Source organism: Misgurnus anguillicaudatus, chromosome 15, assembly GCF_027580225.2.
Source record: "Misgurnus anguillicaudatus chromosome 15, ASM2758022v2, whole genome shotgun sequence".
Lineage (NCBI taxonomy): Eukaryota > Metazoa > Chordata > Actinopteri > Cypriniformes > Cobitidae > Misgurnus > Misgurnus anguillicaudatus.
The window spans coordinates 12,985,746-13,057,834 of NC_073351.2; positions in this window are offsets into that span (position 1 = coordinate 12,985,746).

A 72,089-nucleotide genomic window follows, 5' to 3' on the forward strand; every position below is an offset into this window, starting at 1 on the left:
CCAATGTTTGAATTTCAACAGCTCATACGTATGCATTTTAAAGGACACACCCAAAACTTCACATTTATGCTTGCACCTACAAAGTGGCAATTTTAACGTGCTATAATAAATTATATGTGGGGTATTTTGAGCTAAAACATATATTTTACATCTTAAAAAATTTCATAATATGACCGCTTTAACTCATGTGGATTTGGGGTTCAGATAAGGACACCGAACATTAGAAATAAGGATAATATGCAGCCACAGAAAACAAGTTCATAAAAGTTCATAAAAATTAAAATCATACCATTAAAAATTGGTGTAAATAATTTGGTTTTAACTACCATTCAATCTACATGACACATGGAAAATGGTGGGCGACCAGCCCAAACGGAAGACTACAATGTGTGGGTGGAGTGTAATTACATCTCTAAGAAGTTGGGTTAACACTGACATGATTAACTCTGTCAATTTACTCCAACTCTGAACAACAATTTACTCTAAATATGTTACATTTACTCTGTATGTGTTGAATTCAACTCAGAAATGTTTGACACTGACATTTTTTCAATTTTTGCTGTGTAGAAAGAATCCCAAGATTATAAAAGTGGGGCTAATTTTTTTTTTTTAACAAGATGCCTACTCATTTTAGTTTGACTTTAACCATTTATGCTGAATTTCAGCATGGGCTGTTTATAAACATTCAAAATATAATGCAGTCTTTGCAAACTGGCTGTTATTGAAAGATGGGGTGGTTAAAAACTACATTGAATCTGACAGCCTATACAGACTATGGGCCTTATTTTAACGATCTAAGCGCATTGTCTAAAGTGTACAGCGCACGGTCTAAACGGCCGTGTCCGATTCCACTTTTGCTAATTTAACGACGGGAAAAATGGTTTATGTGCCAAGCGCACTGCCTAACAGGGTTGTTCCTATTCTCCTAATGAGTAATGGGTGTTTTTTGGGTGTTTTTTAAAATAGATGTATTTGTTTAAAGCAAAGATAAGGATAAGAGTTAGGGTGAAAACAGATGTGAAAACTTAAATTATGACTCTAGATGAGCAAAAACACATATTGGACGTTGTGCTATCTACTTTGCAGGTAAACAGTGCAATCTAGATATAAAATATCTCCAAATGATGCATTTTACTTTATGTTTTAATGTCAGGTAATGTTTCTTTAACTTTGAGACTGTAAACCAAAATATAACACTGCTTTTTTCTGTGGATCAAATGTCTAAAACTAACCGATTAAGACCAATTATAATTACTGATATGGTTTAACCACATCTGATTGGTCATTGCATTAATTGGTGACATTAAAACATGTATGTTTACTTGTCTCTGAAACATTAAAGATAAATACACAGTAATAGCACATAAATCTATAAATTAAATCATAACCTTATAGTCACCAGCGGCACATTTTTCCAAGGTCTGGAATCTCCAATATAGTCCTAGAGCTGTCAAACAGAGATGAGTGTGATATTAGCTTTATTATTGGGTATGGCTCACCTCAACCTGGATGTAGATATGAGACTGCACAAGCCGAATGTGGTGGCGAACATAAAGATCCTTTACACTGGCAATTTCAACATTGCCTATCAGCGACGTGCAGAAAATGAAAAATGCATTATTCAGTATTTATGTTGTGCTATAAGACATAATGCATGTCACAGCTACTCGTATCCTCCACAGGGACTTGTCCTCAAATAAAGCTACAGGACTTATAACTATTAATGTCATGTTTTGATAAGCAGAGCCAGCCACTGTAAATCTTATTTTCTTTAGAACAGTTCCATTAGTTTTCCTTTTTTAAAGAGAGAGTTAAGACGTAAAAGCTAGCATGTACTAATGTATTGCTTACATTTTTCCATTATTTAGAGTCGTTAATAATTATTTATTAATTTATTGGCTAAAATAACAGTTTTGACTTTTTAAGCAGACATGTTCATTTAACACTCTTTTTGAACGCAAGATACTCTTGTTATTGTCAAAGCTGGATGAAGTTTCATATTTCATTTTATGTAAAAGGAGTGCCCTAAGAAAACATGTTTACTTGAAGGAAATGTGGTAGGCCTTGGAGGCATGGCTTGTAATGAAGTGATTATTCAAAAATGATCAGCATACACGCATATGAAAACCTTTGCCTGGGGCTACAAATCAAAAATTCACATCTCAACATATTTTCAGATGTGTTTGTACATATTCCAGAAAGCTTTGCACCTACATTGCGAAAGCGAAACATCATGTGTGAGGTTTACAATGGTGCACATATATGTATGTATGTATGTATGCATAGTGTTTCTTTGCCTCGGTTGGTAGGACTTTGGGCAAAGGTCATACTGTAGGTTCAAACCTAGGGTACATACATACTTTATCAGTGCCTGTCAAAGGCATAAATGTAAATGAATCTACAGTAAAGTATTATACTGCATATATGTGTGTGTGTCCATGCATGCGTGTGTGTGTTTATGTTGCAATATTTTTGGAGCAAATCTGCTGAAATATATTTCATATGAAGGATAATTTTCTTCACTTCAAGATTTTAAGCTGTTAGCAGGTTTTGGTGAATTGCACTGAATATTTTGGAGTTGTTTCTTGCTCAGTAAAAATCATATAAATAACCAAAAAAACAAAAAACAAAACAATACCTGTTACCATAGTTTTAGTCAGGTTTTGAAAATTTGTGGTCCAGGATTAAGGTTTTTTTTTTTTTTTACTTTGGGTACACATTCTTTCTGTCTGTTCTGGGTATGAACATTGTTATATTTGACTCAATTTATTGGATCTGGTTTTATTAAAAAGTACTTATTTTAATGCAACAATGCTTATTATTGTAATAATTTAAATTAATAAGCATTATTATATAAACAAGAACTTCACAAGATACTAAACAGGAACTTTGTTTAGAGCTTTTATAAATGTTTTCAACATGACTTATGTTAACTACTGCACTGAATGAAATAACATGAAGTTCTTCATGGCAAGTGTTTGTATTTTTAGCTAATTTAATTTAACCCAATTGGTCTACAAAACAAGTTGCAAGCGATAAATGATGTGCCTAATCTGATTACATATTAGATGGCCAAAAAGATGGAAAAAAAAGTTGAAACCTTGTCTTTCAGAAATAATTCAGAGACATTCCTAATTGCTGAAAAACGAAACATTATGTTTAAAGGGGCTGTGAATTTGTCATACTTTTATACTGTTATCTGAGGTCTACTTATGACGTTCACGTGGTTTTTACATTTAAAATCATTAAAAGCAATAAGTAATAGGCTATTTTGTAACATGGATTAATGGCTCTCTGGAGAAATGGTTTGTTTGAAGGGCAGGCCCCATTGAAGACCTGGACGTAAACGCCCACTGCTATGATTGGATAGCTTAATTCCCCGTCATTACATGTGGGGAAATGTTTTAAAAACATTCATGTGTAAAAATAGCAGCCGAACACAAATATGTTTGAGCCACAAAAGATTCTGGGTGCTAAAGATGATACACATAAATGACAATACGTATAGTAAAGTAGAAACAAAACTTTAAACTCGACGTGACTAAAGTACCGTAAACAACACAGTAAGCGCGCATCAGAATCTAAACCGCGGCTGATAAGTCCTTATGAATAACTTTGTATATTTCCATTGTGCTTGTGAGGTTGCTCTTGCATACACATAACCTTACTTACCACAGTTATATGATAAAAAAGCTTTGTTAAGTGTTGGACCTTTCAAACGCAATTTGCCTAAATTACCGAATACAACACAATAAGCGCACATCTGAATCTGAATTGCGGCTGATAAATCCTTCCTTATCACTAACTTTGTATATTTCTACTGTTAAATTACAGTCGTATTGTTAAAGGAATAGTCTACTCATTTTCAATATTAAAATATGTTATCACCTCAACCAAGAATTGTTGACACATCCCTCCACCATCCGTGTGCGTGCACGCAAGCGCTGGAGCGCGCTGCGACGCTTCGATAGCATTTAGCTTAGCCCCATTCATTCAATTGTACCATTTAGAGATAAAGTTTGAAGTGACCAAACACATCAACGTTTTTCCTATTTAAGACGAGTAGTTATACGAGCAAGTTAAGTGGTACAAAATAAAACGTAGCGCTTTTCTGAGCGGATTTAAAAGGGTAACTATATTGTATGACGTAATAGCACTTTTGGGAGTAACACTCTCCCTCTCCCATTATGAGAGGGAGAAAGGGGAGCGGATTTTTCAGGCGAGTCGAAGTGCTCCCAAAGGTGCTATTCTGCCATAAAATATAGATTTCTCTTTTAAATCCGCTTAGAAAAGCGCTACGTTTTATTTTGTGCCACCAAACTTGCTCGTATAACTACTCGTCTTAAATAGGAAAAACGTTGATGTGTTTGGTCACTTCTAACTTTATCTCTAAATGGTACCATTGAATGAATGGGGCTAAGCTAAATGCTATTTTGGTTACATTTGGCAGTCAAGACATTTTTACTGATTGTTGAGACACTGCATGGTTTGCTTTGCCATGGACCACACGTGTGTCACGCGAAGCTGTGGGCGGAGCTACAAAAGTGGTCGTTGTATTTTGGTTTGGGGAGATGTTTCAATTCTACTCTGACGACATATTTCAGCACATTCCTGACTCGACTATCTTCCTGGCTTGGTGCCAAAAACTGTTATATTTCAGTAGCATGGACGTTTTCAGTTTTGAAACTTGCAGGATGTTTATTTAAGTATGATAACCTCTTATATAACAAATTATCAAGTTAAAATTGATTGTTTGTTTCACTCCCTTTAAAGAGAATTTTAATAGTGGGATCTGGCAACACTGTGAATGCTGCACCTGCACCCTCACGCCTGTTTCACACAAACTCCATATGCAGTGCGTTTGCGGTGCGTATTGCGGTGATTATTGCAGTACGTATGCGGTCGAATCCGTGAAGCACCTGTTTTGTTTTCACACATACTCTGTTTGCAGTGCGTTGCTGACCTGCTGCTTCTGCGTATCAAATGATCATGTGATTGACACTTTCTGTAGAAAAAGCGCATCACCAATAAACAATATAACATAGCCTCCTGTGGTTATTTTTACATAACATACTTTAGACATTATTGAATAGACTAGATAAGAAGTGTAGATTAGGGATGTGTAAAATCTCTACCGTGTCTCTAACCTTATGGACAGGACACTTGAATGGAAGTCTTCACATAGATTGATATCTTCAAATGTTTTAAATGGACTGCATTTATATAGCGCCTTTATAGACCCGTGGCCATCAAAAGCGCTTTGCATATTACCTCACATTCACCCATTCACTTACTCATTCATACACTGACGGTGGTGTCAGCCATGCAAGGCGCCATCCAGCTCGTCGGGAGCAGCAGGGGTTAGCTGTCTTGCTCAAGGACACCTCGACATTTGGTCAGGTGGAGCCGGGGATTGACACCAACCTTCCTGTTTGTAGACAACCTACATGAACCACTGAGCCACTGCCACCCTCATTTTACCGGAGGACCACCTCCCTTGATATGCAACTGGACATGTTTTGGGCTGGTTTTGTGTAGCAATTGGGCAGGTGAACCTGGCAACCCTGGTCTCATGCCCCAGTAACTCCACTAGCATCTCACAGCCGCTTGAGTCAATCTCCATCATTTTACACTAAACATGATAAATTGTTCCAACTCAAGTTATATGCAGTTGCCAATATTAGTCATTTCACAAAGTTTGTTTATCATTTAGAACTTTTTTCAAATTTTATTTTTTAATTTGAAAAATGTATCTATGTCTGGACCTCAGTGACCTCATCGCTGGCTGTGGCCATGCCTGGTACAGTACCATGGTATCTGCAAATGTAAATGTAAAATGAATATCACCAAACATCCATACTCTACACCATACTCTTATCTCATTTATACATTTTGTTTAATTTTTTAAGTTTTAGAATGTTTTATGTCTTGAATGTATGTCTTTGGGGGGCCATGAAGGGATGCACCATATATGCCAAATCATGCCAAAAAACTATAACCACTGCTCTATTCCTTTTATCCTTATTAGCTTCTAGCAATCTCAGGCCAAGGCAGCTAGTACATCACTTGCTTATGACTAACACCATGTGCTGTAAATCACAATGTTATATCTGCCTATATACAGCAATATAATACTATAGAAAAAGCTAAAATTTTAATACACTTCCAAAAAATCCATTAGAAGGCAACAGAGAGGTTTGTTTGTTGTCTCAAAGCCTGATTTTGTCCACAGATAAATATACAGTATATAGATGAACGCAACTCTATTATCCACAAGAGGATTTGACCCTAACCCTGATTCCCATCGAACACAGTTACATCCACTTAGACCATAATACGGTAAAGTTTCGTTGCATCGCAAAAGCTCTCAGCGCACTCACCCTGCAGCCATTTTACCTCAGTCTTTCAGTTTGCTGTATTTTTAGGGGTTCGCTGTGCCCGAAACACAACACAACATACATCACGACTAATTACACAGAACAGATGAAGTGCCCCGTGCAGCCCGCTAGCAATGGCAGCCTGTCGCCTGTAAATACAGTACTCAACACAAACCTCCCACTCACATCATTACAGAGCAGAGACGAGTTTAGGGAGGGAAGAGGTGACGTGGACTGAGCCTATTGTTGAAAAGAAATTGGAGATTCGTGAGGAAGAGGAAAGATGAGAGTTAAAACAGATGAAGAGGCCAGATGGGAGGAGGAAGAGAAGGGTAGACAGATGATCTCTTCTGGCGGTCAGAGAGATCTCTCTTGTGAATGCTTTTCCAACTTGGAGAGATCATGGAAGGATGGTATCAGAAATATAAATATAGGAGTGAAATGTTTATGTTTGAAGAACATAAATGTGTACAGTATTGTTGTTATGGATCGTGCCAACCAAAGTCAACTGACATTCTTGCATTCTTCTCAGTGGTAGTAGAATTTCATCATGTTATCAATTATAGAGTAGTCACTGAATAACCTGTATTACACACCAAAGTGTCATTTGGGGAAATTTTGTAAAAACAATGTAAATGTTTGCCTGAGCTGAATACATTCAAACAGCATTAAATCTCTGTTAGGAAATTTTTGTTCAGTCTTACAATAAAAAGTCCCGTCGGCTTATGCCACATACTGTACTTTATACACATACATGCTCACAGACACAAGCTGTTGTCAACATCCCTTTAGTGCTATGAAACACTACTATAGTCTTCTAAGGCACATGGGCCCTGTTTGTGCTCAAACACAGAGAAAATGGAAAAACCACAAGCTGTCTTAGTCCCAAGATGGCTTTTACATTCAGTCTACCCTGACTGTCCAGCATCATTTCATTAGTATTGGTTGGTCTTCCTTCTACTGAGTATTTGTTGTAGCACATGTTTTTATGTTTGGATAGACACTGAAACAGCCATATCAATATGTAAAAAAACTTTTAAACTATAAATCCAATTACAGATGCGGCTCAAAGATGAAAAAATTTGTAATGGAAAGTGCAATATTTCAACAGTCACCCGAGTCTATTGTTGTTGCCTTAATAAAATGTGAAAAAATCTATATTGATAATTTCAATTGGCGTAACCATTAATAAAATATCAATAATTGTTCTTTTTTGTATACATGTATGATCACATACATATCAGTCACCATCCAAATGTAAATACATGTTTCTGTGCACATTAGATATAAATATTCAGTAGATACAAACAAGATCATGTTTGGCTCTCAGCCAGAGGCGCGAGAAGATCAAAACAGCGGCTCTAATGATCATCGTTTTGTCTCCCTCACTCACTCACGCTCTCACATGCACTAATATAAAGGAGAATCCACATCATCGTCTCCCTGGCTCATGTTTACACTCACAATTGGAGTCAGAAGCCAAAAGGGGAATCCCGAATGAAACAAGCACTGCTGTCATTGGGTAATAAGGCAATCACAGTGCTTTTTGTGTCATGGTCTCACTCATGTCCTGGTATCTTTAGTGCAGATCCAGAAAACAGTAAACATATCTCGAACATCTGGCCCTGTGCCTCCAGACCCACTGTTATAAAGGGATTATGATGTCATACAATATGCACATGTTGAACTTTGGTAATGCTTCACTTTTTGGATATTATTTTAGTTAGATTCAAATGACAACCCCACACTATGGCCATCTTGTGTTGCTTACATGAGTAATTATTCTGCATTCAATGGGACTGAAACCTCAATCTTTGTAGTAGATAACCCATTAGGCTCCCATTGGGCTTATTTCCCTTAGTTATGCATGCATGTACTGTATCTCATTGACAGGTGCATTGGAACAACCAGCTTTAAACAGTGACACCGAGTCTTTTCATTTCACATTTACATTTTGGAGTGTTAGCATGTATATCATTATCATCAATCTATAAAAATGCCTCTAAAGTTCATTTATTTACTATATAATAAATAGTCACATAGTTTCCAGTCTGAACAAAGTCTCTGATCAATAGAGGAGAAATCTTTCTCTTGTTCTTTTGTTCTCTTTCTCTCTCTCATACACCGAGGCAGAGCATGCTCCATGTGTTTTGACAGACTGTGGCCGAAAGCACAGACAGCCGTGTGATCAAGGCCCCGGCAAATAATTGGCTCGTCTGTTTCCATGAAAGCGCTATTAGACTTTTGCTCTCATTTTATCCGGACTCCAGTATCGCCTGCCTTCCCTTACATCTCCAAGTCAAACACTGACCCCTGAGGGCCCTGATCACCACAATCATTAACCTCGTGATGCCCTCTGGGAATATCCAGGCGTTTAAGCCTGTGGGCGACGGCACCCGCGTAGGCCCCGCTGACAGCCAACAGACATGGGCATAGAGGAAGCATGAAGCCCTGTCTGAGTGTGCCATTGATCTGTCTGGATTACTAGGCCCTTGTCTATGGGGGCACCTCTTTCAACTGACAGATTATTACCGGCTTTACTGGGATTTTGACCACACCAAAGACTTCTTGCGATTGTCATTCTCTTTATATGATGTGACATTGTATTTGTAAGTATTTGTACACTCACTGTCTAAAAAAACAAAGGTCAAATTTATACACATTTGCATCTAAAGAGTTCATAATAGTACCTCGGAAGTACATATTGGTACCATAGAGTGCATATTAGTACATCAAATGTATATATTGGTACCAAATTTATACATATCTGCACCTAAATGGTACATATTAGGACCTTTTTAAAAGGGTACTGCCCCAGTGACAGCTTGGGATAATTTTTGACCATTATTTTTCCAAAAGTAGTTCAAGGATATGCACATTTCCATATGTTTGGAATGTATTATCAAATATGTTTGATAACAAGACCTCTATAGGGGGTCAATGGCCGATCTGGCGATCAAAGTGCCACCTTCCACTGAGAACTCTAAACAATCACATGAGGGGCTTACCAACCTTGCCACACACACACACACACACACACACACACACAGTACTGTGCAAAAGTCTGGAGGTGTCGCGAATGAGGCATTTAGCGCACCGTGGTAGGCGTGATTCCGCCTTATTCGTGCGTCTAGTTCACGCAAATAGCATGAATTGAGCGTTGCCGTGGGAAACGCGCGAGTTGAAAAATGTTAACTTTTGCAGAAAAACGCACCGTGATAACCAATTAGGAGGTTGCTCTAGTAGTGACGTGATTACAGAAAGCGAGCGAAATCGCAGAAGCCCCTCTCATGACGCAAATTTCTGCGTTAATGTCTCGATAACTAAAATTTCACGCGCGGCTTTAACGCAGGAATGAAGCGAGTAAACTCCAAATGTTCAAGTGGCAAACTAGACGCGGTAGACGCAAATTTGATGCCTCAAACTCGGCTGGTGTGAACCCACAGTTATGCTACGTACACACCAAATGCGTGGGCATCACTTTACTCGCTCTAGATTAACTTTGTGTCATGCAAATTTTTCACTCGAGTTGAATATTTTCAACTTGGGCGAAGACGCGTTTGAGGCGAATAGCGCGTGTTTTGGCGGCATTTGCGGACGGCGCCCATATCGCATCATTCGCATCGCCCCACGCGAGGATGTGTCTAATCACGTCTTTGCATTGACTTTGTATGTAATCTATTTGCGCAAATCCTTGAACTCGCATCTGGTGTGAACCCACAGTCAGGCCACCATGCCAGAATTAGATTTGTTGTTTTTGTCATGTTATAGTGATCATATATAATTGTTTCTTAGTCTCTTTAATAGAATACATCCAGAAAATACAGGAAATGTGTATATAGTATTAAAAACTGTGTAAAAACGTAAACTGACGTGACAAGTTTTTAGAGTAAACTCCCCTTCCACTTGAGAAATAGCAGGAAACTGCAGGATCTCTCAAACCTAAATTAAATTTAATCCTAATTATGGTATTTTTACTTCATTCTGCTCAAAAACGCTGAAGATGTGTTTAGTGCCAAGAGAGATCACATTAAACACTGGCGATGCCTAAAGACATTTAGTCCTAAAAATGTTTTTGTACATATTTCCTGTATTTTCTGGTTTGTATCTTAATAAAATAGATTGAAAAAGAAATATGGATGGACGTTAAAACTTCTAAAACAACAAGTCACATAGTTCACATGACTTTTGCACAGTACTGTACATATATTCCTATACACACACACACACACACACACATATCTGTCCCTTGTTCATTCACACTTTCTATGTCTTTGGTGTCTTGCGCTGTTTTTCTTTCATTTTACAGCGGCTCAACGGGAGTTATGAAATGAATCATCTCTCTCTTTCTCATTTGTTCAGTTTGGCCCAATTCATTTATGAGTCTGAAACTCCGCCTGTTAAATCTTTCATATCACAGCACCGTGATGCTGCTCTTAACTACTGAGAATAAAACTGAAAGTCGATTGTGCTTATATCTACACAGGTGTGTAATAATGTCTCTTTGATTCGCCCTCTTTCCCTCTCTTTATTTCTTTAGCCCTCTCGCCCTCTGCTTCGGAGCAGAACGAGGGTGCCAGCCAACAGCGCCAGCCGAACGTGGCAGTTTGGTGCCAAAGATGACGTATAATGTAATTAAGGCTCAGTTCCACAGCGGCAACGCAGACACGTTGAGATGTGAGGAATTATGAGTCCGAACTGCGGCTGGCGGCTCTCGTTTTGCCGGTGCCTTTTTAATATATGTTCATATTGGACAACTGTGCAGTGAGGGGCGTCAGTAATAATATTGTTGAAGGAAATATGAGGCTGGGATGAGGGGAAGGTATGACGGATGATACATGCAGTCAGATAGACAATGGGAAGGTTGTCCGGCTCAACTCTTTTGTGCTTAAGACTGCGTGGGTGAGAACTGAACTGATCAAAGACTATATAAAACATTCCTGAAGAGGACATTACAAACACTGTTGATGACTCAGAGAACAACTGCTTCCTTTGAAAATAAATGAATAGTTTCTCAAAAACAAAAATGTACTCAGCCTTACGTCTTTCGAAGCTGCCTTGATTTGTTTCCAATGAAGACAAAATGTGTTATTTTTAGCAGAATGTCAAACTGTTTTTTGTAATGCAGTAATTATGGCTGTCATGCAAAAATTTTGGTGAACAGTGATTTGTTCCTCACATAAAGCGATTATATGAAGATTATAGCATATACTGTATATTGACATCTATACAGACTACCGTCAACTACTTTGGTTCCAGTCCTTGATTTTTATTGGTCAATAGCTGTGTTTTATTTCCAATAAATATTTAGTCATTTTATTTTAGGAAAGCTGCACTGATACATATTTTTTGCTTTTATATTTGTCTTGTCTGGTAACCAGTTTGTAAAACCAATAAGGAATTCAAGGATACCACTGTATTGTGAATAAGTCATGGCTGAAAGGGTTGCAATTCACTCCACTTTGCATCATCCCCAACAATGCCCTTTCCGCGATACAGACATATATACTTTACTGTGCCTACAGTATGTTATGTCAGTGACTCTTTCAATTTTAAACCTCCTCCACAGTACACAGTTCACTGCACATCTGCTCATCTCATAAGGTCACTGTCAGCCATCTGATCAAGTGAAAAAATGAATCAGCTGGCAAAATTTGCGAAGCAGTCCTTGCAAACATTTTTTTTTCTATGTTCTGGCGTATTTTATTATTCATGGCCTTGGTGTCAGCACTTTTGGTGATTCACTAACTTGAATCATTAGCAGATGAATGCTGAGCGGCACTGCCATGAATGACGCTTGTTATTCATTTCAGAGCCCCCAATGTTCAGTACATATGTGGGTTTTCTACAACCTCCGAGCTGCACAAGAGGTTGCCAGATATATCCGAAATGTAGCCTTCTCTTGGGCCATTTGTGCCTCCAAATGGGCACCTGTTCCCATGGGCACCCACACACACGGAGAAAAAAGGAGCCCTCAGCCAGCCCTCGATATGCTTTTCTCTCATCAAACAGTCCAAATGCCTCTCTTCTCTCATCTGTGAAAGAACCAAGCATGGGTACATCTGCTGATTATGGGTGGCTTACTCTCTACATCAAGAGAGCCCTGGCTGACAGACCCCCTATTTTATCATGGCATAAGTGGATAGGGTCCAAAGTTAACACCGAACATAATACTAAATTCATAACTGGCTTTGCTGGGTAAAAGTTGACCAACTTATATTGTGAATTATTAAATAAAACTTAATAAAATAACTTTTAGGAAAGGATTTTGGAAACAGTGGTCCATCCAGATCTCCATGTGACAACACATATGTAGAAATTACCTCAACATAAGCCACCAGACTGACAAAATAGGAACCAGAATCACTATTTGTCTTCACATTTTTGTGACAGTTCCCGTTTTACAGAGATGGAGATGCTGCGTGTAACACAATGCCGCACTGTTGCACAAATACATGAAAAAACAGCGAAACAATCCCATTGTCATACTATACGCCATTATGTTTTGTTAATAAAAAATAATGCTGCAAATAATGGTAGGGTGTCTTCACACACATCTCTCATGGCATTGCCAGCTCTCCAAGGACTCCTGCCTTTCCAGCCCTCCCTCAGGGACTTTGTGTTAGCCGTCCAATTCATTCGTCTCTTAGTTTCGACCAGCGCTTTCTGTTCAGTACAGGATTATGGCTTTTGTATGTTTCAAATGTGACAGCTGCCTTATTCAGCTCACAAGTGTGGTGGCCATGTGATAAGACAGATACGGCTTTAAAATCTTTCTCCTTGACAAAATCCTTTCTAAATCTTCCATTTTTTTCATCTTTTACCTCACCTTAAGATTACAGCATATTGTGGTGATGCCATGGCTACTGCTGGAATGATTTATTATTATAAAAGGACTCTTTGGAAGCTGTTGCTTTCCACACATACTCTCATATGACATATATAATACTACATGTTTGAATATATATTTAATATTAGATTGACCATTAGAAGGACAATCTTTTGTCAGAATTTTAATCACAAAATAAATTCAGCAATACATGTCTATATCTATTTGTTACACATAACATGTTGTTAAATGAACAAATAGGCCTATAGTAGATGACACTGGGAGACTGGCATTTCTTAATCTCTCCTAAAAATCTTGAAAATTTAAGAAAAGTTATCAAGATTAATATTGCAAGTAACTGAACTTTTGAAAAACTGGAAAACTGGAGGTCATGCTTTGGATATTAACAAACAACTTAACCCTGAAAAGTAAAGCACATATTTATCATAATCAGCCAAATTCTGTACATAATTAAATGTTCTTTATAGCTATATTAACCCTCATACCTGTACACTGTTGAAATTGATGGGCCAGAAATGAATATGTAAAATACGAAGGGCTCAGATGCAAAACCGTCTAAGTGCATCTGACATATTTTCTTGTAAATTAGCATTTTCAGGCTCTTATGTTTAGTAATTTCACTTTAATGGCAATGAAAAGGTTACTAGTGAGTCATTGAATGCCTTATTTTCACAAATGTCACTTTAGTAATTTCACTGATATTTAACAAATATAAGTTTTTGGCTGCTAAACTCTCTAAGTGCATGCAAAAATCTTCACTTCTAAAAAAAGTTTTCATTGTCATTTCTGAAAAAAAGCTAAAAGCTCAAAAATTCAGTTAATATCCTAATATATTCTGTACAGGTGGTTTGCTTTTCCATTGAGTTTAGTATCACTTCGCAGTGGGAGGGATTATAGGCGTGTCGTTATATTTACGCTGCCTACTGCTGTGACATCATACGAGTGTTGTACATTCCCATACATTCATTTATTTCTCAGTCTACCACAAAATTAAAATTGGCCACCACAAATAGATGTTTGCACATCGCGTTTATAACTACCTCTGTCTCACATGACAGTTTCTGTTCAAACACTCGTGGCGTCAGTCGAGGGAGCTCCGCTGAGCCTCATTCAAGTTGCATTTAAGCATATATAATGTGGACGTCACGTCGTGAATGTGCCGCCACAAACTGCAAATCTGGAAAAAACTGTTACTGTGTCCCGGTCCCGGATTCTCAACCTGTGGATGTTTTTCATCGCTAAAAGGGTGTTTGGACCAATCCAAACACCAATCAGTGACCTACAGTGTTTTCGCGTCACGTTTGGTATCAGCTCGGGTCGCTTGGAACCCCAACCAAGGTGGTACGAAAAAAAGTATCGGGTACTACGTACTGCACCCAATGGAAAAGCTCCCAAAAGTAAGCTGACCCGACCCAAACTAAACCAAACCGTGGGGTACTATGCAATGGAAAAGCGCCATTAGAGGACTTTGCTGAAGCATTGTCAAAAACATTCAATCAATATCATTATGTCATTTTTGATAAAGGTGGCATTCAGCAGCTTTTGCATCTGTGCTAATCATATATTACAATAAAGCAATAAGTCCCAAGAAGCAGTGGGTAACCAGTGCATTTTATAACAGCTAAGGGGCGTTGTTCAGCACAAAGTGAAGCGGAGTGCCTAAAACCCTCTTAGCTGTTATAAAATGCACTGTAACACCACTGCTTCGCGATGCTTATTGCTTTTATAAAATGTTTACTTCATATGCATAGCAGGATTTCATAAAATAAAACACAAATAAGTTGTAATTATATTACAAATATTACTCTTCCGCCAAACAAAGTAGTTCCTCAGAATCAAGTGTGGCTGCAACAGAGCGCAGTTCCCAACCAACACAGACGCAGCAAAGACACAATGAAAGACTGTGAAGTTTATTTTCATAAATCAACATTTATCTAATTTATATATTAACATTTATCATGCAACTGTTGAAGTGATGATCAAATATGCTTGGAAACATGCTTAACTCTTTCCCTACCAGCGTTTTTTTTTTAAGTTGCCACCCAGTTTTAGTTTAATGCCTTCAAGAAAAATGGTCTTCTTTAAATATACATTAAAAAATTAAAAATATATAAAAAATGCATATCAAATGAAAGAACAGCTTTCAAACAAAAAAACCCAGTTTTATCCTACCTTCATTTGTTCTCTTGTCACCTCTTGAATTTTCAGAACTTATACGTGTTTTTCAGTGGTGCGTGAATGCGTCAGTGTTTAAGTTGGTTAAGGTCGCCACCCAGTGGATAAAAGCGGAAATGTGGATTTAAAGTATAAACTCCTCAGAGAACGTTTTCTTTCTATTGGCGAGATGACTCAACAATATTTATTGACATTTATCTGGATATCACCATTAATTGTGCAATTGTAGAAAAAAAAAGATTAAAGACTGTGGTTTGTATTTTCATAAATCAGTATGTAGCAACAGTAGCACAGTGATACTTATGTAATGCGGTCTGAACCGAGGTGTTACCTGGGTATTTTATCACGGCTTAGAACACGTTTCAACCAATCAAAATTAAGGGCTAGAACTGCTCGTTTTATAATAACAATTTTTGCAGGCTAATTAACAATTTTTCCCTCTATTTTCTTTTTTTTAATGTTTCTCTTTATCACAAAGTACTCACAAACAGTAATTGTTATTCAGCTTAGTAATTTTAGCTTGACAAAGTCACATTGTTAAAAAAGTGTCTGCTTGTCTCTGTAATTTGAGACCGAATCTTTTGGGTAACAGAATTTAATGTAATTTTAAACTGCACTGCACTTAAGAGGCTGACATGCGTTTTTAACAGCCCATCGCAGAGAAGCAGCGCACACATAAAAGTGCAGCTTTTTATGTTGTAAAATGAGATGAAACCTTAATACCAGCTGTGATGGCACGTACTTGGCACGCACCATGGCACATTTTAACAGGCTGTGCTAAAATCATATCATGCTGGTGTGTACCGAATATAAAGATATGTTATGGATCATGCAGAAGGAGCGCAGGCAGCCCTTGATTCGTGTCAGACAAATCAACACAGATGTCATCCAGGTGGTTAACAATCATTACCCAGTGCTAACAACGTATAAAGCTAGGTATATCCAGAAAGTGTGAAATTTTGATGTGTGTAGCTTGGTGAATACGCAGAGCAGAATAACTCTACGTGTTATAAAAATAACACTTTGCCTTTTGTCTGCTATGCATATTTCCTATTTAATGAGCTAGTTAGTATGAATGTTTGTGAAATGTATACCATTGTTAGACAAATGAGGTGATTTTGGTGAGAATCTGTAAGCGACTGCAGTATGTAAGGATTTTATGCCATCACAACACATTTTAAATAAACTGCTGTTTCCGAGTGTATCAGATTTAATCGACTTGTTTTTGATTGCCACATTTCTCATGTATTCATCAGCATTCAATAAATGAATGTGTTATCAAGTCTACTGGTAGCACTTTTACCAATTTAAAGAAGATGATATTAAAGAAGCTGTATTCAGTAAGAAAAAAGCTTTCTGCAGGTGCCTTATAAGTTAATTTAAAACAGCCTTACAGTATTAAAGCAATACATTGACTCAAGGCTAACTATTGTACACAGTCTTGACTGACTTCATTAAAAACTGTTCATTTAAGAGTGCCAACGTTAAAATACACAAATAAATAATTTATTGATTTATGAATAATGATAATCATAATAATTAATAATCAACAAGTCCTTATTAGTAAAAAAGATTACTCTTATGGCCGAAGTATAGTCCGTGTAAAGTGTGCATGACGCAATTTTTTGTAACCAGAAGAATGCGCGCATACTCTGTGTGCACCGACCTGATTTTTTAATCATTTATAATAAATAATGTAGTTTGAAGCCCATGAGATGTATCTCATTTTGACGCAATGCACATGCATCAAACATATGCGTACACGTACGTGTCAAATAAACTATACTTTGCAAAGAAGGTGCGCGTACGTTCATGTAAAGATAAAAAACAGACTATACTCTGGGCTTAACTGTATACTGTTTATAGTTGTCTTTAACAATGCAATTTGGCACATTAATAATACGTTGTCACAATTGTGCATTTATCTAAATTTTAAAACAGCTTTTATAAACAGCTCATTGATCATCCATTAAGAAATTATTTTGCATTTTGTCAAATAATGATCATTACCAAAATACACAAAAAGTACAATCCATTATACTTCGGGTACGATCCATGTACTCCATCTTAGACAATGTTCATGATAGAGTTTGGAATGGAGTACTATTTATTACATAATTTAAACAAGATATAAATTTGTATCATCATGTAATCTATTTTAAACTATATTTAAAATTGCCATGCTTTATTTATTCTTAGCTTTTCTCTGCAAGCATGTCAAAAAATAGGTCATTGAAATTTGGCTCCCCTTGTGATGTCAGAAGGGGATAATAATACCGCCCCTTAATCTGCACTATCCAACCATGGCACTGCCATTTGGTGCAGAGATCAGTTTATTTTCATTTAAAAGGACACACACAAAATGGCACATTTTTGCTCACACCTACAAAATGTCAATTTTAACATGTTATAATAAATTATCTGTGGGGTATTTTAAGCTAGAACTTCACATACGTATTCTGGGGTTTTTATTTGACATCTTAAAAAAAGTCTTGTGAAATGTCCCCTTTAAAACCACAACAATTTTCAAAAGCATTGAGTTCGTAGATTTTCACAGATTGCTTTTCTCAAAGTAAATATAATGCAAACCGAGACCGTAAATCTTCTGAGTTTATGCAAGTTTCTATAGAGGTGACACCCCGGGGGCAAATCTATTCTCCCTGATGAGGAAGTTTTCATACGGGGACTCGGTTAATCAGCGGAGTGCCAGCAGACTCTCATCAGTTAATGCTATACAATGAAAGAGCATTAACCAAAAGCCGTCCATCACGCCTCTCTCTCTTCCTTCAGACAGACAAAATGATCGGTGGTGAAGAGGCAGATTACTGTCAGATTTAGACCTGTCTCATATGTCACCTGTCCCTGTCTTCTTCTTTGAGAAAGCTGCATTGGTTTCAAAGGATCTCATCTAACACGAGGAATGACTTATCATGAGCAGTTTTTTTTAAAAGGCACGCTATTTTAAAACTTGCCAAGCTATGAGTTGCTCATAATTAAAAGTAGTTGAATTACAGTCAGGCTATACACTTTCTGAAAAAGTTGTTGGCTGCAATACAACTGACTAGCAAAATGCAGAAAAATATTTTTAGGTTATTTTGAGGGATGACTGTGACACAAAAACATGTACACTGGGGCTGTTAGAGACATTAATAATATGAATATGAATATTTTGTGTATATAAGTATATTTTAAATGTATGTCATCATATAACTTGTGTCTTGCAGATCTTTGAAACCATGTTAAATATAAAGTTTGATCAAGTGTAGATCTTCTAGTTCTCCAGTTTGATTTTCTTTCTGTAATATGACAAGTGGGAAGTAAACTATTATACAGCAGGTTTATGGTTTTATGCATCAAATCCTTTATGCACAACCCCTGTGGAAATGCCAGAAAATTGGAAGGTGGCTAAGGCAGCCATTACAAGGGCGACAGTGTCATGGTCCTGCCCTCATGTCATAGTTTTTGCTCCTTGTGGCAGGATCATGACAGTGGCTGTTTCTAAATTCCAAGATGCAAAGAACGGACTTACATTCTTGTGGAGATCGGTCTTGCCAGGAGACCTTGGAAGAACGAACTCAGAAGGTCCCGAGAACACTGAAGCACTTGTGAGATTTGAGATATGTGTGATCTTCCTGTTGGTCATGTGACCTCTGCCATTGCTTTACCACAATGACTTCAGGTCTAATGCATCATCGATATCAAGAACACATCCAGGTATTTTCATGCGTCCTCTGTACTTGCACATGAAAAGTAATTGAACATGGACTGTTAATGATGACGTAGAACGAGAACACAAAAACGCAAGATCGCTGAAGAACACATATTGAGAAACAGCCAATGCCACATGTTTTGTGTGGTAGCACATGGCCTTTGATTGGGCTGTGTGCTTCCTGGGCTGCGTCCGAAAACTCAAGGCAGTGACTCGTTGCCTCGCTGATTCATGAGGAAATGACTTCGGAGGCATGAAGGCAGCTCAGAGAAGGGCTTTCGGACACACTTTAAAGGCAGCATGTTTGAAATATAAACAGAGAGCGCCTTTGTGATAACTAATCACATATTTGAAAACTACAATAGTAATTTCTCGCTAGAAATGCAATTACCCAGATAGCAATGAGTCGGCGGACCACCGGCGGTGCTCTGGCGGCAGTAAGCGTCATAAGGGCGTAATCGCAAACAGGTCTGACGGCGGACCGCCGCGGCAGCCGCTTTTGCATAAATTAAGCAGTCGGTCCGCCGGCTGCATGCTGGCGGCATCTCGCAACAAATGAGAGTGACGTATTCGGCGGCAAAAGTTTCATCCCCGCCAGCGGGACGCACCTATAGCCGACAGCTTGGGGCTGGCGGCATAAAGAAGCCATGCGGATATTTTTTGCTATCTGGGTAAAAGGTGTAAAAAGTGAAAATATACATTTATTTACACTAAATTTGTGCTTCAGTCGCTACTTTGGCCACCATTTTATTTTTTCGAACTCGACCAGGCTCGACCAATCACATTCTTGTTGTACACCCACGCATAGGTATCTCAGGAGACAGAAAGTAAACCTAACAATGAATTCGGACATGCCTTGAAGCCTTTCTGCCTTGGAAAGCTGCCTCAGAAGGCAGCAATTCAGAGTTTTCGGACGCAGCCCTTGTCTCTTCCCCTTGTCTCCTTGTTAATCACCTTGTTATTGTTTCATTCATGTCACCTGTTTCCCTCTTGAATTGCTCCCTTTGAATGCCCTTGTGTTTGCTGTCCTGTGCTGGTTTGTTTTGATGCATATCTTTGTGAAGTTTCGTGTGTCTCTTGTTATTATTGTAACGTCTTAGTCAAGTGTTTTATTTCAAGTTTAATGTTAAGTAGTCCAGTCTACATTTTGTCTTAGTTCAGTGAAGTCCTGTCATTATTATCGTCTTGTTTTACCTCCTCGTGGGTTTTTGCTTTGTGTTTTTTTTTTGTATTCAATAAACCTTTTTGTGGCCATCTGCTGCCTGCGTCTGCGTCTCTCTCAATTGGAGATCATGACAGACAGTAGCCGTTTTTTAATCGGAAGGCTGCGGCCTCTGGAGGTTGCATTTCTAGGCTGCATACATCATCAAGAAAGACATATTTCAGGATATGAACAATTATAAAGTTGACGCTTATTTTTAGTTATTTGTGAATTGTTGTAATATACTTATAAACAGCCAGTATAATACTAAAGCTACAATAATTTTATGAGACGGTCCTCACTGCAGGACATGACATTCAGGGGGAGAGGTTGGGTCCAGATCAAAGTCCAGCATATGTTGCTGCCTGCAATTAGTTCCAACCTGTGGTCGCCAACGTGGGCTCTTATCAATATAAGTCTAGGTTTGATTAATGACATAGTCGAGAGAGATTCATAAGAAATCTGACAGGGTGATACCACTGACGGGATTTATTTGTGATGACAACCTGGTTGGCTGTACAGTATCACACTTATTACATGGCTAGTTGCTATACTATCTTCAATTTGTCATTTGTAAGAAAAGGAAACCTTCTGCGAGAGAAACCTGTTTCCTAATGGCTGTAAGCAAAGACGTGTTAAAACAAGTTCAAAGTCCATGAACATTTAAATTCTTAATTTCTAAATAAAATGTCATATGTTATTAATTATGCATGTTTATACTGTAATTTATAGGTATTAAACTGTGCCTGGTTAGATGACCCGTACCTGATGATTATTTGCTATTACTCCAAAACATTGACACAAAAACCTTACATTTCACCTTGTAGGCACTACTTTTATTGTAGTAATTTTGATGTAACAACTCAAAGCGGAAATGGTAGCTCAATAACATGTGTATGACACGTCTTGTGGTAAAACCAGCCCAGTCTAACGAAATGACGTACCTATACTTCACGTTATAGGTTATATGTCACGTTATAGGTAATATGTCACATTATTTTTTTATTCTTTTTCGTGATACTGTCATGAACTTCTACGTTTTTTGTGATCGTATGACGGATTTCTGTTTATGTGTCATTGTCACGTATTGGTTACTCAACTGTTTTGTCCTATTTTCTTACCATTGTTGCTTCGGTTTAGGGTTAGATTTACATAAAATGACATCCTTTCCCAAACACAACTCTAACCCTAACGCCAGGCGACAATGGTCAGAAAAAAAATCAGAAAAACTAGTATAAAACCAATACTTAAAGTGACATCCTAACGAAAACACCAAATCTAACCCTAAACCGAAGCAACAATGGTTTGAAAAAAGGAAAAAGCAGTTGAGTAGCCAATACGTGACAATAGTCCCTTTCACACATACAGTCTTTACTGGAAATTTACTGGGAAATTGCAGTAAACAGGTCATGTGTGAACAGAACCTTTCCAGTAAATAAGTGCTGCCAATTTACCAGTTACAGAAGTTGTAAGATTACCAGTAATTTACCGGTAAGCGCTATGTGTGAACGAAAAATATAGGGTCACCGGCATTTAGAACGGACGACGTCAGACCGCGCTGACAGCTTCGGGCCAATCATAACGTTTTAATACAGATAACGCTTTAACCCCCACACTGTTATGGACGTTTCTACACACACGCTTCTTAAAAGTCGAGCACACCTAAAGTTAACATCCACATTTCTTCACTGAAGTTGTTTAAAACAGCTTACCATCTATTTGCCGAATTGTTGACGTCCTTAGCACACCATCTGTGAAGCCTAATGTGCAAACTCAGGTTCCGTTTGGCGTCGCCTAACGCAATGTTGTTTGGTCACGAGCAACTTTGCGACCATCAGCCTTTGCCACAGATGTGAAAACAACTAAACACGGACAGTTGATAACCTTCTATTGCTTACAAATACAACACTGAGATCGCCGGCCGCGCGCAACAGGTAACTTCCGCTTTCTCTCCGAGTTCACCGGTATTTTGATACTGATGTGTGAATGATGTCTTGCTGGTAAAAAGACGGAATGGCACTGCGTGTGTGAACAGCACATTTTTGTATTTACTGGTAAATTCATTCTGGTAAATTCATGGTAATTTACCAGAATTACTGTGTGAAAGAGGCTAATGACACTTAGACAGAAATGCGTGATACGATCAAGAAAAAATGAGGAAATTTGTGACAGTATCACAAAAAGAATAACAAAAATTAAGTGACTGTAAGTACCTAATTTTTTTGAGACTGGGTAGCGTAAAACTGTGGACCAATCCATATTCAGTGGGAAGAGATCCGGCTCCACCCCTGGATGTTGTGTTCTGCAGTGAGGCACTACTGAATTTTACAGTAAATGCAGATAACTAAACTAGAACCTACATATTTGATCAGTTAATGGTTTCTTTGATTTGTGAATCATATGTTTAAATGAATCATGAGAATAAATGGATTTTCCAACTCTTTAACTCTATAAAGAAGATAAAGTGAGTGTGCATGCCTGCAATAAAATGTGATAAAAGATACAACGCTACTTGCTCGAAAAATGTAGCTTGTTACTGTAAAGATATTTTGATACCTAAATCTGAAAACAGCAAATCTATGGATGCTACTGCGTAATATAGTTATGTTAGTAGCATCACTAATATCAGTTAGTTAATCCTCGACACTGCTAAGGAGGAATGAATTTCCCCAAGGAAATGTATAAGGAAGCATTAAATATTAAAGGTATTGTGAATGAGCTATATCTGTAGCAGCTGACGACGATTATGTTTTTTTGTTGTTGAAACACAAATCCTGAGGGGAGTAATTTACCTTCATTACAGGGACGAGGGGGAAATATGTTTGGTACAAGCACAAAAATAACCAAATTACAAAAATATAAGCAGATATAAGAACATCCTTTACATTAAACACAAAGTTCTTGGAAGTATTTTATTTTACATGCAGACCAAAGAGGAATTTAGTCTATGGAAAAACAAATTAGAACTCGGCTTCCTTCCAAAATAAGTGCTGTTAAGGACTAACCAAGCAAATTGTCAAGCATTTATCCACGAGTTGAAACCACTTGATCTTGTTCTCGCTTGTGTGTACTTCACATTGGGTTAGAAAGAGGCTAACACGGTTTTCAAGAGAAGCTGGAGTGGCCCATTTCGAATGCCTGCCAAGATTGATGCCCGATTCCCAGCTCTGCCGATTCACTCCCCGGACTTCCTGCAAGCGACCGATTACTCAGGGACCTCTCTCCTTAGGGCACTGAACCGCTCTTAAAAAGTCACACCCTCGTACTTGCCGTCAGTCTTGTTTCCACGGATCGTAATTGCTGTGCTGACAAACAGACACAGAAGAGGCACATATGGGATGAAGAATAAAATGAAAGGATTAGCTGTGTGTCCTTCATTCTGCCTATCCAATGAATAGTTTGCATAGCTTAGCTTGCAGTAGGAAGACATAAACTGCTGAGAGCCGATGGTGATATTTATAGTGACTCCATAATTGAAAGCGATGATCTTTTATTGAAATAGGAAATTGTGTCATAATTAATTATTCACGACACATTACTCCATGTATAAATAAATTAACAGGTGCTGAAACATTACAAGTCCTGAAAGCAAAACATCTTGCAGCACCTTTAAAGAAATACTTGTATTTCACACAAAAATGTCAATTCTGTAATTGAAATTCATTTACAGAAACAAATATGCAAATTATGTAAATTGCATGTAAATTTATTCAAACCTGCATGCACTGGGTTTTTCAAAAGCATATATTTTTAAGAATTCCTAAATAAAATAATATTTAATAGTAATAATAGATTTTATTTTAAATAAATTTTATATAGTAATAAACAATTTTATTTTTGTAGGTTCCTTTAGGTGGTACAGTATTGCATTAACATCGCAAAAGGTCATGGTTTTGTTCCCAGGAAAAAACATAGTAATAAAATGTATACTTTGTAAACCACTGTAAATCACTTTGGATACAAGAGGCTGCACATGCATAAAGGCAAAAGTATGGTCCATTTTTTACGTGTACATGAGGGTCCATGTATAATATGTGTGATGTAATTTTCGTCAACAGAAAAGTGCATGCAAACTGTATTTATTTTGAAACCCTGCATACATTGAATGCATAGGTCATGCATGCGCCTATAGGAGAATCTAGTATGTAGCCCAGGAGATACATTGCATTTTGTCACACTGTGCATGCGACAAACATTTGCGTACATGTACGAGTCAAATAAACTATACTTTGCAAGGCTGTGCCTTCGACCATGTGCGTACGTTCAAGTATACGTAAAAAACATACACAGACTATACACAGGCTTAAATGTAAAGATTTACTAAACTTTATTTGATATTTTAGAGTACAGGGAATTCAAATACGCCTCAAAATAATACTTTTCACACCATTCAAAATACACCCCAATTCTGTGCAGTCTCATTGCTGGCCAAGGGCGCGAGCTCTGGACGTCAGGTGGCGTGACTGATATCTGGTCTTGCCTTGACACTCCTAACACTCCATCACACAGCCAGTGACACAGCAATGCTCGAACTCTTTCATCCATTACAGTGAAGAAAATTAGCTCTCAACACTCAAATCCACTGTATTCCAGCGGATTAACACAGCTGAGCGGGAGCACAGAGGGGGCTTTAGTATCTGATTCAAACTGGATCAATTTCATACGTGTTCACGATGGAAAAGCTTTGGCTTACTGAAAACTTGAGCTCTAAACTTTTTTCTTTATCTCAGGAGCTGGTTTACCGTCTGAACAACTGGAGTTGTTTTTCCAAATTAGGACGGCAACAAGGAACAACAAAGTGAACCAGGTAGATAAATATGCTCTGAATGTTTCTGTGTCAAAAAGTTTTTCCTGTCAAAATATACAATAATCTTTGAGAATCTTTTGCTTATAGTTTCATGAAAATTATTGGGTGTGGTGACTCGGTTGCCTTTAGGTTAGTGTTTTAAGTGTGTTTTTCTTTGATAGACTGGTCATCAGTTTAGGCAGTGTTGTCTGCATACGGCTGAGATGCTGGGATATGTTCCTCCTAGACCCTGCAAACGGGAATGGATAATGGATGGATGGATATTATGTATGGTTTGCTTTTATTATTTTTGGAGTTTATTGTGAAAGGCTGACATTGATGTTTGTGATAACTTCACCTGTAGATGCAGATAATATCTCACAGATGAAGCTTCTTGTGGACAAGGTCAGGAGAACTCCTGGAAAAAAAGCGATGCACTACATTTATACTGTATATATATTCGATCCGAGCTTGTTTGGGTAGAGTGTGTTTTTTAATTTACCAGGCTATAAAGATGTGTGTGACCTTTGCACGGTCCACGCTTAGTCTGGACTGGTGGCTGTGGGCACATTGATTAACTGGCAAAAGAAACAAATGACTTTCCTCATACAGCAATTACTACCAACATCTGAAAGAGACCCCGAGATATGTGTTTTTCAAATGAAATAATGGTGAAAACACAGGGGACCTTGCAGGGCTAGTTCTGAGGTGACAAACAAACCAACGGGAAAGTAGCTGGCGACTGTAGGCTTGATGAATCACAAACAAATAAGAATTTACAAAAACAGTCACATTCAATACCTGTATATGATTTGATTTTGGTCTCCTCCTATAAATACTGGGGAAACTATAAATTGGTATTTATATAGACACCTCTTTGTGATGTAAATCAGAAATCAACCAGTCCATTATGCAAACTATGTCCCATTTTAAAAAAAGTTATGAGTTTGTAAAATATGAAAGTGTCAAAATGTTCAGTTTTGGGTGAATCTTGATAAATATGGGTAGCCTAACAACTCTTATTTGAGAACAATATGTATCTCATGTTAAAAATGTGATTTTGACCATATGCATCTTAGCACACGCCAATAACCATCAAACCTGTTATGCGTTAAGTATGTGGAAGCTTTGTGTCCTTTATTGGTGTTGAAATGGAGAACTGTTAAACTGCTAATATGTACCACTTAAACCTCATTCACACAGCGCTTTGGTCTTAGAAAATACCCGTAAAATTGGCAGACAAGCTTTGGTGTGAACGCAATCAGGTCTCGAAAATCTTCTGGGATCATTCCCGGAAAGAACGTCACTGTCACGTATTGGTTACTCAACTTTTTTGTCCTAATTTCTTACCATTGTCGCTTCGGTTTAGGGTAAGATTTATATAAAATGACATCCCTACCCAAACCCAACTCTAACGCCAACGTCAGGCGACATTTGGTTAAAGTTTAGAAAATATAAAATAATAAGTCTTGTATCTTTTTTTTATAAACCAATACTTAAAATGACATACTAACGCAAGCACCAAATCTAACCCTAAACCGAAGCGACAATGGTTTGAAAATAGGACAAAAGTTGAGTAACCAATACGTGACAGTGACACAAACAGAAAAGCGTGACATGCTCACGTTCAAACGTGGCGAAACGTGACATTGTCACGTTGGTCCATACGTGCCTATAGATACATAATTTCGTGATATAAGGTTGTGCCATAAGATACCCAGAAAACCCTCAGTGTGAAAAAGACTCAGACACAATGCCGTAATGGGCATGTCATAGTGAGGACGCGCGTGTCACCGCAACAATGAAGTTATGGTTCAGCTCTTTAAAATGAGGGATTTACATGCAGATCAACATTCACAACGAGAAATGTCTGCACTAAAGCATAGACTGCAAAAAAAGATGGACGATGCACGTTCGCTCTCTTCCATTGGTGAAAGCTGAAGCCGCCAGTTTCCCGATACGGCGCTGACATCTTCGGTCTTTAAACACTTTAAACACATCACGTGTCTTTCCGGGTATAAACGCACACACAGATTCTGGCAAATTATTGGCAGTGTGAATGAACAAAAAATCGAACGATTCCGGAAAATCCCGGGTGCATTTTCCGTGTATTTTCCGGAATGCCTGTGTGAAAAGGTCTTTAGATACACAAATAAATACATACATACATACATACACACATACATATATATATATATATACATTTGGTAACAATATGTACCTTTAAGGTACTAATATGACCTCTTTAGGTGCAGAGGAGAACTTTTTGAAAGGATATTGCCCCAGCGACAGCTAGGGACCATTTTTGTTGATTTCTTTTCTGACAGTGTACGAAAACAATTGGCAGAGAGCAAGCCAGATCTCTTTGGATCACTTATTTACTACATCCACAGAAAATGTCTCCAGTTCACTTGTAACAGAGATTTCATGATCAGAGAGTATCTTTTGTCATTCTATGAAAGTGATATATGAACATTTTCATCAGCTATTTATTATTAAAGTAGTTTATTAGGCATATATGAAAACATCAGACACATACTGCACTTGTTCTTCAGAACGACTTTAGTTAAATGTCATTTATTGTGTTGTAAACATCAAACTTTGCAGCGTCTGACATGCAATTTTGACTTAAATGCTCTTTAATCCATCCAAGCCAAACCGGGATTAAACTAGTAAAATCAAATAAACAGATGGAAATCTCCTGAAATTAGAGTATAGCTGCTTCCTCCGAGTACTAAAATCTATCAGCAGCTTTACTTTACCAGCGTTAAGCAGGACAACAAGCTGTTCTTTTATGTTAGCAACATGTAATCCCTTGAAATGTATAATCTGTGCAAAAACGCCAGAAAACTGATTAAGGTTTCATTTTAGGGGAACGACTGCTGCTCTTAATTAATTGCGTTTAACGGCCCAATGAGGAATTAGTTTGATTTGTTTGTTATCCGGATGTCTTTTTTTTACAAAGCACAAGGGATCGTCTCCATGGATGTGTATGTAAATGTGTGTGCTCGTGTATCTGTTTGTGCGAGCTATGAGTTTGTTCGCGCGAGTGGGTGTTTACACGACTGCTGTTGTTTTTGCCCTTCTATGTGTAAATGCCAGTCAATCCCAGATGAGCGGGCATTAGTCTGTATTGAGCATGTACCGCACTGGGACCAGATGCCACGTAACACGTCTGTTATTAGGTGTACTGTACAGGTGGCTCTCTTGGCAACCTCGGCCATGGGAATTTGGCTAATTAAGCAAGGACAACAGCAGATAAATCTCAGCATTCCTAAGAGACCTGGCAAACAACATGAGCTTTTCTATGAAGCCCAAAGCATTTCAAATAGTTCCCAAATTTCCAGTTTGTGTCTAGGGTCCTTGAAACTCCAACATGAAATGAAATGTCTGGCATGTCATGTTTCTGGAATGTTCTGATGGGTTTGAAGGAATATACAATGGCATCTAAAAGTCTAAGACTGAAAATCTGCTGATAATATATAGTAACTTTTAATGAGAAAATGTTGAAAAAATGCTAAATAAAAACATTTTCATTGGTGGTCCATATGGACCATATAAAGTTCCAATGAGAAAAAATAAACGAGAGACAAAAAACCCAGGTCTGTTTGTCACAAAACGCACCAGCTCTCTTAAAATACAGATGTAGATATATTTACAGATGGTTCAACATGAGCCACGAATCCCTTATTAAAATGACATGTGCACATGACATCACGAAATCGTGTCTAATCTGCCAGCGCTGTGAACACACCATCAGGACAGAATGTAATCACACCTCAAATGGTCGTCACACAGTGTACAGATCAACTGACTCATGAAACATGTTTGTATGCGTAACATTTATACCACGACTGTATGACATTCTCTGTATAAGAATCCTCCAGCACTGCGTTAAGCTGTTTCTCAATCACACAGACAGGTTGTTTATCTGTGTGTCCTGAGAGGGTGCGAAAGTGATTCGGTCAAGCAGTCTCACCCCATCCCATCTCACCCCTCCCAGCAGCTCTTTGCCCTTTTCTGGCCTGCGCTGAGGCTGCCCACCTGCCTGTGAAATGGAAATCATCAACTATCCAAAGCTGCCTAGAAAGCCATAAAATATGCCACCGTTTCAGGTCAGAGTTGGAACTGGTTGTAGTTTGAAGGGTTTACTTATATAGAATACAATCGATTTTTTACCTACACAATGCTGTTGTTTAAAAGTAGTAGTAGTAGTAGTAATATACAGGCAACTCGTAATGTTTTATTACATGACAGAGAAGAAGAGTGTGTAAAATAGTTTTTTATTTAATATAGATTTAATATTACTTTAACACTTTCTAGGAAGCCTATGCTTATAATGAATTGTAACCCCCTTTATAATAATTTATAGGCCTTATTACTTTTCTATAAATATATTTATAAACACACAACAACACCTATACCCCATTATAAGAACAGTATAGTTACATTTATAATATCGTCGCTGTCTGATGAAAACCACGTATGTCCATTTTGCCGATTTTGAGATTTTTCAACGGATTGAATGTCCAGGTTCATTTCCGTATACAGTATGCTTCACATATCTAAATGGCCAATGAAAAGTTGTGAAATCATGTCATCTGATTTTCACGTATATCCATTTGGTGTTAAAGCTGTCAATCACGCCACGTATCTCCCGCCCTGTGGAAGCATTTCGCCGGTCTCGTGAAGTTTCATCGAAGCTCAGGACTGGATAGCTGAATAAACACAGCCTGGTGAGACGATTCACGCGTTTATATGCGTACTTTTCCCCTGCAGATCGGATCACAGATCGGAGTACACCACCCCCTTCAATACGTTCCAAATTTGCATCCGATCGTCCTCATTCGTATTGATTAAGGTGTTTACATGAAGGCTTTTCAATACAATCGAGCCATCAATGTGATTACAAAGGGATTATTTGGTTGCATGTAAACGTACCTACTGACTTTCCTTCATCAAGGTAAACGTTTCCCCCCTGGCACCAGACGTACATCTAGGAGTGACAACATTACGGTAGGACTGTGCAAACAAAGTATCTGTCTAGCATTACCATGTCAGTGTGTTGATTCATTGTCCCTTCATAGTTTGCAAGATACAGTTAATAAATGTATAATTAATATTAAATAAACTAAGCGTATTTAATAAACCAAGAGGTAGGCCATTTAATAAACTGAGCGTTTTCATCTGTCAATATGAAACGCGACTTGGCCATTCTAATTAATGATCGGAAGAACGCGTATCGACCACCGTTACTGTAAAATATGCACGTATGTCCATTTAAACTAAATTTTGGTCAAATGTGGATTATATCATTACACTGGCAAGAATATGGTTACATGTAAAGATGCTGTACCAAGTATGACAACGCTACATTCAACTGCTTTTGAAATACGATGTTTTTTTCACTTCCTGAAAAAAACTTTTTGGACATACGTGAGTTTCATCGGGCAGCGACGATATGTTTATTATTACTTATAAGTGATGCATTTGCTCTGATATATAACTACTCAGTCGTATACTTCCATTGGGGTATTTATAAAAATGCAGCTTGCATTGCTATTATGTCATTATATTATAGTTACTACTTACTTAATCATGCAGATTCACTTCTATAGTATAACTGATTTGATTTATATTGTTATAACCATGTTATAAGTTAACTATTATGAGTCATAATGCAGTTATTAACCTCTATACATGCATTATTGATGGCTTTAAGTAAAGTGAACTCATTTCCATAGTTTATCTGCAAATTTTAAAATAATGCCTATAATGAAGTAATGAAAAAATCCTTTACAAACAGATGTGATTTACATGCTAGTAAAAAACATTTTTTTTTTTTAAGTTTTATAAATACATCAAACCACAATATGCAATATGCTGAGGAGATATAGATTTCAAAATTCAAAAAGAAGTCAAAATTCCCATTAATGACCTTTTTTAAAAAATTACTTTATTATAGGCATTATTTTTAAATTTTGCTAATTAATTATTGAAAATAGATAACGAATACCATAATAAGTAACTCACAGCAAGGCTATTTTAGATATCATCTTCATGATTTTCTAACATTTGGATTAGGAGAACTGTATCCTATGCTTTCACTTTACTTAAAGCCATCAATAATGCATTTATGACTCCTATTAAGTAACTTATAACATGGTTATAACAATATAAATCAAATAAGTTATTTAAAATAGAACTAAATCTGTATGATAAATTAAGTCGTATACAATATAATGACAATATAACAATGCAGTCTGCACTTTTATAAATACCCTCATGGAAGTTTACAACTGAGTAGTAATAAATCAGTGTATAGTGGAGTATGAGCATGCACATTGAAATTCAAATGCATCACTTATAGGTAATAATAAAAATATTATAAATGTATCTACACTCTAAAAAGAAACGGTACTAAATAGCACCAAAAGTGGTTCTTTGCTCGTAATCATAGAAGAACCTTTTTTAGTGCCATATAGCACCGGTGAAACACCTGTGAAGCACTAGTGTAGAACAACATAGTGCTATGTAGAACCATATGTGGTGCTATATGGCCCCCATATGGTTCTACACAGGTGCTTCGCCGGCGCAATATGGCACTAAAAATGTTTCTTCTATGATTACGAGCAAAGAAACACTTTTGGTGCTATATAGCACCATTTGTTTTTAGAATACTGTTCTTATAATGGGGTATACATGGTGTTTTGTCTTTATAAATATATTTATAGAATAGTAATAACTGCCTATAAATAATTATAAAGGGGGTTATAATTTATTATAAGTAGGAATGCACCGATAGGATTTTTTTTGGGCCGATACCGATTTAAACAGGCAACTTCTGGCCGATACCTATACCGATATTAAACACTTGTATATAATACTATACAGTTGGTCTATTAGCTAGTTTATTTCTGCATTAAATTATTTTTACTGAACATGGATTGAATCTAATTAACATTCAACTGAGGCACAAATTAAGCTAAAACAAATATAATAAGACTGCATGACAACCTTCAAAGGTGGTTTTTGCTATTCAGCATTTATTTTATTAACAACATTAACTCATTTTTTACATATAATGGATTTCTTTATGCAGTTAATTAATAAACAATCGGTAGTGGCTTTTCTTGTGCTATTGCCAATATGCCGATTGTTTCAAATTCATCAAAAATCGGCCGATAAATATCGGCGGCCGATACATCTGTGCATCACTATTTATAAGCATGGGCTTCATAGAAAGTGTTACCAATATTACATTTTGCATGTATTGCATTTGCCACATGGGTTATAAAATTGTGACCCTAGAATCTTCTGTAGTTATATCATTTTCTTCGTTTGCTCCCAGGCTCTGGAAAATTCTTCCCATTGAGATTCGACAGGCCGACTCTCTAGTACTTTTAAATCCACACTTAAAACGTATTTTTTTAGGCTAGCTTATAAGTGATTTTATTCCCTTTGTATGCATCTTCTTTTATATGTTCTTAAATTTGATGTTTGTGTATTTTATAATGTATTTTTTATGATTCTGTAAAGCGCTTTGAGATGCAAATTTAAAGGCGCTATATAAAATAAAGTTTATTATTATTATTATATCACGTGTGGCTGCATGAGGCGCAATGATAATACGCATTGTACGAAAATAGTCCTCTGCTATTGAAAGTTACCAAGGGGACTATTTTCACTGTGCCTCCTGCAGCTATGGTATGGCAGCATAGTTGTATTTTTACACCAGAATGAGAGTATAGTTCCTAGCCATATCGGCTTAGAAAATCTCAACGTTTAATTTTTTGTCGTTCTTACAATGTAACTACAGAAGAGTCAAGTTTTAAATATTTTTTTTTTTAGGAAAAATATCAAAACTATTTGGTTATTTTTGAGGGCAATGCTAATGGTCTAATCAGATGCAATGGATTATGCTAAGCTATGCTAAAAGTCGTAGCGCCAAACCCGGATATTGGCTGAATGGATTCCAAAAAGGTACAAATCAAATGTTTCACTCTAGGGGAGCTGGAAAATGAGAATATTTCCAAAAAAAGTGGAGTGTCCCTTTAAGTAATAAGGAATAAAAGTCAGGCATATCTAACAGCGTCTTTCCAATCTGATCTGAAGTGTCCATGCAGCAGATTTTAGTACAAACTGTTTTATGAATCTGAAACAGCGAGTTGTGAAGAGAGGTTATTATTAAAGAATGAGAGATGTAAAAACTTTATTGGCCCAACAGCAAACCCATAGCCCATGTCTTATTTAATCCACATGCATTGAAAGTGCAAGGAAAGTTCATTTCTTAAAAGCAACAGAATTTTAAAGGTCAGAACGAGGGTCCAAAAAAAGATGAAAAGACTGTTTTAACACAAAACATTTAAAGTGGACCACAGGGGAAACAATAAAATAATAATAAAATCGTAAGGTCAGATGGAAAAAGCTTTTGCAAAATTTCACTTTTAACAGTGTCATTGCTTTTGTACTGTACCACCACAGCCTTTTGTAGGCTGAAAAGAAGGTAAACAATATTTGGTCTGGACTAGGGTGAAGTAAGGTTAAGATGGACAGAAATAGGTTCATTCCTTCACTCCAGAACCAGTGGACATGATAAGGACCACATAACTGTATTACAACGCTAGGCCAGGTCAGGAGGGCATCACGGCACACAGGATATTCAGGCAGACAAACTGGCAGGATTTCGGTGGCAAATACCCAGCTGTTCCCGTGGCAAGAGACGATAAAATGGGCAAATACACAAGCAGCCAGATGACCACATGGTTGAGTGGTGAGCCTAGTAGGATTACAGACAGGAAAAATGTTCAGAGCTTACAGGGCAGAGGAGATGCCGAATGTTTGACATGCGGCAAGAATTACTCTCAGATTAGAGGTACAACATACAGCCAAGGCGAAGCTTTATGGAAATACGGCCAAACAAATTCTGGTTCGCAAATAAAGAAAGCAAAAAAGAGGATTAGAGGGTGAATCCCTTTACTCGAGATTTCTTAGGCAACTTTAATTTTGTTTTCACATTCAAAGCGAATTAATGTGTATTAAAACATAGCGATGATAACCAGACCTGCCATTTGGGGCGATGCTAAAAATTGTCAGCGAAACACGTGTCAGTCTAATTCCACGGTTCCCAATGCTCAAGTGCGACCTTTGTCAAAATTGCAGCGTGTCAGTCCTCCGCCCGCCCCACAACGCACAGCGCCCGTCTGCGTTATAGATGTCACACTTCTAACGCTGAAGAAATCTTAATGTTCCACTTTCATGCATGGCACTCACCTTGGCTAATGGCTAAGCTGCCATGACCGCTTTGCATTTTCTGTACTAAGCTCAATTCGCCATTGCCTTTTCGTCTCTGACAGGAGAGTTTTTTTACTCCTGTTCCAAATCGAAAACACACACTCACAAATATACACGTAAATACACAGGAACGGGCACAACCAAGCTGCCTTTGTTTCCCAAACCCAATTTGTTCCTGCCAATATCGGTCTGATGGATGGCTTTTTATTGTCATGCCATGGCGACAGATTGAAAGATTTCCTTGCTGTTTCCTCGCTGTTGTGTGTGCACCAACATTTGCCCTGGATTTAATCAAAAGCAGGCAGACGCGCGCCCATTCATACACACACACACACAGAGTGATGGAATTGGCAAAAATTCGCATGGATCAGAAAGGCCGATGATACAGAAAAAACTGAGAGAGAGAGAGAGAAAAAGAAAGAGAATGAGAGGCCTTGATTCCAAATAAGGATTTTATCTTCTTCTTTTTTTGCCCATTTTTGCATTTGAAACAAAACAGATCCAGTACTGATAGCATTTCACCTGCCGCCTCACGTTTTCTCCCTGCTCTCATGTTCAGCCGCTCTGATTATCTGGTCTTATACCGAGAGCAAACAAATGAAAAGAGGATTAAAAGATATCTCCATCACAAGCTGCACCCTTTCCAAAACGCCTGCCTGTCATTCTCGCTGCATGCAGCAAGAAGCTTTCAATTTATTTCCCTCCCTTGTACAGGGGGCTGATTCATGCAGGCAGAGGTCACGGGGGATGCAGCCTACCCGCTGCTGCGAACGGGCCCACATCTCTCCAACATCTTCATGATGAAAGTGTCAGAGCAACAGGTAGATGTGGGTGATATATGGTCTGAAGCAATGACTAGCTAAAAAGATGGTTAGTTTGGCCAAAAAATGAATTTCCTTCACAATTTACTCACCATGCCTTTCCAAACCCTGTCTTTCTTTGTGAAGAAAAAAACTGAAGAATGTTCACTGAGCCTTTTTATCCATAAAATGAAAGTAAATGGGTGCTGATCCCACTGAAAAATCCAACATAAGCTGGTGAGCTGGTTTTAGCTGGTCTCTTGGTTTAAGCTTGTTTTGCTGGTGTAGCAAGCTGGTCTAGCTGTGTTTTGGTCACTTTTTAAGCTGGTCTAGCTGGACTTAGCTGGTCAGGCTGGAAGGCCAGCTGACCCACCAGCATGACTAGCTTTGTTAGGCTGGGAGGACCCGCGTAAACCAGCTAGTGCCACCTTAAACCAGCTAAAACCAGCTACCAGCTTATGCTGGTCTTAGCTGGATTTTATAGTAGGGGAGTGTGCCACAATAGAAAGTTATTTGGGATTAAGAACAATATTAATTAATAATGACAGAATTTTTATATTTTACTGTTTATGCCGCCACAAATACTGTAGTACATGAAAAATGGTCAGCGAGCAGCACTACCTTTTTAGCTGACACTTCTGGGTGCTTTATTTGGTATTAACTCTTTCCCCGCCATTGACAAGTTATCTCGTCAATTAAGAGAAAACACTTGCATAAAAAGCTAAAACATTATTTACTCATTTTAAACTCTGTGTATGTTTTGATAATAGTTCTGAATCTGATCTCTTAACAAAATTCCTTCACAAAAATGCAACTATTTCAGCTTTTTGCTAGAATTTTTTTAACTCTATCCCCCGCAATTGACGAGATAACTCGTCAATTAAGAGAAACCGCTTCCCTGCCAATGACGTGAATTTCCGGCTTTCTGCAATACCGCTATTATCCAAGAGGTAGCGCACTTTTGCAACTTATACAACCCGGTAGTAAAGCCTCACTTGAAAGAGAAAAAACTCTGTGTATGTTTTAAAGATCGCTCTGCATCTGATCTCTATCAAAAGTCCTTCACAAAAAAATTATTATCTCAGCTTTTTGCACAAAATTGGGTGTTTTTGAAGAAACCTACCTATATTTGAGAGAACTAACTTGATAAAAAGAGAACTAATTAAGGTAGGATAAAACAGGCAGGGGGTCTGTTCTTTCATTTGATATATTCTTTGTTTATATATTTAAAGAACATTTTCTGGAAGGCATTAAACTTTTGTGAAAATCATGAAAAAATGCTGGCGCTCACTGGCCAAACTAGAAGATATTTATTAAAGACCCATTGACTTGCAATGCACAGCTTTTTTCAATACGCTACAAATTTCCACAGAAACAGGAAGCGCAGGGCCGGAGGGCATTTTGGGCACGCGCAGTTGGCGCCCAAGTGACGGGAAGAAAATGTCATTTAAAATCTAAATAATGATATAGTTGTTCAAGCGCAAATAACCCAGCACTGCATCGAGCAGACTGTGGGTGGCAGTAGTCGCCGTAGCTCATAATGAGTGAGAAAAGCAGCAGTGAACAGTTGATATATCAGATGTTGTTTTTTACAGTGTGCAAAAATAATAAACAAATTAATATTTGTTGCTTTTAAACAAACAGTTTGCTAATTTATAAAAAATAGTCAACCAGATGCATGACACTGAGTGGACTGACTTGCTACAGTAGTTTAACTGCATTATTTTATGAGTAGCTTGTAAAAGCTGCAATTTCAAAGTAGCTTACCTTAATGACGGTCTGAAGCCTAAGGTAGATGGAAAAGTGCGTATTAACACTCGTGCACTTTAACGTACACACACACTGAAAGCTCATGTACTCCTCCGTTCCCCGGCACTAACACAGAGAGAATATGTGGCCCCGGGGTCCCAACCGTAATCTCACATTGCATAGTAACGATGGGGGGAAATGAATCCCTCTCCCCCTCGGCACTCGGAAGGCTCTTTGAGTCAGCTTGATTTCTTTCTCTCTTCGCTGGCTGTGGGAGGAAGGACTCCTTTGTGCAAGCCCACACAGCCTTAAAGCTTTGGATACATTTTATAATGTGCGTGTGAGCATCTTCACGTGTTCGTGCGAAAGAAAACGGGGCTACAATTTATCTATTTGGTGTAGGTTGTGTGGGTGTAGGTGCTTTGTGGAAACTGGGCCACGGTAATGACAGCACTTATATAGTGTAATAATAACATTATACAGAGAATGAAAACAAGGCTAAATCACATTTTTACACTCCATAGAGATAGCCAGAGTCTTAAACCGAATGATAATTTTCTCTCTTCTCCCCCTGCTTTGTTTTTATCTTCCCACAAGTGGAACGCAGATGAGAGTTGAGTTGAAAGCGAGTCTTCTTATCATTATGAAGCTGACATGATTTGATCAAGCCGGCATCACTATGCTAATTTTAAATTCATAAGTTCTGAACAGGTGTAGACAGTTTCATGCCAGAACGGTCATTACGTAGGGAATAGACGTAAAGAAACTCTGCTAAAAGTTTAATACACCACCTACTGTATTTCCTTCTGTCAGAATAACTATGAAAATGTGTGATGTATTTCTTATGTTGCCTACATAATACGTCAATAAAAAATAACAACCAGATAAATAAATGAACCAATGCGTCAATTAAACTTTCTACCAATAAATCAGCCTTTACTGATTAATTTAATGATGTGACTGTAAAAAACAGTTAAGCTCTAGAAAGTCTGGCCGTGCAAGGGACGGCAATGTTCCTGGTGCCATTTCTTTCATCTTCTCCCCCTCTTACGCTGCATCTCACCTTGGCTGTCTCATTCACACCTCAAGCACCAGTCAAACTATAATCATTCCAACCCTGATTTCCTGCCATTTTGCTACCGAGGGGCTGTTTGATAGGGACGATCAGTTTCATTCATTATTTATTTTGAAGGTGCGTGTGTGCATCCGCGTCCTGTGTGCTCTCTCTACAGAGTGATTAGCGGTGGAGATTACCTTAATTAAACTTAAGCCGTGTATCCACACTACTACATTTTGCCCTCGGGGTCTTTGCGCATCTTCAAAATTGCCTGGAAGCTTGCAGATCACTGTGCCGGCACATCATGCTCTTCCTCTTTCTCATGAAACCTGATCCCTTAATAGCAAGCCTGAAGCTACCATTAAAAATACTTCTGCCACTTGAATGAACTTTGGCCGTTGTATAAGCTCATCGAGTTGCACTGTAATAACATAATCATCGCGAGCGCTGATGTGCAATTATTTGTAATTCTACCTCCATGTCGGACAAAGGTGGAAACATTTTGCATTCTGAATGTCACGTTTTACGTTTGCAAACATGGTATTAAAGGGCATTGGATTGCTATGTTTGTAATAGCACAAATACTGTCATACTGCTATAATGATTTTTGTATAGAATTTCAGCAGTAGCGCTGTATCTCACAATGCAATGCGCCTGATGCTACAGTACATTTTTATTTAAAGGTATAATGTGTTTCTAGAAGCAAAATATTACGAATCGCAACCTACCTCAATTTCGAAATGCAATGAGGATCTACGGTAGCAAACATGTCATTGTCTGAGACAACGTAGGGACGAAATGCGCTCTGTAGAACTATTTGTCCGTTTATGGATATTGTAGAAACATGACAGTAAATTCCATGTAAGGGGACCCACGGTGTATATCAGAGCCGACCCAAGCCTTTATGGGGCCCTAAGCAGAATTTATTTGGGAGGGCCCCTTCGTGCCACCAATACGATTGATTGACTTGTATATTAACTCTTTCACCACCATTGACGAGATATCTCGCCAATTAAGAGAAAACTCTTCCCCGCCAATGACGAGATTTTCCGTCTTTCCGCAATACTGCTATTATCAACCAGGTGGCGCCCTTCTGCAACTTTTTAAACCCGGAAGTATTGCCCTATGGCAAGCGGCTGCATGTCCGTGTTTGTTTTAAAGATCGCTCTGAATGGGATCTCTACTAAAAGTCTGTCACAAAAATGGAATTATCTCAGCTTTTTGCTCAAAATGTGGTGTTTTTGCAGAAACCTACCCATATTCAAAAGCTGATTACAAAAGAACCACTGAAGGTAGGATGAAACGTTTTTTTTTTTTTTTGAAAGCAGAGGGACTGTTCTTTCATTTGATGGATGAAATGTTTATATATTTAAAGAAGAACATTTTCTGGAAGGCATTAAACTTTGGTGAAAATCATGAAAAACGCTGGCGCTGGCTGGCAACTTTTTAAAAAAACGCTGGCGGTGAAAGAGTTAATATATTATTATATTATATAATATATTATTATATTATATAATTACCACAATGGTTCCCCGCTGACATTCATATAAAAAACGAAAAATAATTAAATTAAATATTAAAATGTCATTTTGTGTGCTCTTGGGGGGCCCCTGGTGGCTTGGGGGCTTAGTTCACTTATGCCTTTGCCTTTGGCCGGTGTATATTGATAAAAACGGCTCATTCTAAGGTAATAAAAACATAACGCTTCATTATGTAAGGTTTTTATACACCACTGATAATATAGTTATGTATTTTACAATGCATTTCTGTCAAGAGATCCACCTAAAAGTTACACATTGGAAATAATTGACTACAGTGTGTTCCTTACTGTAAAAGCTGGGACAATAGCTGAGTTTCCATCAAAACAATCTTTATAAATTTGCAAAAAAAGAAAAACAAAGAAATGCTTTTCCATCTCCCATTATTCACATATACTCTTTTTCACATAAGGCAAAAACTAGTGATGGGATGAGACCGCCTATGCCAAGTCAAGGCCGAGTCTTTGAAGGGCCGAGGCCGAGTCGAGACCGAGTCAGTTGGTTTTCAAATACAGTCGAGTCCGAGTCAAGATCGAGTCCTTTAGGAGTCGAGGCCGAGTCAAGACCAAGACCATAAAAACAGGTCAGTTTTCATATTCATGATTTAATATCACCCCAGTTAATAATCAACAGTCAGGCCTACAGACTAAGCTAGATTTGGAATTGTTTAGAGGAGCAGTCTTAACATCTTAATATGGACTATGCTTTTACTATCATTAAAGAAATCCCTACCACATGCATCATCTTCTGCCTATTTTCTAGAGATAAATAAACGGCAGTATCTTTGCATTGCACCATGGGATGTCATTTTCAAATAATGCCCGTCAACATTGCATTTTATTATTATTGTTATGTGTTGTGTGTTTTTTATATGAACATTAAAAGAATGCGTTGGTCTCGAGGACTCGGTCTGACATTACGAGTCCTTCTCCTCCCACTGTGAAAGCAGAAATTGGTCTCGAGACCGGACTCGAGTACTACATCACTAGCAAAAACCACCTCAAGCAAGCATATACACTTTTTTTGTGAATTAAGGGAGTTTAATTTAAAAATTAAATGCGTTTTTAATGCGATACTTCAAAATGCGCATAAAATCTGGACGATTGAAACATGACTAATGAGGTCATGTGCATTGCTAATTAAGCAATATCGCTCGAGTAGGAGTGTGATATAGCTCTAAATCATCATGGCTGTGATTAGGCCAGAGGCACGAGGCCGTAGGCCGAGTGCTGGAGGCAATCACAGCCGTGATGTTATAGAGCTATATCACACGACTCCGAGAGCGATATTGCTTTTATACAACAGTTCGACGGCACACGTTTGAAAAAACGAAAACTAGAAAACAACAACGGAGTTATTTTAAAAGCCTCTTTGTTTGAGAACTACTACTTCCGCCACGGATTTGAGGGCGGCCAGAATGACAGGTAAAACTTTCGGCTGCTTTGAAGCTCATAACAACTCAATGGACGGAAAAGCCGTTACTTTATATTACCGTTTCTTGGTCACAAAGTGTAGTTTTAAGATTAGTTCAGTCGAGAATGTATATGTATTATATTTAAATCTGCAGTCGATTAGTAAAGATAGCGCCTGTTTAAACGTTTGCTTAGTGAGATTCGGTACGAATGAGAACCAAAGCATGAGTGGACGTCAGTGTTCACTCGCCCCGCTGACCACCGTCCTCTCTGGGCTACATCTCTGACAGAGATTCCCTGGCTCTCATGTTGGCCTTGTTTGTTTATGATTGTCAAAATTAGATCAAATCAGCAGTATTTGGTGTCATGATCAAACTATTACTTGTTTTTTTATTCATATTTAGTGTCTTTTGTGTTGTTATTGTTTTGGCGTGAGGTAAAAGTTAATAAAACTACACTTGTATAACGTTACTATTGCTTTCTCATTTATTCTTAACGCGATACGAGCACTCGATTATTATTATTAAACTTTGTTCTTGTCAGTACTATATAAAACGTTTTTTTAAAGGTGTTCGAGAGATGTTTTTGCATGCTGCTTATAAATATACCAGCGGCGATATCTCATAACATGTTTTAATAGTCACGTCACGATAAAGTAAATCATCAATGTCCACATTTAAAAGCTGCGGTGCTTACCTGCAGTTCCACGGTGTTTTTGCGTTCTGATAAGAGATATAGCTCCAGAAAAAAAACGAGTGTTTATATTCCTCGTTCCAAGTGTTAATCGTCCACACGATGTGACAAGACATTTCTCCCATTAACTTTAACATAACATCCAAGAGCGCTGATCTTTGACGGAATAATAACTTCCGATTTGGGATTCACAGACTGATTTATGAGCTAACGTTAGTAAAATAATGAGACACACGGAGAGTGTTTCAAAACAGGGCGTCTGTGTTTTTCCATTCAGAGATGAGCCTGCTTAGGACCTCCATTCACTAGGTGGCGGAATAATACCAAAGGTGAAGTGGGTACAGTGCCGTTATCAGCACAATATCGCATAGCTCTTAGCCAATCAGATTCGAGAACCAGAAAGAACTGTTGTATAAAATATATTATAACATATTCTTACTTAAAGCAAAAAAGAAACTTCAATTTTGATTTCATGGGAAGATAAAGTCAGCCTACTTTAAATTACATACAGTATAGCCAACACAATAAAGTCATGTGCATTTTTAAAATATAGATAAAAATGCAGATTTCAAAACATATTCCACATTTTATAACCAGTTAATTTTATTAGTTAAGACAAGACAAGACTGACAACAATGTAGCATACTATAATGGAAATACGCTTTTTAATTACTGCACTAGTTCTTCAAGTAGGCAGTATACTATATACACTACACGCTATTTAATAGCAAACTAGCACTCTGTTGAAGACACATCCAGTTATCACTAAAGCCCAGAGTAACTATATCACTTTACTTAATACAGTTTCATGTGATATGCTGTAGCATGTGAGCCATTTCCTTTAACCACTGTTGTGTTTCATGAAAGAAGTAACATGAAGATCTTTTTTGAACATCACGAGTGGTAGACACTTTTCATCCCAGCTATTAGGAATAAGGGGTACAGCATTCAGCCAAAGAAGTAAAATAGTATTTTGCTGGATACCAACTGTATGCTGTTGAGAGCTATTTCCATTTAAGCACTTCTAGCGATCACATACGCACTACCAAAATGCTCAACTTTAACTTTTTAAAAGCACTTTTTTAAGAGCCATTATAAATATTAAAGTCTTAGTAAAACTACAGTACTGTGCTGCGGTGGATTTTAGTCTAAAGTCAATCAAACATTTCAGGTCATCTCTGAGGAAATATCTGCATACGAGAGATTGAGTTTTTTTGCATCCGTCTCTTTCCGACTGAATTTTTTATTTAGCCAGAGAGCTGCGATAATGTCCTATCATGTTTCTTTCAACAAGCGTTCTTGATGTGTGACATTTCTGTCTCTCTTCGACACAGTTTGTTATAAATGTTCAAACACACGAACCAATTGAGCGGCGAATGAGCTCCAAATAGCGCCGCGTCCTTGCGTCCGCTCCCACTGCTTGTCAAACATACAAAGATTGTCTGTGTCGTTTTCGCCTTTAACTGAGTCTTTTATCTCTAGATATCCTTTTGTTGAATGTTTCTTTCTCATCTCTTCTACATACTGTAATTCTAGAATGGAACATGGCATAGCCCAAAATTACACACTGTCATGAAACATACAAAAGTGTTGAAATTATGCGAGGAGAACAGTCATGTTTCTGTCAGATGTGGTTATTTGTGCTGCTGACATTTGGGTAATTACTCATGGCATAATCAGGGCAGGTTCACACGTTATTCCTTACAATGGAAGATTAGAGAGAGAAGAATCTAGAATAAGGAACTTCGCATATAGGCCTCCAAAAGCCTGATAGTCTTGTGTCTAAAGAAGCATTTTTAAAGCATATATCAAAAGCTAAGGAAGATAAAAGATATTTGTCTGTGTGTGACATTGATTACCTGCATGTGGTAAAGTTCTAGTAGCAAAATCTTTTAGGATGCTCTTGAAGAATGCTTGGACATTGCTATGTGGTTGCTTAGCAACCCTCCTCCCTGAAGATATTGGATATAACAGGATTGAGCACTTGTATTGCTATGAAAAGGGGACAATGCAATACGGCTGCTCTCAGGGCCGGCGTCAAGGGGGGGCATTCGCGGGCAGTGCCCCCCCGAACATGTTGTTGTGCCCCCCCTACAAAGTTTTTTATTACTTTAATATATATCAAGAATAATTAAAATAAATTAAACATTAAATGTTTCATGACTTGTAATGTAATCAAATGAGGAAAATATAGTTGATATATGTTTTCTTTAATTAAAATAGACCAGTTTCTCTGATTGGATGTATTGCCGCGTCTCACCCGTCTTACGTCTTTAGCATATTTGTGACTTGATACTAGCAATGTGTTTTTTCGCGGCATTTTATGGATCGTGTAAAATATGGATATTAGAACATTTAGAACGAACCAGCACCGCGTGCTTCATCTTCATGCAAACACAGACTGGCTCAAACTCAGAGATTAGAGGTCGAGGTGGAATTTATAAATCTACAGGACACTGTTTTAAGGAAGTTTAATGTTCTTACTCGCCGTCTTCAGCTATTTTAAAGGTAAGTTAGCGTTGTTTTAAATTACGTAAGCTTAAATGTGAAGTGTGGCTATAGACCGTTAACAGCATTACGACGTGATTATGGTAAAGCGGCTTTTTTAAAGCTAGGACGCGGTGTTTCGCTGCGCTATGAAACCCATTCATTTCAATGGCTTGCGCCGCGCGAGGGCGGTTTGTTGTTGCATCGAGCCAAGCGCGAGCGCAGCGGAGCTCAGCTTGCGCTCACTCCGCGGTCGAAGTTCAATAGTTTTGAGCATAGTTTGTGGTCTTTTGCACTTTATACGAGAAATGAGCTGACAGTCTGTACTGGTTGTATGAGTGTGTGCTTGCTGTATTTGTTGTTTTAATGTCTTGTTTTTGCAAGTTATTGTTGCTATTGCGTGCCCCCCGTTGGAAGTCGAGTGCCCCCCTGTTAGTTATGGTCTGGCGCCGGCTCTGGCTGCTCTGTATGCCTACCAGTTAAAAGAACCAATCATCAATCTGATGATTCTCTGGGGGAGGGGCTCTATACAGATTAGAGATGTCACAGTATGAAAATTTCATATCTTAAAAAGGACTGTTGTAACAGGGGACGGTTGTAACACCTTGAATTCCTCTGATCAGAAACAACATAGAGTAATGACACTCACTGTGCACATGCTCAGTTAGTTTCCCTCCATTCTTGCCATAAGAGTTATCTACAAAAGATTGTTTTGAGGTAAAAAAATCACTTTTCTTTCTGATGTACTTTTTGGGATGCTGTTATAGGATCAGATGTCTACGAATTCAAACAAGTATTATTAGAATCACTGTTTTGTAAGTTTACAATAGAAATGGCTAACAAGTAAAACTAGCAGTCAAGCCAGCTCACGTGAGATGAAAACATGGTTTGTGATACTGGGACGGTTGTAACGCACCATTTCAACTGTCCCAGTATCACCAAACAAGTTTCATATACAAGTTTTATATATTAAAAACTAATCAAGCTAAAAAACTGCATAGTTTCTATTTTCAGTATATAATTGATTCATTATGTATATTTTAGACATGTTACAACTGTCCCTGATATGCGTGGGTTCACACCAGCCGTGTTTGAGGCGTCAAATTCGCGTCGACCGCATCTAGTTTGCCGCTTGAACATTTTGACTGTGGGTTTACACCAGACGCGAGTTCAACGATTCGCGCGAGTAGATTACATACAAAGTCAATGAAAAGACGCGATCAAACGCATCCTCGCGTGGGGCGATGCGAATGCCATGATATGGGCGGCGCATTTACCGCGAAAACACACGCTATTCGCCTCAAAAGTGTCTTCGCCCAAGTTGAAAATATTCAACTCGAGCGAAAAATTCAACGTTAAATCCCGCAAGTAATCTAGAGTGAGTAATGCGATGCCCGCATTTGGTGTGTACGTAGCATGAGTTTACTCGCTTCATTCGCGCGTGAAAGCCGCACATGAAATTCTAGTCATCGAGACATTCACGTGGAAATTCGCATCATGGGAGGGGCTTCTGCGACTCCGCTCGCATCGTGTCCTCACGTCACTAGTAGAACAAGCTCCTGATGGGTTACGCGACGCATTTTTCCGCCAAAGTCCAAATCTTTCAATTCGTGTATTTGCTGCGGCAATGCTCAATTTGCGCTATTCGTGCGAACTAGACGCTTAAATGAGGCGGAATCGCGTCTACTGCGCCGCGCTTAACGTCTCATTCGTGCCGCGAGACCTCCAGACGCGCATCAACACGTCTTCAAATTGACTTAACATTGAAATCACTAATGCTTGACGCGGCTGGTGTGAACGCATCATTTCAATCGTCCCTGTACACTGGGACAGTTGTAACAATGGAGAGACTGTATTAAAATCAATTTTGCAACTTGTACATATTCCATAAAACCACTTAAATACATTGTTTCAGCAGTTGACAGATTGAAGTTTATAATATAACAAATTGGTTATTACAGTAAAAATGTATTTCTAAAAATTGCAAAAAGTGTTTTTAATTGTTGGTCAGAGAAATGTTGATTTTAGCATGTTATTTAATAGATACTGTTTTAGTGAAAGGACTTTACTTTGCATGACTGAAATAACTGCCTGGAGACGTTGCAAATGTGGCCGCCCGGTGGCGCGACATCCCTAAAGGGTCTTTGGTGGTATTCAGTTCCTTACATATTCTACTGTATGGTGTATACATGTAGCATTTTTTATTTGAACAAACCTTTGACTCTATTTATGTGGAATAGACATAGCAGTGCTTGTTTTTACAAACACCACTAATCTTCAGCCTGTTTAAAGCTACTGAATAGATATCAAGCAGCATATATACCTTATTGAGGAAAATAAGTATAATATCCGTTCTAAAAAAACTAAAGTTAATAACATACTAAAGTGAAAAAGTGGGTCCAGCTAAACACCAAACAAATGAGAGAATCAGCGGCATAGCATAACAAGCCAGCGAATAAAGCAAGAACTGCTAAATTTACCATGCAAGTGTTGCCACAAATGAACTCCCAGTGGTATTCATTCTGTGCTCACCCTAAAGAACAGAGGATGATTATATTTAACGAATAAAAAAGAGAGAGAGACATGGGAAGAAAAATTACTCTTTCTCTTTCTTCTAATGTAAAGCGCCCGTTGTTGTTGCAATGTTTTATGCGTTATTGCCTGTCACTGTCACCATCATTGAACCCAGGGAATGCTCATCTGCGAAGTAGCGTTTGTTCTGGTGGAGTGGAGACGGGAAAGGGGAAATAATTGATGCCCTGACTCATGTAGCTGATGTATGCCAGCAGCCTCGGTCTTAAGATCTTTAGAGGACTAGAAGAAAATCCCTGTTCCGTTAGCAGTTGTGACAAAGCTAGCGCTCAACTTAGTAAGAGTTCACATCTGAATTTACTGTGCATGTTTGTGTGTGTCTGTGCGTGTGGTAGACGTGACTTAATTTAACCACAGAGAGCAACAGACCCCAAAATCGGGTTTATTCCAATTAGTGAGCCAGACATTTTGAGCTGGCTAAAACAAGCTTGGTACTTAATTTATGGTTGGAAATGATGTTTACCTACTTTAAAGGCTTAGACAGTTTGTTAGAAAATGAACCTCAAAGGTGAAAGTAAAATTTAAATGTTGTTGAAGTAAAACTTTTATTATTTTTCCTGTGCAATAATGAGTTTTGACTATCTGACTTTTGCTGGAGTTGCAACATGTTTCAGGTCATAAGTTTTTCTGAGCTTTTCTGTGCTAACTGTATGAGGGATATGTTAAACTACTAATTTGGTGAAAAGTTTGCATGAGCACTCTGTGAAGTTCAGCAGGTACGCACTTATATTATTTAGTACATTTTCTTAATTAGTTAAATTTCCTAACTTTTAATTAGGGCTGTTAAATGAATGGTAATGCAAAATTAATTATACATATATTAAAAATTTGTTCTAATTTAAATGTTGTGTTAGTAACAATATTTATTTATTTATAATTTATTAGAAACTATAAATTGCAAACCTTGAATAACCAACTTTATGTTATTGCATGCAATCAAACCAGCCCCATCTAATACATACTGTAAGACCAGGGACGTCATTAGGTCATTTTTTGGGGGGGTAGCCCCCAAAAATTCTTCTCAGTCTCCCTAAAAATTTTGCTTTGTTAGCTCCATAAACTGTCATGGGATTTGTGATCGCTTCAGTCCCCTTAAAATTCATCTCTTTCCCCTCTGCGACTTTCAGCACGTTCAGCCCATTTATCTGCAATACAGTGGAATACTTCAATAAGGGGGCGGAGCTAGAGGGGTGTCCAGGGTGTCCAAATTTAAAGCGGTATTTCACTCCCTCAAATAATTATTTTCCTGATAATTGACGTGTTTATTTCGACGTGCTGCAGCACAGCATATTGTTAAAAAGAAATATTAAGAAAATATTAACATACGTTGCAAATTTTACATGATGATTTAATCGTAGGCTGGAAGAGGGTGCATAGTATTTGTCTTTCTGTGGACTGAATAAAGTCTATGCTTATAGATTGCTTTTATTCTCTTTGTACTGTTTTACAACAAAACCCGATGCAATGTTTTTATTCTTGAAGTGATCTTTTTACTGTGTTGATGAGATTAACTGTGTTGGATTGGACTGCTGCCTGAACTTGAAAACACATTGTGTGCGCGGCATGGTGCTTCCAACCTAACAATAGTGTGCATGCACAGAGCTGAATGAGTTCATGTTCGTGTCTTTTAGTTTTACGGACAAACACACAACATGTCTCAAAATAGATGTCTCAGTGAGTATCATAGTAAACAATTGATTATCTTAAACATTTTATTGCATTTGGTCTATAGGCATACTCTACCTGTTGAAGTCTCTGTCATTAAAGTTAACTAAATAAGAAAACAAGAAGAGAAAATCTTTCTAACTTTGTAACAAAGATAAATCCAAATATATCCTAGGCTTAATTACTTTTTTGCCCAAAGTGTTAAGTTTAAGGTGTGTCATAGAGTTAGATATTACAAAAGTTACTGCAGTTAACGTGAGATAAATCAGATGGGAGAAATAGAAAAGTTTAATATTCAGCCTTACATTATGTTTACATGTCAGTAATTCATGCAGTCAATGCACTATAGGAATATTTTTCTAATGTTAGGTAATATGAAGTAAACAGCAGTCATGACTTTTATTCATACTTTTTTTCATGTTATGTGCACTGTAAAAAAAATTTGCTCCCTTATTTTTTTTTTTGTTTAATCAACTCAGATTTTCAAGTCACTTCAACTTACAATTATTTATCTTGACTAGAGATGAGTTGCTACAACTTATAAAATATAGTTGAAATGTTTACTTCATTTTATAAGTTGTAGCAACACATCTCTTGTCAAGATGAATAATAATAAGTTAAAATCGCTCATAATCCTTTTAAAGTTGATTAAACAAAAAGATTAAAGCAACAAATAAACTCTACAGTGTATATGGAGCATTTGTGTAGAGAACCACTCATCTCATGTTGGTGCAAACCTGTAAGAATTTCTTTGTTCTGATGAACACAAAGGAAGAAATTTTAAGGAATATTTGTAACCAAATGTCACAAGCACCATTGGCTGCCACAGTAGAATAATATTAAAGGGATGGTTCAATGGTATTTCTGACTTATTAACACAGTTATAGAGTTGTTTCCTCATGCTAAACAAAGTGTCAAAAAAGCAGTTGGACGTGTTACAGATTATTTCTGTGCTGAATGCACTTCGCCAGGGTTCGTACAGGTTTCGGAAAGTTTTTTTCGATTACGGGTCCAGCTGACGTTTCAGGGGTTTTCTATACGTATCACTTATTTATATGGGCACTTCCCCCGGAAAACCCCGCCCACCCGTCAATCAGCAGGAGACGCTAGAACTTACAAACATTCACATCACGTGACAGCTCTCAACAATGAAATCCAGCCTTATGAACACAATGGATATAGTTTATTATCTGGTAGCAGCTGAGTTTTGCGCGTGTGTTTGATACGCTGGATTTTCCCAACCGGGTCATGAGTTGCATGCGGTAAGACTTCTGTCTTATGTTTTAAATATGCGCGTGCATATTATATAAATGACACGAACATTTAGTGAATTATAAGTTATAAGTGTTGTATAAAGTGTTGCATGACTCGTACTCGCTCCTCCCGCGTAGTGACTCCTCCTTCTTTATTTTTTTTGTATGTTATCTGAAAGATTCGGTAAAGCTAATCTTTCTTTTATAAATCTGATTAAACTAAAGACTCTTCGGAGATAAAGGATGTCATACTACTCTATAGGTACTCCAGATTAACATCAGAAATGCAGAAACAGCATGTTTTACGTGAGCTTTAATATGATGAAGGTGGATGGGGATCATGAATGGTTTGGATACAAACATTCCTCAAAATATAATCCTTCATTTTTTCATTTTCAAAGAAATTTATATGGGTTTGAAACAATATGAAAGTGAGAAAATGATGACAGAATTTTAATTTTAAAACTAAAACTTTTAATTGCAAAGAACGCCTGGATCTAACGTTTAATTATCTTTATTTTCTCAACAAATATACGGCACAGTCTGTGAAAACACAGCTAAAACCAATTTTTGTTTTCTATGTGCATAAAATCATCCTATATAATGTAAACAACATTCTGTAAAAACATAACCTTTTCACAGCGATTACGGAAAATACACAGAAAATGTGTCTGGGATTTATCTGGGATCGTTTCATTTGTGGTTCATTTACACTGCCAATGATTTTCCAAAATCTGTGCATGCATTTAAACACATACCGTAAAGATCCCGTAAAGACACGTGACGTATTTTCTCCACAGCATCTGTCAAAGAGCCAAACCATAACTTCTGGTTGCAATGACACGTGGGTCCTCACTATGGCACGCCCCCTACGGCATTGTTTATGCATCTTGTTCACACAGAATGCTTTCGGTGAATGTTACAGCAATGTTCCTAGGTCCGCTTTACGGAGCGATCCCTGAACATTAACGGGATGCGTTTGCGTTCACACAGAAGCCTTTCTGCCAATTTTACGGAAATTTTCTGGGACCAACGTGCTGTGTGAATGAGGTTCAGGGTCATGCCAAAGATTGAAATCAATGTGAAATTAATGACTGAAATCAGACTTTAGATTATGAGATGTTAGCCTGGTTTTCAAAGACAGGATCACATAATACAGCATATCTTTCAATTAGATTACAATTTTTAACACAGTTTACGGACATATTTCTGAACAATCACCTGTGATGACAATGCATTAGTCCATCTTATTTTGTTACTCTCTCTGTCTCTAGACTCTGATAGCTGCTCTCAATCTCAGTCTCTGTGCTGTCCAGATGAGCAGATGGCTTGGCAGCAGTGGTCCTCTGAGCTGTGCTTTCATGCTCACAGCATACACAGGCCATTGCTTATCCTCAAAGAGAGAACGAAGGAGAAGGGACAAAGTCAACGAGTCCACGATAACACAGCAGCTCTATTGAAATTAGGAGGACTCAAAGTGCACACTAGCTGCTTCTGCCACACGGCACCTATGGAGATGAGTGCTCCTTTAACAGTTCCTAGAAAAGGGGTTGTAATCACAAACACCAAATGACCCCAGCAGGACTCCTATCAAGGGACCCGCTCCATTAAAATGTGACAAAACAACACATAAACAAATTTGCTGTGCACAGTTGGTACGAAAGTCGCCTGTCCATTCCTGGTTTTGCTGCCTGAGTGCCTACTTGGATCGCTTCCTGGGTCCTTCTAGGTGCTTTGTTTCTGATTGTGTTGCTTTTTTAAGAATATTAGAACATTATCTCCTTGAGATGCAGAAAGGCTAGTCTGATTATCTTGACACAAGGTGATATATAATATCCTCTGAGGTTTTACTATATCATTTATATCACAATATGTAAATGTATGTAAAAAATAAATATGCACATTTAGTATTTTTGCTATGTGAGAGAGACAAAGTAACACAAAAAACATGAGAGAGAAGTCAGCATTTACTGGTGCATATTATAAGTCTTAAGGGTACCCTGGTTATTAACACATTTATGGTTTAATAGTTTAAAGGGACAGTAAGTAGGGTCTTAAGTGTTTTATTAATCAAAATCAATGTCTTTTTTCATAAATATGTCCTTGTTGGTGTCAAATGACCTCTGCCAGTGATCTGACTTTTTTTTGTAAGCTTAGAATTTCTCCTCTTTACTTACATTTAACGGGTAAGTCCAAGGAGGCATCCATGTCATTCCGCCATACTAATAAACTATAATAGCAGAGAGGGACAAAAAGCACTAGCCTACCAACGGGTTTCCACAACGCATTTGATTCAGAACATGTGAACTATAGCGGCAACGGACAAGGAGATCAGTGATGACATAACGGCTACCGTAGTTGCAACACGCATTTGGAGAGGCGAGGCACTAGAGAGCACTATTCGTTTTAATGCAAAATACAATTTCACCACTAGATGGGGGTAAATCCTACTTATTGCCCCTTTAATAGATTAACACTGGGATTGGCAATATAAATGTGAAAATAAAAACAGTACAAATGTCATCGTTTTAATAAACTTGAAAAAAATCTTGGCTGATGTTTTGTTTTTCATCACTATACATGTCATCAAATGGTTGCAATAAAACCCAATCTATTAATGCTACAGCGAGGTAAACGTGATAAACAAGTCTTCAGTCCGTACTGTAGATTATAAAATGATGTAAAATAGAAGATGAGCATTATAAACTCACACAGACAGCAGGTGCTTGATCCGTATGTCATTAAAAATACAGCATCAGGTCTTCTGTTCAGCTCTTTTACAGAGAGTAACATAAATGAAGAATAATACAGAAAACATACTAATGAAAGAAGATCAAAATAAAGGCGATCTGAGAGGTAAGAATGTAAACTATAGAAGAGTATTTACTATAGCAAACTGAAGTAATATTTCACAACAACAATTACACATCATCATTTTCAGAACGTGAAACATAATGGCAGCCTCCATAGGTTAAAATGAGTATTACATGTTGGGGGTGTTAATGAAAATATTTAATGTGTTTCTATCAATTAATTTTAGTAGTTGAAGGCAAATCTAAAGTATTAAGCATAAGTCTTAATAGTCAGGGGATTTTTACATACAGTATTGTAGTTCAGCTTTTAAGTCACCATTACATTGAAATTAAAAACATTAATTTTAAAAGTGGTCACAGTTAAATATTTGATTGTTAAAAGTTGATTTCAATGACATTTGAAAGAGGTTATCTTAACAAAAACTTACAACATATGTGCACTGGAATACAACTAATGTGTGTTGCTTTTAAGTTTAAATTGCTGTGTTTTTGCCAAAATAACACCAGTTGGGTCTATCCATAGACATTATATACGTAGACACCTCATGACGTGCTGGAACGCATCAAGCCTCGACGCCGGGTCTCCTCACTGTACGCTAGCACCAGAGTCAACCGGAGTTAACGGAAAGAAAGCAACTATGCCCGTATTTTGTGCAGCTTACGGTTGCAATAACCGGCGCAGTATTGATTCCAGATCACATGGGATTACATTTCACAAGTAAGATTGAACAATCATTTTGGTTATGTTACGTTATTATTTATAATAATATGTCATTGTTCAGCAGGAACTGGTACTCTCTTTCATGATCGCTGTTTTTTCTTCTCATTTGAAGGTTTCCCAGTGATACAGGCATGAGGAGGGTTTTGTTGTGACAGAGTCGTCAAAGCTCTGTAGCAAAGAGTATAGAAGAACAAGAGGGGAAACTGATTCGTTTTTGGAAACAGCAACTAGATGGCGCTTCAGTAGCGCGGCCGCCATTTAGGAATCAACATTCTCACAGCCAATTCTCAATTCATTCATATTCAAATTAATTTAATATCTAATTACATAAAATACCTAATTACGTAAAAATTCCATAAAAATTATGTACTAAAGTACTTTTTACTTAAGTAAAAGTAAAAAAGTAGATGTTTAATGTACTTAAATATTAAATATAAACCAAAAACTTAATTTTTACTCCACTACATTTCATAATTTCATGATAATATGCTTTGGAATATAAGTTTTCCAAAATAAACTATGCTAAAATACAGATACTTGAAAATTTACTTTTATGTTGAAAGTAAAATACTTAAGTTGTGTCTGCCTCTGTCAATATGCCATACTTAAAGAGCATAATACAAAGTGTTTTAGGATGAAAGCAGTATTTTTCAATGTGTGACAGCGTCCTGTATCATAACTAAATCTCTGCCGATTATAACAACTCAAACTGTGTGAAAATCCGATAAAAATTAGGGAGTTATGATTATTCCTCATTAGAAATGAATGCCAGGGAGCGCACTGGAGACCCATCCAAGATGGCGGCCGCGCGATACGTCAGCTCCAATAGGCAGCTCAGTCTACGAGGTGTCTACGTATATAATGTCTATGTGTCTATCTGCCAAACATGATCAGACAAAATTGGGGTGGGCTCTGTTTAGTTATCTAAAGAGATAGCAACATCCTAATAACTACTCAAGTTACCATAACAAGGGCCCTGGATACTATCCAGAAGACCTGTCCCGTTTTCTTCAGAAAATGTAAATTAAAAAAAGTTATTTTGTGTGAAAGCATTATTTAAATGTTAAATTTAGAAAAATAAATATTTAGCTGTTTGCGACTGGCGTGTAGATTAAGCAGAACTAAAGAAAAAAGACATCTGTCATGCCTGATCCCTTTAATTTAATGTGGTAGATAAAGCCAAATGAACTATTAATTTCAGTCACAACATGGCAGTCAGAAACACAGACCCTCAACTTATTCTTCCATGTGTCTTACATGATAGATTGCATCAATTGCTGAGCTAAAGTGCTATTAATAATAAATTAAGCAGATGGAGGAAAAGAAAAAAAGGAGGGAATGATAATTAGAACAGAGCAGGAGATCCTGTTTAAAATCCTATTTGTTAAAGAATGTAAAATGCCATGATCGTTTTGATATGACAAGGTCTTTAAAAAGAGCTGCACCGCTGGTTGTCTACAAGTAAGCATTGAAAGTCAAAGCTTTTTAACCTTGGTTTACAATTATGACCCTTCCTGGCAAACTGAGTCGCAGCAAATTTTAAATGTGTAGTTATTTTCACATCCTTTCACAGCTGAATGAGTCAGCAAAGTAAATTTTAAAGTTAAAGGTCCCACAACAAAATAATTTCTTGTGAATTTCTTTATTCTGATGAACACAACAGAAGATATTTTGATAAATGATGGTAAGCATGCAGCTGATTGTAACCATTGACTTCCATAGTAGGACAACAAATATTTTGGAAGTATCGTGATAAATGATGGTAAGCACATAGTTGATAGTACCCATTAAATTCCATCACATTAGTTTTTCCTACTATGGAAGTTGGTTTCAATGCATAGACTGTAAAAAATATGTCCGTAGTGTCCGTGACGTCACCCATAGGTTTGTAAAGAGCTTTTTTGAAGCCAATAGTGGGTGGAGCCTGCCGTTACCATCTTGGCCACGCGTCACTCACGGAGCACTCAACGATAACCAAAAATGGGTAAAGAGGCGGGATTTGGGTAAAGGTTGCTGAAACCATGGCCACCTAGCTTCACGGTTGTGACAGCAGTGGCAGGTTAACCATCACTCAAGTGGCCACGCCCTTAATTATGCAGAACTTTAAGGCTTAAAGGAACAGTTTGTAAGAAATGTATATCAATTAATCATAAAATGACCCTGATATGTCACTAGGCATTCAGAAATCATTTTCATTTCAAATACTTATATCACTGACAACAGTGGTCCAGCCAGGATATTGTCATTTAAAAAGTGGAGTTGCAGCCCTCAACTGATGTTTATGTTGTCATTTTGTGGTTTGGCCACCAGTTGTATGATTGCAGTACCAGTTTTAGCCACAATTTTTGTGATTGCAATACCAGTTTTGGCCACAATCCTACATACTGTTCCTTTAATATAATTTAAACGGATGAGTTACAACACGAGGATAAGAAACTGATAACAAAATTTTCATTTTTGGGTGAACTATCCCTTTAAAATAATTGGTAATACCAATAGATTTGGCACACACAAAGTCAAAACCAATACTAGATCTATAGGAAAAAATATTTTAAACTTTTCTTTCTTTAATTGTTTTATTAACATTAAGACAGGCAATTTTAAGATCCAATGTAATGCAAGAATATAATGTTACTCATTAGATACCCCACCCTTCAATAGTTAACCAAACATTTACTTGGCATACCAGATTATCTTTGAGTGAATAATCATCAAGATTTATATTTTTTAATCTGTTATTCTGTGTATATGTGTATAACGGGATCGCACACTGCCTGACAGCGTTTACTTGTGCACAGGCTTTGGATGTGTCAGTCAGCACAAGTATGATCATTTTCATGTCTTGTTTCTCTTTTAACATCAATCAGGCCCCACAATTTATGTCTCTCAATAACTCTTTAAACATCAAGCAAGTCCCACACTTTATATTCTTATTCCTGGATGTTTAAAAATCTTAAACCAAAGCATCAAAAGCTGAGTGCTTTGCTTCCAATGAATACGCATTCTTTGTATTAGGAAAGATTTCGGATGGTACACCTATCAGAAAACGTACAAATAAACATAATTTTAAATGTTTAATTACTATTTGGAACATTGTGATTGCTAGATGAAAGCTTAATTTACTTATTTGTTTGAAACATAAAATAAGACAAAAATAGATATTTTTCACTTGTTTTGCAGCTCTATATTAGACTGTACTCATATTGTACCGAACTGTAACCTCGAGGGATTATCACTCCTCCCCACTCCTTAGCACACACTCATAATACACTTTATGATCCGGACTGAAGTAGGTTTGTGTCATTATGATGCGATTGTTTTGAAGAAAGACTAGATGATATGCACCCTCTCTCAGCAGAGTCAGCACAATGGAGTTCATTGTAATTATAATTTTGTTTGACTTCATGCAGCCCCACAGGCCAGCTGGCATATGACCAGTGGCGGCTGTGACCTATTTTTTGAGGACACATGATACGAAGCTCATCACAACATGTATTTAGACCGTCACGTGTGTGGCTCTTCATTTCAAAATATGTGTTCGGCGCGTCATGTGAACCATGTGCATAATGCAAATCATGCATCTTGTCAAAATAAGTGATAAAAGTGATGCTCGCGTTTGCCAGATACTCATGTGTAATCAAAGTTTAGTGTTAAGTTTGTGTCTTGCGAGTATTTTGTAAACGTGAGCGTGTCTTTTATCATAAACCCTTTCGACGCATGTGCAGCAGGCACGTATTTTGACTATTATTATGAGTCGTTTTGGGGCACGATGACACACAGCCCTCTCACATCATATTGCTTAGTCGATCTGTGCCACTCAGACATCCATGTTACCCTGCTGCAGGCATCAAAAGGTTTTGCGAAGGCAAGCTCCGAAGGTTTGTGCATGTTTACACACAAAAAATTAACTAAGTACCACAATAACCTTATCAATTACAACACTCCATCAATTTTCCCTTTAAGTACTTTTAGCTGTCTTCTTGGGAAAGCGGTACATTTAAACGCTTTATAAAACGGCACCACGCGTCACAAAAGTGGCAAAGCATTTTGCGACGCCACGTGGAAATGTAAAGTTAGCTAGATTTCTGTGTAAGCTCAAATGACGAACAAATGCAGTAAGTTAATTGAAGTTGTGGTGAAAATACAGTGCTTGCACGAGTACGTAAATAATTTTTATGGCAAGCTAAAAATGTAACGTTATGGCACTGAACTTAGTAAATTTACTTACTTATATGGAAGTCTCGATAAGGGTATAAGCATTTGGTGAAGGATCCGCGATTCCAAGATGGAAACTCCGGCACAAGCCACGGGTGGGAAAAATATATTAACGTTAACGGCTGTGAAAACGTCTCCGTCAAAGCTCTCACAGAAACGTTATCGCTGAATTCCTCTCAGGCAAAAAGTGAAATATCAACACAAAGACGAAAACAAAATAAATAACGTTACAGCTTCAAGACAAGCAGTGTGTAAAGAAAGATACATTTGAGTAATAGTCTGTTATTAACGTCTGTAAAAACGTCTCCGTCGGAGCTCTCACTGAAACCTTTTCGCTGAATTCCTCTCAGGCAAAAAGTGAAAGAAATCAACACAAAGACGAAAACGAAATAAATACAACCACAAGACATAGTCGTGTGTAAAGAATCGTTAATTTGATAATTAATGGAGCTTTTCTGTCACTAACGACGAGTCAGAAATTCAAGTGTTGCTTCTTTCGCGCTATTTTCCCACAGATTGAACTTTCTAGACTGGGTTGGGTAAACCCCGCCCACTCCGCCGGCGCTTTGATTTCGCCCTGCAGCTTAGAAACAGCTCTGGAAACTTGCACGTTTATCTCTCCTGCAGCTGCTTCCGAAGAAAAAAGACAGATTTTTGTAAATATATATAAAAAGATGTTATTAATATTGAGATATATATGCTCAAAAATAAAAACAGAAGGCTGCAGCCTCCGGAGGTCGCATATGCAGGCTCCATACGTCATCAAGCCTGCTTTATTTCAGTTAACTGAGCATTACATTCGCAAGTCATAAGCATATTACGACGATTTATGATTAACTAAATATAATAGTGTAAAACTTTATAATTGTTAATATTCTGTAATAAGACAGTCTTTATAACGTATGCAAATGCAACCTCCAAAGGATGGAGTCTTTTATTTGAGAAACGGCCAGCATTTCACCTTCATGACATATTTAATCTCGCGAGATATCGTCGCATGAGATCTCGCCACAACCCTAGAATATACTATTGCAATTTATAACCAATGGTCATGCTTCATTTCAAATCTGAGGATTATATCTTCAAAAATTATGCTTTTATGAACCCTATATTGTTAGACCATGTCAGGGAAGACTTTGGAGAAGTTTAAGATAAAGCTTATCAAATATTTTATTGCCCTGTTAACACCCATTTTTACACCCAAACACCCATTTACATTCACAAATATATATATATATTCTTGGAATCTTATGTGAATTCTTTAAAAATTATATATTGTATGGAATAGAAAGCTCCTGCAGCAGGTACAGCAGAGTACAAGTTACATGACACATTTTAATTTTTTAATATTACACTTTTACTTAAAGCTCACCATCGAGTATTTATATATCATATTCCGGTAATAAATTCTGAACAAAAATAATCGCTTAGCAGGTACAGCAGAGTACAAGTTACATGACACATTTTAATTTATTAATATTACACTTTTACTTAAAGCTCACCATCGAGTATTTATATATCATATTCCGGTAATGAATTCTGAACAAAAATAATCGGGGGCCATCCATGTGAAAGGGGTACAAAGAAAGATATGAAAAAAAAGGAAAATTACAGTAGTTTACTTTACTATTTACAGTACCATAGTGGCTATATTGTGATTTTTTACAGTAATGATTTGATTACTGTGATTTCCACTGTAATGCTTGGACTACTGTGATTTTTACAGTCTGACTGTAAACTTTAAAATGTATTACTGTGAAAATCTTATACAGTAATGTAACTGTGAAATCTACAGTAAATAACTGTAGATTTCACAGCCATTTTTTACAGTGTACTTTTACTCAAGTATGGCTTTCAGCTACTCTTTACACCTCTGATGAAAGCGAATGGTTGCGCAAATGATGTCTCTCTTTACGAACCTCTGGTGTTTGTGTCTAAGGTAAGGTGACCATATTTTTCAAATGACATGTTTATTTTTTTGTTGTAAAAGTGTAGTAACCATATTTTTTGGTGTATTGATTACTATCAGCAAAACCATGGTTTTACTGCATGGTATAATTAGGGTTTTTGGGTTTTAACTGTAGTAAAACAAAGGGTAGGAGCATGTCCTAGTTCAATGGTTAAAATATCTTTGAAATCTTATTTGTTGTTGTCTATGAATTTACAGTCGGGGACAAAAGCCTTTTTAATGTTTTCATCTTTTTATAGTTGTGGGTTTATGGAAAAAAGGGCCTGTCCCCGGAAAACGGGGACATCTGGTCACTTTATTATAGTGGGAAATCATTTAAAAAATGGCGGGAAGGCCGCGGGCCGATAAACGTGTAGTCACATGACTCAAGAGTGAAATGTGTATTTACAACTTACCAGGTTGCCCAATCTCCTCACTGACACTCTTCCAAGCGAGGTCATTTTTGTTTCTGTCTCTGTAGAAATACGAACTTGTGTCGTATAGCTCCAGGTGACTGCTCACGGACAATATCAGCCTTTCCTCCATGTTGAAAGAAGGACTCCGGGCGGGGCTGCCGCCACAGCAGCAAACAGGCTCCTGATTGGTTAACGCGACGCAAAATTCCGCCCAAGTTCCAATTTTTCAACTCGGGTGTCAGCTGCAAATACGCGTGAACCGCAAAATGCACAAAAAGCACCATTCGCGCGTACCGTGCATAACGCTCAATCCGCGCCAGCTTCACGCGCAAATGAGGCGGAAACGCGGCTTCCGCGACACGTTAACGCGTCTTCACATTGACTTAACATTGAAATCACTCGCACTTCATGCCTCTACCGCGGTTGGTGTAAACGCAGCATTAGCCCAAGTAAACCGCGCCCAAGCCCACCTCTGCAAGCCGTCAAGGGCGCGATTAACCAAACGCGCCTGGGCACGAAGCGATCACACTAGTCAAACAAACCAGGCTTTTGGGGTCAAACGTGCTCGGGCATGATTTGGATAATGTCAGTGCGCCCTTACATTGCATTTACAGTATATTTTTGATTAGTTAGGGCCAATCTAATTTCTCTGTCTTACCCCTTCCCCTTTGTCTTCGTCTTCCCCTTGCCCCTCGAAACCGAGTAAAGGGGTAAGAAAGATCGTTCGTCTAAAAAATGAGACACCACTTGATTACTGTTTGCGTCACCTTCCCTTGCCGCTAACTGGCTGCTACGTAAACAGACAAGCGTTGACAAACAAAGAAGATGCCGTTGCCTTAGGTTGTGGTATCGATTGCCTGAGCGGAGCTTAACAAATATCGCATAACTTAGCTGCTAGCTAGCGCCTTAACTAGCGATTCAAAACAAAAACACTACAATTAAAACCGCTTGAACATTTTATTAAAAGTATCATAAAACATGAGTGTCATAATATAATCTCAATTAAACTGCAGAAAATAACGTTACTTTCATTTGTGCGACTCCTTAACAGTTCGACGTTCATCAATAAAACGTCTTGATGCCGGCTCTCCTGAGATAACGTTTACCCCTCTCTTTCAAGTGTGGTCCTTATCACACTTCGTTTCAAGGGCTATGTATCCCTACGCCTTGGCCCTAGCCCTTGATCAAACTGAGAATTGAGACACCCCTTCGCCTCACATGAACGCACAAAACCGAGGTGAAGGGGTAAGGGGAAGGAGTAAGACGCACCCTTAGTGTGTTCCCCGAGTTTCAAACCCATTGCATTCCTGCAGGTAGAACAATGCTCTACCAACAAAAGAGGTTTATAGGTAGAAATAATTAGAAATGATAAATCTGAAAGACAGAACAATGCCCACATTGAGTTACCCGAGGATATATCTGCTGTGGTGAGTTAGTTTCTCAATTAAAGAATAAATAAATAAAGCAAATGAGACAACAGTATGTAATTAACAACTAGCACTTTGTTTTCTAGATGTACCTTGTGATCAAGGCTGCCTGCAGGCTCAATGTGTTGATATTCACACAGAGCTTTGATATTCACACAGAGCTTAAGTTAGTAACTGAGCCTTCTGTTATCATCCGTTATTTTCCTATAGTTTGTTTCTCATAAGATCTGATGCTGAAATATGCAAATAAGGAACTGAAACCTAATAAATTGTGCTTAATATTGTTTTATGGAGAACGGCTTAAGTGATATCACGGCAAGAGATCGTTTCAGAAACTTTAATGAAAGGGATAGGACATTTTGAAATAATCAGGCCTGTTATGCATAAGATCACATTATCTTGCCATCAAAGTGGAGAGGACTGAAAAAAAGTGTGAGTGAGAGAAAGAAAGAGAGTGTGAGAGAGAGAGAAAGAGAGAGAGAGAGATTGAGACACTGTTGAAAAGAAGCTTCTCATTGCAGGTGGGTTTAAGGCGCTAAAATGATGAAGAGAAGGCACAACAGCAGTCAATTACGCTGGCACATGATTAACCTAAACTAATTAAGACCTCTGGGTAATGGAGAGAATGAAACGTTAGCTGGTCTTCTGACTGCAGGAAATCCCATAGCAGAGCTTACCAGAGCTTATTTTGCCTTTGTTCTGAAGCGATTCCTTTCCCAAGACAACCTAACTCTCATTGACTAATTTAGACTGAACGGTTCAGAGGAGAAAGCCTTTTGCCCTGACTGTTTAAAAGATGTTTAAGAGAACATGTTGAAGTTTAGCTAAAATATGTCTGGTTTTGGAGCGTTCGCTTAAATAACTCTCTGCAGAATTGTTTAATTAGAAAAGGAGGCCACACAAGCCCAATGCTTCTGTTATTAGAATCTCATTTTTGTCATGCATTTGCAAGAAAGCAAGACAGGGAGAAAAAAGCAAGAAAGCAAGCAAGAAAAACCAAGAAAGACTGTAACTGTGCATTCAGACCGTCACCGGCGAGAGCGTCAATAAAAGCTCTGGCTGCCCTGCCAACGATGCAAAAAAAAGTGTAGTGGACGCTCTGACTCTCGAATGCATTCTCTGAACTCCTCTCAGGCGGAGGTTTCCACTTTCCGATTGGTTGCCGACGAACATTTCCGCCTTCCGATTGGTTGCCGCTGAACCGCGACATATATCATTACTACAAAGTTGAGCTGATTTCAACTCTACTCGACGCTCACGCTGTACATGACGCGCCGCTGCTCGCCGGAGCTTGCCGCTGGCTCTCATTGAAAATGAATGACTTCCGGCCACCTTGACGCTCTTGCCGGTGGCGGTCTGAATGCACAGTAATAAATAATGATTTTTCGGTGGTGGTTGGTCAAGTAGGCTTGCCAGTTTTGTCACTCTGAAATACGAGACAAAAGATGGCCTGCTGCTGTAGTGTGGATATGTTTTTTGTATAATCTCATAATTAAATATTTATTTATAAATCATATTCCTTAGCGACATATGGTAGGTTTATTAATAATTTGTTAATTTACAGCAGGAACTTTTAACACAGTCCTTTCATTGAACCATTACCTTTATGTCTAAAAAACACACAGTAAGGGTAAAAACGTTATCCCCTTGTTAATCTTACTTGTGACAAACTAAACTAACATAGATTTTGTTAGCTGTAGTTTTTGCAGAGTCAACATCAAATACTTTAATTTAAACACACTTCCAGTCTGTGAATAAGAAGCTTGAGAAATTCGTAGCAAAGTTGGAAATGCCTTGGGGCAATTCAGAAGGATTCATTTTAGGCTGGTTTAGCAATCTCTTCAGAATTGAGAGCGAGCTCTGTAACTATGCAGATCTTATACATTTTTTGACCTTCTTAAACATATACTGATTGAGCTTGAAGGGGTCTGTGATTGATACCTTTCATTCAGAGATCATTCTTAAAGTGTCGTGAATCGTGATCAGCACTGCTGCTATTGCTGCTTGTGGGCTCGCAAGCAGAGTTGGGCACTACTTGAGTATTTTAGTTACAATTTCCAAGCATCTGTGCTTTATCAGAGTGTTTGTCTTGGGAAAAATTACTTTACTAAAAAATGTTCACTACATTATAAAGCATAGAATCATACTGTGTATTCCTTTTATATTGCATATTAAAATTTATTTAATACATAATTACTTTTCTTGAGTAACTGTACGAAAGCACTTTTTACTTAACTCTTTCGCCGCCAGAGAAAACGCTTCCCCGCCATTCGCCAATGACGAGATTTTCCATCTTTCCGCAATACCGCTATCCGCAACTTATCCAACCCGGAAGTAGCGCCTCACGTGAAAGAGAAAGAACTCTGTGTATGTTTTAAAGATCGCTCTGCTTCTGATCTCTATCAAAAGTCCTTCGCAAAAATTGAATTATCTCAGCTTTTTGCTCAAAATTGGGTGTTTTTGAAGAAACCTACCCATGTTTGAGAGGTGATTACAAGAGAAGTAATAAAGGTAGGATGAAACATTTTTATTTTTTTGTTTGAAAGCAGAGGGTCTGTTCTTTCATCTGATATATTGTTTGTTTATATATTTAAAGAAAAAACATTTTCTGGAAGGCATTAAACTTTTGTGAAAATCATGAAAAATGCTGGCGCTGGCTGGCAACTTTTTTTTAAGTGAAGGACATAGCCTGATGGTCTGGCATAATATGATTGGCTTTATTAAAGAGTCTCTTTATTAAAGAGGATGGATGGACAGACAGATAGATAGATAATGCTATAATATATTATTCATTATGCATTAGATAGACAGTTAGTGTGATAGTCGTGGCCAAAAACAGGCAGGACAGATGATGATGATCCAGTGGAAAAAATTGTTTATTCAATAAGGGAAAATAATCTTCCCGTAGCAAGAATAACAAACAACAAAATTAACCACAAAAAAACTCCATTGAAGGTTAGAAGCCCATGCTGTTATAAGAGCTTGACAACACTGAACCACATTTTAACACAGCACCCCTATAAATACATTTTGGCCTCTACCAATTTCCCACAAAAAGGTATATATTAAATAATACTTTAATCAATAAACCTTTAAACCATACTAATATTTTCAAAACACATTTTGTATCACAATTAACTCAATACAATCAATTATCTAAGAAAGAATAAAGAAGTTAATTACTACAAACCAACAAAGAAATAAACTACTTGAAAAGAATAAATGATATCCCCCTCAGAGTCTGAACATGATGGTATAGTCCAACTTCCTCTGGAATAGCATAAGTTGAGGCTTGAAGCCCCGCCTCTTCCTTTGTTTGCTGGCACATGGAATGTGGCCATTCACTCCACACCAGAACAACACGACTCAGGTAAAAGAAAAACAGTATTAAGAAACAGTATTAAGAAGTGTGCACCCTTCCATACTCAAGTTCCAATAAACTGCCAACTTTTAACATGTCTTGAGATTGTTTATTTGTATACATGAGGGAATCCAAAAAGCAACAAAATGCAATTAAACTTCAAACTAACTTAAAATTGGTAGGGCTAAATGCTTAAATGTGTAAGTGGGCTACGTACCCGTCACACTCTCCCCCTCCTCTGGTTTCTCGCCAACATGGCGGGAAAGGAAGTCAGCAGTAAGATTTTCTCTTCCTGGTCGATGGAGAATTGTAAATTGATAGGGTTGTAATGACAAATACCAGCGTGTTATCCTGGCATTGGAGTCCTTCATTTTATTTATCCAGAGCAGGGCTCGATGATCTGTCTCCAAAGTGAAATGTCTTCCCAGAAGATAATATTTGAGAGAGTCTAAGGCCCACTTTACTGCTAAACATTCCTTCTCAATAGTCGAATAGCGCGTTTCCCGAGGAAACAACTTACGGCTAATATAAGCCACCGGGTGACGATCCTCCCCTTCTCCCTGAAGTAACACTGCTCCCAGTCCAATTCCTGAAGCATCAGTCTGCAGAATAAAGGGTTTATCAAACTGGGGACAGTATAACAATGAACTTTCCTGAAGAGCTCCTTGAATATCCCGAAAAGCTTGTTGGGCCTGCTCAGTCCACTTAATCTGGTTCGGAGCATTCTTCTTGATTAGATCTGTTAGAGCAGCAACTCGTGAAGAAAAATTAGGTACAAAACGACGATACCAACCGACCAGACCGAGGAAAGATCTCACTTGTTTCTTGGTCGAGGGCAGTGAACAGGACTCAACAGCTTGGACCTTCCCCACTTGTGGCCGAATGACTCCATTCCCCAGGACATAACCTAGATATTCAATCTCTGTCTTTACCAGGGCACATTTTCCAGGATTAATTGTCAGTCCCGCTTCTTGGATGCGTTTGAAAACTACCTGTAAATGCTTTAGATGCTCCTCCCAGGTTTTGCTAAAGATCACAATGTCATCAAGATATGCTGAAGTAAAATCAGATAGGCCGTGCAACACCTGGTCCATTAGTCTTTGAAAGGTGGGCGGAGCCCCATGGAGTCCAAAAGGCATGGTCTTAAAATGATGTAGGCCCCAAGGAGTCCGAAAGGCAGTCAACTCTTTGGATTTGGCACTCAAAGGCACTTGCCAATATCCCTTACAAAGATCAACTGTACTCAGATATTTTGCTTCACCCAAGCGTTCAAGCAACTCCTCAATGCGAGGCATGGGATATGAGTCAAATTTTGAAACTGAGTTCAAGTATCGGAAATCAATGCAAAATCTTATAGTTCCGTCCTTTTTAGGCACTAAAACTACAGGACTACACCATTCACTCTTGGAGGGTTCAATCACTCCTAGGGAAGTCATCATGTCTAGTTCTCTTTTAAGAGCTGGAAGTAATCTTTCAGGGATACGATAACTCAGTCTCTTAGGGGCCGCATCCTTCTTCAAGACAATGTCATGCTCTACCAGTTTCGTTAGACCCGGCTTTTCTTGGAACAACTCAGGAGGACACAAAGAATGAATTTGTTGTTGCTGAGACTCTGAGAGATGTTTCAAACTGAGCTCTGCCACATTCTGCACTGGAAAATACTGTTCTTCCACATCTTCCTCGTCTTTCACAGAGCGAATAAGCATACAGTTTTTCCGAGGGAACCACTCTTTCAAGAGATTTACATGCAGAATCCTACTTGAGCGGCCTTGTCCAGGAGTTGCAATCTCATACGTTGTAGGACCAATTTTCTTGAGTACTTTAAAAGGCCCTTGCCATTTAGCTAAAAGTTTACTGGATGCAGTGGGCAACATTACCAGCACTTGTTGTCCGGGAACAAAGGTACGGGTTCTAGCAGACCTATCATACCAGGATTTTTGTTTCTGTTGAGCCTCTGCCATATGCTCCTGAGCCAAGTTGGTCATCCTCTGCAATTTCTCATGCATGGCTACCACAAAGGAAGCAACATCTTTCTCTTCCCCCTTCTCCTTCTGGCCAGCCCAAGACTCTTTTAACAGTGACAATGGTCCTTTCACTTCATGGCCATATAAGAGTGTAAAGGGTGAAAACCCTGTGGAAGCCTGGGGAACTTCACGGTATGCGAAAAGCAAGTAAGGCAACCACTTATCCCAATCTGAGCCAGTCTCATTTATGAATTTTCGGAGCATATTTTTGAGAGTTTGGTTAAACCTTTCTACTAATCCATCCGTTTGAGGATGGAATGGCGTAGACTTTAGTCCCTTTATGCTCAAAAGTTGATAGACCTGCTTCAAGAGCTTTGAAGTGAAATTGGTGCCACAGTCAGTAAGTATCTCCCTTGGAAATCCTACTCTTGAAAATAATTGAATGAGACAGGAAGCTACTTGCTTTGCTCCAATAGTCCTCAGGGGGAAAACCTCAGGATACTTGGTTGCATAGTCACTCACTACTAACATGAACCTATGACCTGTTCTACTTTTCTCAACTGGGCCCACAATGTCCATAGCAAGTCGATCAAATGGGACTCCTACAACTGGAAGAGGATTAAGAGGGGCTTTGGAGGGTAGTCTATTAGATGTCAACTGACACTCTGGACAGGTCTTGCAGAATTTGATCACATCTTTTCTAAGGCCAGGCCAAAAAAAATGTTTCCTGATACGAGCCAACGTTTTCTGCCTACCTAGATGACCGGCCCAGGGAATAGAATGACCCAAAGACAGGACAATATTTTGAACGTCCTTGGGGACCACCATCTGCAAACTATCTCCCTGTTGTCTATACAACACTGCCTTTTTAAGGACAAACTTCTCACCTGCACTCCCTTTTACAGACTCCTCACCTTCTCCATGACTTGTCATAGCAACTTGTTGGTACACTGGCGACAAAATAGGATCGTTCTGTTGTAGCTCGGACATATTACTGGGAATATTAAATTCTATGAATTCCTCCATCTTACCACCCAGTTCTTGACCTTCAGTTTCTGCATACCTATACTTTTCTTGTCTTCTCTGCCTCCTAGATTTCCTCTCCTTAACTGGCCTCACCTCAAGCTCAGAATCAAAGAAAGGGAGGTTTTTTAGAGTTTCAGACTCCTTTTCAGCATGCTTAATCTGTGCCCGAGTCATTACCATATTACAGGCAGAATTAGGGGCGAGCAAGCTCATAAGTAAAGGAAAATCTTGGCCTAAAATCACAGGATACGGTAGCTTCTCGACTACACCTACTCTCAATAGACAGGGTTGCCCTTGTACCACTACCTGTATTTCAGTTGTAGGGTAAGTCTGCTCCTCACCATGCACACATTTAATGACCACCTCACCTTCACTCTTTTCCAAAGGTTTAAAAACTAGCTGTCTTTCGACCAGTGTCTGCATGCTACCGGAGTCTAACAATGCACTCACGGTTTTCCCGTTCACTTCTACAGGAACTGTTAGACTTAAGGACGGCGTTAACTTGTCTACTTGTACTGATGGAACAGAACAAACATGAGAAGTTTTAACAGATAACTTGGGACACATCGGCTTTTTATGCCCTTCCTGTCCACAGTTATAACAAATGGGCACCTGAGTAACCTGCTGTAAAGGTCCAGGGGGCTGATTTCCTGTACTTTTAGGCTTCCTACTAAAGGGATTACCCTTATTGTCACCCCGACCAACTGATGAACTACTACGTTCTCTACTGCCCTTGTGAATAAACCCCCAGGCTTGTGAACGAGACCGTGCAGCTACAAATACCTCAGCTAAAGAAGCCGCATGAGCAGCTGTACTAGGATTATGCTCTCTTAACCACACCTGCAATTCGGGTGAAAGCATTCTTAAATACTGCTCTAAAATAATCACTTCTCCCACAGCCTCTACAGTCTTCCCTTTAGGTTGCACCCATTTTTCAAACAGTTCTTTAAGTCGAACATAGAGTTCTTTTGGAGTTTCATCAAGCTCAATTTCTAATGAGCGAAATCTTTGACGGTAAGTTTCTGGACTAATGGCATACTTGCTCAATATGGCAGACTTTACCTTGTCATATTCTAATGACTCTTCAATGTCCATGTGCACATAGGCACTTCTAGCCTTACCAGTCAATAAGGGAATTAACCTTAGGGCCCAATCAGTTTTTGCCCACTTACAGGCTAGAGCTATTCTTTCGAATGTGGTAAGAAAATGTTCAATGTCATCTGAATCTTGCAATTTCTGCAATGTAGGCTCAATCATACCTCGAACAGGATCTGGAGCAAGGGGCACAGAGGCGTTGGACCCATTATCTGAAACATCAGAATGCACATCAGGTCTTGGTAAAGGTGCAGGGTCAGGGGTAGTACGAAAATCCACTTCCTCCCTAAGAAGATTAAATTGATGCTGCATTGTTTTCCATCTTTGTTCCTGTCTGGCTGCCTCCCGTTCCATCTGAGCCTCTTGTTTCCTCTGTAAGTCCATACCTTTACGAAACATCTCCGCCAGGTCCTTCAGAGTCAGTTGCTCAGGCTCATCAGGCCCTTGAGGTACTCCTCCAACCGCTGATGACTCCTCAACTTCATCTGGTTGCTTCAGTGGTACTTTCTTCGGAGCCATAATGCACTTCCTCACCACTGCCCTCTACTGACTATCCCACCGCTGCCACCAAATTGTGATAGTCGTGGCCAAAAACAGGCAGGACAGATGATGATGATCCAGTGGAAAAAATTGTTTATTCAATAAGGGAAAATAATCTTCCCGTAGCAAGAATAACAAACAACAAAATTAACCACAAAAAAACTCCATTGAAGGTTAGAAGCCCATGCTGTTATAAGAGCTTGACAACACTGAACCACATTTTAACACAGCACCCCTATAAATACATTTTGGCCTCTACCAATTTCCCACAAAAAGGTATATATTAAATAATACTTTAATCAATAAACCTTTAAACCATACTAATATTTTCAAAACATACATTTTGTATCACAATTAACTCAATACAATCAATTATCTAAGAAAGAATAAAGAAGTTAATTACTACAAACCAACAAAGAAATAAACTACTTGAAAAGAATAAATGATATCCCCCTCAGAGTCTGAACATGATGGTATAGTCCAACTTCCTCTGGAATAGCATAAGTTGAGGCTTGAAGCCCCGCCTCTTCCTTTGTTTGCTGGCACATGGAATGTGGCCATTCACTCCACACCAGAACAACACGACTCAGGTAAAAGAAAAACAGTATTAAGAAACAGTATTAAGAAGTGTGCACCCTTCCATACTCAAGTTCCAATAAACTGCCAACTTTTAACATGTCTTGAGATTGTTTATTTGTATACATGAGGGAATCCAAAAAGCAACAAAATGCAATTAAACTTCAAACTAACTTAAAATTGGTAGGGCTAAATGCTTAAATGTGTAAGTGGGCTACGTACCCGTCACAGTTAGATAGACATATATCTAGTATATATTTCATTCTTCTCAATTCTGTCCTTCACTCCTCTCTATTTTAGCTCTTCTAATGAAGTGATTTTATAGTCAGGGTAAGGCCTCTCTAAATGCCACCTTTTTCACAGTCTAATGTCACATTTCCATGTTCAAACGTCAACTGCCTTCAAGAGCTACATCATATTAGTCTGGGTGGACCAATTAAAACCTACTGTGTGCGTGTCAACACTGATACATTATCATGCGTTATTTGATTCTAGCATTGATATTTCTGGCTTATGTGGGATGTGACAGGAATCTGAAAGTCATAAATGAAGCCATTTCCAGCACAAAAAGCAAAACATGCACGCAAAAGACGTGCAAAGAAATGTTTAGCCAAAAATAGACATTTTCTTAACCCCTCTGTGGCCTCGGGCACGGCACATAACCTGCAGTATTTGCCTTAGGGAGATTTTTCCTATAGAAAATGTTTAATATTGTTTAAAATCAAGCGTTGTTCAAACTTAAAATACGCATGAACTGTATTGATGAGGCATAGCAGCAACAGCTCTGATCCTACTGTACTAAATACTTCTTTGACCTTTGCAGGTTTGCGCTATATCTATAAGTGGGCGGATGGATGGGGGCGAATATACAGACACATAAAAAATATGAATCACTCTCAACCAATGTAACACTTGAGCTTGAGAGATAAAACAAGCTCTTTAGCTTGGACTTCAAAGATCTAATCTTTTCCATCATCCATATCCTCTAGCCAGCCTTGTATAGTCAATCCGCTGGTTTGGAAAGCATTCACAGGGTGAAATCAATACGGCTCTCTCAAAGACCTACATCAAAAGTTACTTAATCCACTGGAGGACACGGTTATTTCATTTACCTTGAGAGGAATGAATGGGTCCTTTTTTTCATATTTAAAAATGCATTTGGAGGCCCATATAATTACTGGCTCGCAGAGTCCGATATTTATGTACAGCTTTTAGTGCTGGAAGTAAAAAGACTGTAATTGTCTTGGAGCTAAATAAATGAAAGCCACTGAGATTGATTCATCATAGATGCATGCATCATGGTCTTAATGCCCCATATTGAAGGGCTGAAGAACTTTGTAATATGCCTTTTGTATCGATTTGGTTTGTTCCTAATGCTCTTAATGTACGTTTGGCAATGCTAGCGCTAGGTGATACAGTATCAAGGCTAAACAGAATAGATGTTGAATTTGTGCTCCCAAGCTGAACGGTGCAGTAATACATACAAATAACTTCTACACTGGAATTGTTTAACCTATAAAAAGGTTAAATCAGTGCCTAAAAGTTACTTTACAGAAATGAAAAAGGGAGAACTAAGCATCTGGTTTGGGCTGTTGCGGTATGCACATCAGGTGACACTATACCCACAAAATCTGTGTAGTGGACAGTTTCCAATATTCACAAAAGTTTTACTTGTCTTTACTTCTTCTGCTATTCTGTGACCTCTTTTCCTAAAAGTTTCTGAACAACAAAATGCTGTATTATGCAGTTCATTCTTAGATTACTTTCACACCTGGCTTTCCCAAAGTGTTTCTATATACTGTATATTAGGGGTGTAACGATTCATCGTGCAAATGCACGTTTTCTCAATGAATTAATTTGAATGAATTACGGTGAAATCCCGGCACATCCGAACGCCAGGGGGCGCTCTCATGCAGAAACTCCCTTTGTGCCACACAAGAAGTAGCATTACAAATGCTATTCCAGGAAATGTCTACACAGGAATATTTATACGCTGTTCTTCAAATTGTTTCAGGTATTTTCATGATAATAAAGAATATTTTGAATGATTTTGTTTAACGAGTGTTGCTTTTATAAATGCATGTTATATAAGGACTTTCTACTGACCAAATGCCGTAATACAGGCACAAGCTGTGCATAAAACAAAGAATCGCAGCCTTGCGATTCAGAATCGATTTCAGACAGGCATTTTTAATGAGGACCGCGATTGAATTGCGATTGAATCGTTACATCCCTACTGTATATGTATAAAATAGGCATTGTCTATGCTGTAAGGCAGTGGTTCCCAACTTTTTTCCTTGGGGCACCCCCTACGTACATGACAACCTGAACCCCCCAACCTTCCTTTTG